The sequence below is a fragment of the Helianthus annuus genome, chromosome 6 (genome assembly GCF_002127325.2).
Source record: "Helianthus annuus cultivar XRQ/B chromosome 6, HanXRQr2.0-SUNRISE, whole genome shotgun sequence".
Taxonomy (NCBI): Eukaryota; Viridiplantae; Streptophyta; class Magnoliopsida; order Asterales; family Asteraceae; genus Helianthus; species Helianthus annuus.
This window is the reverse complement of record NC_035438.2, coordinates 54,295,325-54,367,413: the sequence shown is the minus strand read 5'-3', so window position 1 is coordinate 54,367,413 and position 72,089 is coordinate 54,295,325. Positions and strand designations below refer to the sequence as shown.

General features: G+C 35.9%; 5 protein-coding genes, 3 long non-coding RNA genes and 1 other non-coding gene across 11 annotated transcripts; 5 read left to right on the top strand and 4 right to left on the bottom strand.

Moving 5' to 3' along the window:
• Positions 1-2,835: 2,835 nt before the first annotated feature.
• On the bottom strand, positions 2,836-4,440 carry LOC110944786. Its single transcript, XM_022186433.1, has 4 exons — positions 4,435-4,440; positions 3,306-3,433; positions 3,263-3,272; positions 2,836-3,216 (listed from the first exon to the last, which is right to left on the bottom strand). The coding sequence occupies exons 1-4, from the start codon at positions 4,438-4,440 to the stop codon at positions 2,836-2,838; spliced, it is 525 nt and encodes a 174-aa protein (XP_022042125.1).
• LOC110865522 (ras-related protein Rab2BV) lies at positions 4,303-6,359 on the top strand. Its single transcript, XM_022114782.2, has 3 exons — positions 4,303-4,461; positions 4,635-4,815; positions 5,720-6,359. Exons 2-3 carry the CDS (start codon positions 4,651-4,653, stop codon positions 6,188-6,190), a joined length of 636 nt encoding a protein of 211 aa, XP_021970474.1. The 5' UTR covers positions 4,303-4,461; positions 4,635-4,650; the 3' UTR covers positions 6,191-6,359.
• Positions 6,360-20,864: 14,505 nt separating this feature from the next.
• Positions 20,865-20,971, top strand: LOC118480083. The gene has a single exon (XR_004861721.1). It is a non-coding gene; the product is annotated as a small nucleolar RNA Z279/snoR105/snoR108 (small nucleolar RNA).
• Positions 20,972-25,737: 4,766 nt separating this feature from the next.
• LOC110865521 (serine/threonine-protein phosphatase PP1 isozyme 2) lies at positions 25,738-30,946 on the top strand. 2 transcript variants are annotated; one of them, XM_022114781.2, is made up of 4 exons: positions 25,738-26,239; positions 29,014-29,573; positions 30,366-30,586; positions 30,696-30,946. In XM_022114781.2, exons 1-3 carry the CDS (start codon positions 26,041-26,043, stop codon positions 30,537-30,539), a joined length of 933 nt encoding a protein of 310 aa, XP_021970473.1. In that variant the 5' UTR covers positions 25,738-26,040; the 3' UTR covers positions 30,540-30,586; positions 30,696-30,946. The 2 variants fall into 2 exon arrangements, with proteins under 2 accessions (XP_021970473.1, XP_021970472.1); XM_022114780.2 differs by having other exon boundaries at positions 30,686-30,946.
• Positions 30,947-44,899: 13,953 nt separating this feature from the next.
• Positions 44,900-46,799, top strand: LOC118479895. The gene is made up of 2 exons (XM_035974759.1): positions 44,900-46,136; positions 46,451-46,799. Exons 1-2 carry the CDS (start codon positions 45,062-45,064, stop codon positions 46,483-46,485), a joined length of 1,110 nt encoding a protein of 369 aa, XP_035830652.1. The 5' UTR covers positions 44,900-45,061; the 3' UTR covers positions 46,486-46,799.
• A 10,240-nt stretch (positions 46,800-57,039) lies between these two features.
• On the top strand, positions 57,040-58,020 carry LOC110944785 (uncharacterized mitochondrial protein AtMg00810-like). Its single transcript, XM_022186432.1, has one exon. It carries the CDS (start codon positions 57,040-57,042, stop codon positions 58,018-58,020), a length of 981 nt encoding a protein of 326 aa, XP_022042124.1.
• Positions 58,021-61,287: 3,267 nt separating this feature from the next.
• Positions 61,288-62,868, bottom strand: LOC110864008. Its single transcript, XR_004861337.1, has 5 exons — positions 62,577-62,868; positions 62,310-62,440; positions 61,585-61,653; positions 61,414-61,475; positions 61,288-61,338 (listed from the first exon to the last, which is right to left on the bottom strand). It is a non-coding gene; the product is annotated as an uncharacterized LOC110864008 (long non-coding RNA).
• Positions 62,869-63,321: 453 nt separating this feature from the next.
• Positions 63,322-64,734, bottom strand: LOC110864007. 2 transcript variants are annotated; one of them, XR_004861335.1, is made up of 6 exons: positions 64,374-64,734; positions 64,162-64,294; positions 63,874-64,046; positions 63,737-63,790; positions 63,477-63,664; positions 63,322-63,398 (listed from the first exon to the last, which is right to left on the bottom strand). It is a non-coding gene; the product is annotated as an uncharacterized LOC110864007 (long non-coding RNA). The 2 variants fall into 2 exon arrangements; XR_004861336.1 differs by having other exon boundaries at positions 63,878-64,046.
• A 46-nt stretch (positions 64,735-64,780) lies between these two features.
• On the bottom strand, positions 64,781-65,683 carry LOC110864006. The gene is made up of 3 exons (XR_004861334.1): positions 65,624-65,683; positions 65,490-65,527; positions 64,781-65,038 (listed from the first exon to the last, which is right to left on the bottom strand). It is a non-coding gene; the product is annotated as an uncharacterized LOC110864006 (long non-coding RNA).
• Between the last annotated feature and the right edge of the window lie 6,406 nt (positions 65,684-72,089).

The window sequence follows — 72,089 nt, the reverse complement described above, 5'->3', positions numbered from 1 at the left end:
TATAAATGTCCTTAGACCTAAGAGACATATTGGAACTAACAAATGATTAAAGTTTGTTCTTTGATATTACCTAACGTTGTATCATGATAGGACAATAATAAGGGTATTTGGTTGGGAACATATCTAAGATTAAGTGGGAGTTATATGTTGTCAAATGAATTTTGTTCTCCTTTACACAAATGAGTTATGCATTCAGGTACCCTCTTTGATTCAAACTGGAATAAATGTGTGGCCAAGCTCAAGTTTGGTGAAGTTTTTAGAACATTTTGATTCAGAGAATAAAAGAATAGTTGAACAAATGGCAAGACTGAAAGGTGATCTATGTGTCATGTTCAGTGAATGCCTATACAAAAAGGAACTTAGATAAGTTTACCAAGGCTATTGCGTTTTGTCATGTAAAATGTTACTTGAATACAAAGAATAGTTGAAGAAAATAAACCGTCATGCCTGATAGGGGCAACATTATATAGCTAAACGCCCATTGTTGTCTACGTTAAAGGGTAATTAACCGAGAATCGTCCAAGTGGGAGACTATTGGAATTGGTATGTCCAATACTCAATCATCTAACATTGCTATCATAATATGATCCAAAGAGTTACACTTTGCAGGATAGACACAAATAATATATTTAATTGTTAATATAGAACACGATTTGGGGTATAATATTGTGGAGATTAATTATTTGGAAATAATTAGTTATTGTTTAAAGAGTTAGGCAATGAGGATTTATTATTTGATAATAAATGGAGGTTCCGTCATAGTACTTTAACGTCGGCGGCATTTTAAGCTTGGCTGGGAGCGCGGCGTTTGCAATTCTCAGTGTGAACTTCTACTGAGAAGTCATCGAAGTTGGTTGGTACGGTATAATTAGCTCCTTATCTTGAGGGTTTTAACCCAGAGATCCTTGGCGAAATAGGTCGTACAGACTGTTATTAACTGGAGCGTTTATAGGAGTAAATCCTTGTGAAACATACGTTTTCATAGGAGTGGAGATTATAGGACTTACCATTGATCCAGTGGAGAAAATTCCCGTAGAAGTGGGATTGGCCCTTGGGTAAGCATTTCCAAACAAGTTTGCTTTGTTGCTGCTGCTGCTTCAGCTGTCTCTAGAGGTCCACATTTCAAAGCAAAAATGTGTTATCAAACTCAGGTAAAGCCGTAGAGGCTGGAGCAGTGACTGAGGTGGAGATTATAGAACTCATGGTCAAAGGAGCCACTACTGAACCATGAGAAGCAGGGTATCCGCAGGAACCGTAGAAACGATTACTGCCGACGTGGTGCTACCTGCTATGATATTGTCAAAAGACGGTACAGAAAAAGCCATAGCTTTACGTGAAATGAATTGGGAATTAGAGTTTTGTGAATCCGAGAGGATGGCGCCACTGAAGACTCAATTGCCAGTTGGTCTGAGCTAACTGTGAAAGAGTCTTAGAAAGTCTTGGCTGCAACCTGAAAGATCACAACAAGGAAGAAAACGCACCGTTAGCCTCGTCACAGGGAGGGGGGTCTCTCTGTGACCAAGCTCGGGCGTGAGAATAAGTATCGGAGTATGTGAAGTAAGTCAGTGAGAGAGAGAGAGAGAGGAGAGTTAGAGAGAGAAAGTAGCGATTACCCCTTTTGGAAGGTTTGAGTGGGGTATTTGTACCTTTTGGGTATGCTGACATGGCGAGGTAGTTATGGCCGAACCAGTCACTGTCAGGCAGTTAGAGTTGTAGGCCCCAAGTTAGTTAGGGACGATCCTCTAGGTCGATCGTACCTGTTTAGGTCGTCCGACTCGATCCAATGGCGTCGTACCTTTGGTGACTAGCGTTCGGCTTTTGACGGGGGATGATCGGCCCGGGATAGACGGTCTTCGGTTCGGTCTAGCACGTATCCTCATCATATATCTTTACCAAATCAGTAAAAAAACGAAATCAAGCATTAAAAATAAATATGATTGTGTGCTTACGAGGAGTAGGGATGGAGCGGAGCACCAGGAAGACGTGAAAAAACCACAATTGTCCGTGCCATCTCCGACCATTTTTCAGCTTGTTAAGTTAGTTTCAGGAATGGAATCAACTCATCGATCCATCCTTCGTTTCGATCTTTCTCTCCATTGATAGATGATATAGAAGCTTCAATTTGCTAATAATGATGTTCGCGTAGCAAATAGAAGGAATCCACTAGTCAATTTGTTTAATTATCTATTTAATTTTTTTGATGGCCGATAGTGGTGCTAGTAGCAGTAGTGGTGGTTTTGTCAGGTAGGGTGGTAGTGGTGGTTGCGTCGATGGTGGCATGGTGACAGTGGTGATGAGTTTATTAAAAGTCAAAAGATAAAAAACATATAAAAGGTCCAAAATGCCCCTCAATTTTGTCGGATAAATGTCCAAAAGCCTTTCGTTTAACGATACATTTAAACGAGATTAGTCAGTTAGATGAAAGCGACAACAAAAATAGAATGTCACGTATTCAGATACAATTTTTTTAAGGAACAGACAAATACTGCATAAACCTTAAGAACGGTTTTAAGAATTTGATGTTTCTTTTGAGTAAATTACAAAAATCGTCCTTTGTGTATGCTACTTATTGCAAACTCTATTCCTTGTATTTAATAAGTACAAAAACCGTACTCGATGTTTACAAACCCTTACACATTATGTCCTTTAGCCCTAACCCAATTAGTTTTTATGGTTAAATATGACCAAATGGACCCCACATGAGGGTGTTTTGGTCATTTTACCCTAAATACTAAAATAAATAATCAAAAAATTAGATATATAGATATATTTATAAATACCTATACATACACTCACATAAACACCTCTCTCTTTCTCACAACACACACACCAGCGCTATCTAATTGCCGGACCATCACCACTAGACCGAACACCACCGCCATACACCTTACCGGACCACTCCCACCACCTGCACACACCCCACCGGACCACCACCACCTCCACACCCCCACTGTTTAATCGACCGGTACCTAAAAGCCGGTCTCCATCAAAATTAACAACCGTTGATTGTGGAGGCGATAGATCAAGATCAATAAACCAAAAAGACATCTTAGCAATCTCCATTATAGCAGCTTCTCTCATTTCAACTACATCACTAGTCAAATCCTTATAAGTAGCCACAAACGCATCCTGCCAGAACCGTTGCAAATTGATCCGACGGCTATTAACATACACATCCCACATATGCTCAACAACCTTCACCCTCTCCTCAACCTCCTTCTCAAAACCATCAATTAACTCAATCAATCAACTAAATTAACACCAAAATCACTCTCATAAACAACATAAACAGTATAAACAATAACAAACTCATAAGTATGTCGAAATCGTCGGAGAAACGATTGAGATTGTCGGCGGAGAAGCGGAGAGTGACAGTTTCGGTGAGGATTGACCAGAATGCGAGGAGGATGATGGTTGTTAACGCCCAAAATTCCTAGATCTGTTCGTTTCTTGGTTGGGGCTCGATTTTAGATCCAATCGTTGTATTTGGCAGGTGGTTCAGAACCACCACCGCGACGGTGGAGGTCGTGATGGTGTTGATTCGATCAGAGGTTAATGGTAGTGGGGTGGGTGATGGCGGTGGTGGTTCTAGAGGGAGAAAGTGTGTGTGAAGAGAGAAGAGAGAGGAGACAGATTTGTGGTGGTGGTGGTGGTGGCATGTGAAGTGGTGGTGGTGGTGGTGGTGGCAAGTGGGTTGTAGTGGTGGTGGGGGTAGGTGGTGGTGGTAGGATAGTTAAAGAGAGAGAGGGAAGGAGAAGAGAGGTTAATAATGTGGTGTCTGTATATATAATTATATATATATATATATACACATATATAATTTTAAAATTGTTTTATTTATTGTTTTTTATGATTATTTATTTTAGCATTTAGGATGAAATGACCAAAATACCCTTATGTGAGGTTGACTTAGTCAAATTTAACCATAAAAACTAACTATGTTAGGATTAAAGGACATAAATTGCAAGAGTTTGCAAACATCGAGTACGTTTTTTGTAGTTTTTGAAGACAAAGAACACACTTTGTAATATAGTATCAACATAAAGGACGATTTTTGTAATTTACTCGTTTATTTTTCATACTTAAAATTACATGCTCCAATATTTCTCTAAATCTTTAAATTTTACAAGGTTATTACTATTCTCACATCCTCTATATCTTATTTTTATATTTTTTTTCACCCTGTTCTTTTACTATATATCTATGTATATATATAGAAAGAGATAGAAGTGATAGGTGTGTATGAATATTAACTCGTTACGAAAACTAAATCTTCAAATTTTACAAAAACAAATTAAAAAACTTTAACTCACATTGAAACGTGTTGAACTCGCATCGTTTTCATACACTCCTCAGATATTAATGTCGGCAGTTTCCAACTCCTTAGATTCCCTTTTCCAGTTTCCTCTCATTCCCCCGATTTTTTCTGCACACCGGCATCTTTCCGATCTCTCCGATCCGGTAACATTCTTCACACTCCAACTATACACACTTGTTCACTCTCTAATTCACATTTTAAATCAATTTCTATATTTTATTATTATTCCAAATCGAATACAGATCGCGTGTTTGTCTTAGATCTAGCTGGATCTATGATTACAATAATATTATAATATAAGTTTTGTGTGTGTTAGGTAGGAGAGAAGAAGAATGGCTGGTAAAATAGATCATGATTACGATTATTTGTTGAAGATCGTGTTGATTGGAGACTCTGGTGTCGGGAAATCTAATATTCTGTCTAGATTTACAAGGAATGAGTTTAATTTGGAGTCTAAAGCTACTATTGGAGTTGAATTTGCTACTAGAACTCTTCAGGTTTGATTTGTTTGTAATTTTAGCTTTGTATGTTGTGCATTTGATGTTTAGATTGCTACTATTCATGTATTATATTGCAGATCTACAATCACAAACATAATTATAATGATATGGAAATTAAATTGAAAACTGTATGTGTGCACAGCAATTTCTAGGATTTAATTATGTTATTCTTGAGTTTTATTGATATTTTTAAAATATTTGTACATATATGTCTGAATTAATCGGGTTTGGGATGGGTTTGGGCCTTTGGGGTCGATTAATCGGGTTTGGGACTAGCTTTTATTTTTTTCGCGCGTTTGGGACGGGTTTGGGATTTGGTGATATACCCGTTTACCTGACCTGATTCCCCGATAAAGTGTACCCGTTTACCCGATTGTATACTCGATATAATTTCTTTTATATTTTTAAATATGTATATATATGTTACATCCATTTATTTTATACATATAGGTATTTTATTCTGTATACATTGTAGTTATTTGATACAATTTGATTGTGATAATACTAAATGTAACTAATAATTAGTAGTTGCCTAGTAGACATCCGATGGGTTTTGGGTCGGATATAGCCAACGGGTTTTCAGATTAACGGGTTTTCCCAAAACCGCGGGTATACCCGATACCCAATGGGTATTTACCCGCTAGAAACCCGACAGGTTTTGGGACGGGTTTGGGACAAGCTTATCCCGTCCCAAACCCGACCCATTGCCATCCTTAGGATTGTTAGTTTTTGAGTCGGTTAAGCAGCAAACATTTAGAATGAGGCTTTGTTATATTTTGCTTTTGAGGCTAAACACATGTAAATTAGTTTGGTAAGAATTGGATTCATCAACTAGGTATATACATACACTATTATAGTGTGATGAATTAATACTATTATTTGACCTATGATTTGAACACAGGTTGAGGGAAAAATGATAAAGGCTCAAATTTGGGATACCGCAGGGCAAGAGAGGTACAGAGCTATAACGAGTGCCTATTATCGAGGCGCGGTTGGAGCCCTGCTTGTATACGACATAACCAAAAGACCGTCTTTCGATAACGTCCAGAGGTGGTTGCGTGAGCTTAGAGCTAATGCCGACGCCAACATTGTTGTCCTGATGGCTGGAAACAAGTCCGATCTGAACCATATGAGAGCCGTGGATGAGCAAGATGGTCAATCATTAGCCGAGAAAGAAGGGCTTTCGTTTCTTGAAACATCAGCACTTGACGCACATAATGTTGAGAAAGCGTTTCAGACTGTTTTGACGGAGATTTATCACATCATTAGCAAGAAAGCGTTGGCGGCAAAAGATGTGGCGGCACCTGGGAAAGGAACCACCATTAATGTTGGTGATTCGTCGGGGAGCACACAGAGTTGCTGTTCAAGTTAAGAGTTGAAAATTACATATGTTTAGGTCCTGTTTGTTTTGGTTATTTTATCTTTATGTTTTTTTTTTTTACTGAAAAACGACTTTGAAGCGTATAGACATGTTATTTAATCTTGTCAGTTAAACGATGGATTTTCACATAAAAACGAATATCAAAAATCTATATAACATATAATATTTTTTTATGTATGCGGGTTCCTTGTGATCATGTAGTCCTTTGATGATGTTTCGATTAGTTTTGAAGCCTCGTTTCACTTGTTGAGCTCTCCGTTTGTATAGAAAAGTACACTGTTCAAGCATTGATTAGAGTCAACTGAGCAAGTGAGTGCAGACAAGATCAGTCGTCAACCATTCTGCCATACATGTCACTGGTCTAGCAAGCATACCCTAACCGACTGAATTATGTCCATGAATACCTGCGGATAAGCCTCTTTAGTGTTTATGTTCATCGTCTCGCTCTTGCCTTTCAAGTCGTCATCACCAAATTGATATCCTCTTCTCAGGTTTATATAGATATGTGCAAGTAAGTGTTATTCATCATTTAACTGGCAATTCTGTATAAATACAATGTTGGTTCAGTTCTGTTTGTACATGAAGGAAAACATTAAAACATACCTGTTATAGCAGACAGTGCGTTGGAGAATCCAGTAATGGAGTTCGACATGCTTGTCATCGTGATCTGGTTCCTCCTTAGGGTGCTGACTAATGATGGGGACTTAGAGAACCGAAAAGGGATATCGGTTAGGAGAGGACGTCGAACTAATGATGTTATGGCTAATAGGGTGTGTGTAATTGTGTAACTGAGTAACCCCTTAACCTCCACTTAATTCTGCTTATATAAGCACCCAGGAGGAAACCTAATTAGTTAATAAGGGTAATATGGTCCATCAACAATTACCAACTAATTATTTAATAGGTTCTAATATATTTTGATCTCTATAATGTAAATGATTGTGATGACTATAGATTAAATATTATTACATAATATATTTAATCTTACATTCTCCCACTTAGCCGAGTAATCATTTACTATGAGTATTAGATAAGCCTGATCAGGAGTTAACACTCATTTTAGCCTTAAACAAGTACTATAGCAGAAAAATACAGCTGTTGAATCATTATGCGACTCAGGACCCCCATTAATCATACTATAGCCTTAATTTAAAACCTAATCGTCATGATCAAAATACGCGTAAGCCCTTTGTTTGACTTGTAACTTTATTTGTCTATATGCCATTATACCGGTTGAACATATTCTAATAGACATACAAAATCAAACTGAGGAAATTTCATTAATCATAAACATAAGCTAGTACAATATGCTCAAATAAGTTCTTACTAAATCCCATATTCCGAACATGTTCTTCGTAAACCTTAGGAGGGAGACCTTTAGTCATCGGATCCGCAAGCATATCCTTAGTACTAATATACTCGATACAAAGATTATTTTCCTCAACTCGTTCACGTACAAATAGATATTTCGTATCGAGATATAAACCAGCTCCAGTCAAACTGTTACTGTTCGAGAAACTAACGGCAGCTGAATTATCACAGTAAAGCTTCAATGGTCTAGAAATGTAATTAACAATTTTGAGTCCAGTTACCAGATTTCTAAGCAACATTCCATGACAGGTTGCGTTATAAACAGCAATGTACTCTGCCATCATTGTGGAAGTTGTAGTCAACTGTTGTTTATGACTCTTCCAAGAGATAGGGCCGCCTGCTAACATAAAGATATAGCCCGAAGTGGATTTCTTGTCATCTTTGCATTTGGCAAAGTCAGAATCAGAATAGCCCACCACTTCTAAATGATCACTTCTTCTATAAGTCAATTTATAGTCTTTCGTCCCTTGCAGATATCGAAGTACCTTCTTAGCTGCTTTCCAGTGATCTAAGCCAGGATTAGTCTAATAACGGCCTAGCATTCCAGCAATATAAGCGATATCTGGACGAGTACAGACTTGAGCATACATCAAGCTCCCAACTACTGACGCATAAGGTATCTGGCTCATTTGCTCCTTCTCAACCTCTGTTGTCGGACACTGGAATGAACCGAAAACATCTCCTTTAAAAACTGGAGCGACGGAGGGTTTGCACTGTTGCATGTTGTAACGTGTGAGGACACGATCTATGTAAGCCCTCTGGGACAATCCTAAAATCCCTTTGTTTCTATCTAGGTGAATTTCGATGCCAATAACGTAAGAAGCATCTCCGAGATCCTTCATGTCGAAGTTATGCGAAAGTAACCGCTTCGACTCATGCAACATGTCTAAACTATTACTTGCCAATAGAATATCATCTACGTAAAGGACAAGTATAGTAAAGTTACTCCCACTCATCTTGAGGTAGGTGCATTGATCCACTTGATTCTTCATAAAACCTTGCCTCTTCATGACTTCATCAAACTTGAGGTACCACTGACGTGATGCTTGTTTCAACCCGTAAATGGATTTCTTCAACTTACAGACTAGATGCTCCTGACCTTCAGGTTTAAAGCCTTCAGGTTGTTTCATGTAAACATCTTCGTCCAAATCTCCGTTAAGGAAAGCGGTTTTAACGTCCATCTGATGCAGCTCTAAATCGAAATGAGCTACTAGGGCCATGACGATCCTTAATGAATCTTTACGAGAGACAGGTGAAAACGTCTCTTGATAATCAATTCCCTCTTTCTGAGTGTAGCCCTTTGCAACCAATCGTCGCTTTGTAGCGTTCAACGTTCCCATTCGGATCCAGTTTTGTTTTGAACACCCATTTGCATTCTACGGGTTTGACTCCGTTGGGTAATTCTACCAAATCCCAAACGTCATTTTTCTTCATGGATTCAAGCTCATCAATCATCGCTTTATTTCATTCAGAAGACTGATCACTGCTAGTGGCTTCATTGTAAGAGATAGGATCATTGAGCTTTCCGGGATCCATTTCAGTCAGGTAGGTAACATAATCATCCCAATTAGTAAGCCTTCTTTGCCTAGATGACCTCCTGAGTGGATTATCGGGTACAGCGTTTTCTTGGTTATGAGCGTTTGATGTGCCTTCGTCATGAGGTATAATGGGTTCTGATTGTAGAGGTGAATTTGGAGTTGGTGCAGTAGCTTCAGGTGCAGTAGTTGCATTGGGTACAAGAGGAGTAATCGGAGTAATGGTAAGCGACGAGTGTCTCCCCCCCCCCCCCCGCGTCTTGTACTTCTTGCAATTCTTCGTAAGGGTTGGTACTGCTCCCACTGACCTTGAAATCCTCCAGGAACGCAGCACGCTTGGTTTCAACAATACGGGTGACATGGGAAGGACAATAGAAACGATAACCCTTAGAGTTCTCAGGATACCCGATAAAGAAACAGGTAACTGTTTTAGGGTCAAGTTTCCTTAGGAAAGGATTATAAAGTTTTGCTTCAGCAATGCAGCCCCATACTTTCATATATTTAAGACTCGGTTTCCTTCCTGTCCAAAGTTCATAAGGAGTTTTAGGGACAGACTTAGAAGGAACTCTATTGAGTATATGAACAGCTGCTTTTAACGCTTCAGTCCAGAGGAATAATGGTAAATTAGTGTTGGCTAACATACTGCGCACCATGTTCATAAGGGTACGGTTTCTTCTTTCAGCGATACCGTTCTGCTGAGGTGTACCAGGCATGGTGTATTAGTTCACAATCCCCTGGCCCTTACAAAACTCATAAAATGGACCAGGAGCTTGACCCACATCAGTATGTCTTCCATAATATTCACCGCCTCTATCTGATTTCACAACTTTAATCTGACGATCTAATTGCTTTTCAACTTCAGCCTTATAATCTTTAAAAGTTGTAAGAGATTCAGATTTCTCCTTAATAAGATACAAGTACATGTAACGAGAATAATCATCAATGAAGGTGATAAATGAAGTATGTCCTGTTATGCCAGCGATTCGGTAGGGGCCACTAATGTCAGTGTGAATGAGTTCTAATAAATTAGAACTCCTAGTGGCACCTTTCTTATTCGCTAATGTCATTTTACCTTTAAGACATTTGACACATGTTCCAAAATCAGAGAAATCGAGAGGAGGTAAGGCTTCATCCTTTACGAGACGATTTAATCGTTCTTTTGAAATGTGGCCTAAACGCTGATGCCACAACATGGATGAAGTCTCTAAGTCTCGTTTCTTTTCCATCTTTGTGAGTGATTCATTTATGTTATATGACAACAAAGATTTGGAAAAGTTATCTTCTAGTTCTAATCTATAGAGACCACCATCCAGAATACCAGTACCATAAAGAACAGAATCATAGAGGATAGAGAGTTTGCGATGACCATGGGAAACAATAAAACCGTCCATGTCTAACTTTGGTCCTGATACAAGGTTCCGAGTTACCTCAGGAACATATAAGGTATCATAAAGTTTAATACATAAACCAGTTTTCATAACTAATTGTAATGTTCCAATGGCCTTCACTTCTAATTCTCGATCATCCCCAACCTTAAGCGTTCTTTGGTTTCTTTCCAGCTTCCGGATTGAAAGGAATCCCTGAGTAGAATTGGTAACATGAACCATAGAACCAGAATCAAACCACCAAGAATTAGCAGGAACACTTAAATTATAGGACTCAAGTATCATAAAATAATCGTTACCTTTCTTAGCCAACCACTCCTTAAAGTTAGGGCATTCCTTCTGCATGTGTCCTGTCTTTTTACAGAACTTACAGCGGATACTGCCTAAGGAGTTCTTAGAGCTGGAAGGTGCACTTGTATTAGAATTAGGATTAGGCCTTTGGACTTTTGAAGCATCCTTCCTCTGATAATTGTTCTTCCTTTTCTTAGAATTGGAGGTAGTGAAGTCTGCAACATCAGTATGGCGATCCATCCTCATACGCTCTTCCTCCTGTACGCACATAGCGACCAGTTCACTCATCGTCCATTTGTCCTTCTGAGTGTTGTAATTGATCTTGAATGCTTCAAAGGACGAAGGAAGCGAAGTAATGATGAAATGAACAAGGAAACCATCACTGATTTCCATTTCCAGCCCCTTCAGCTTATTGGCCATGTCGTTCATCATCATGATGTGCTCGCGAATGCCGCTCCTCCCATCATACTTAGTTGTCACCAGCTTGAGAATAAGGGTACTTGCGTGTGCTTTAGACGTCCCCTTGAATTGTGCCTCCACAGAAGCCAAGTAGGTTTTAGCATCTTCAGAATCAAGAATAGCTCCCCTGATAGCATTGCTTATGGACTGCTTCATAAACATGAGACACATGCGGTTACACCTAGTCCACTTTTCATGAAGTATCTGCTCAGCAGCAGTACTCTGAGTGGTAAGGTCCGCTGGCTTATTCTCCCTAAGAGCGTAATCAAAATCCAGCAGCCCAAGCGTAAGCATGAGAGCATCCTTCCATGCAGCAAAGTTATCACCAGTTAAAGATGGAATCCCCTAATTTGGTGCTGATAGTGGAAATAAGATGAGCAAGTTATGATACTAAGGAAGAAGTCCTAATGTGATCTAAGGGCACGTTAAACTAAGGCAGGCATAAATAATGACCATTTTACATTATGAAGCTGTGATAATGTCTATTACTAACATCAAAATAATAGACTTAGTTAAAAATTCTACTTAAACGAAAACAAAACAGCTTTGGCCAGAAGTGTAATCATTTAAGCATATGTGCAAAGTGGTTGTAACAAATCAGCTTTGGCCAGAAATTGAAACAATCACTTTAGTTATGCACTTGTTAAGTATGCCATCTATGAAAGAATTAAATCAGCTTTGGCCAGATATTAAAACATTCATGCTTATGATGCACACTTAACATAGCTTTCGTAATACTTGAATGATAAATAGATGTATCAAGTCAGCTTTGGCCAGAAATGATACATCAGAAGCTCATTCAAGTTAAGCTATTTTGGTTTTGCAAAACATTACATTATCTGATTCTGATTATTTAACTAAATAATTACAAAACCAATTATTTAATAGCAAACTACCCGTTAGCGCGGATCGAACTCCGCGGTGAGTTCGCTGGGGGTGCGGGGGACAGCGTGCCCCCGCCCGGGGTTCGGGCGGAGCCCCGAAAAAATTCTTAGTTCACATTTAAACAGCCTAAAATAATGAGGTTTCGAGTCAGGTCTCGACTGAGTTATGAGATCTCGAGTCATGATGAGGTCTCGAGTCGCAACCACGGTCTCGAGTTATGACGTTATGGTCTCGAGTCGCAACCTTTGTCTCGAGTTATGACGTTATGGTCTCGAGTCGCAACCTTTGTCTCGAGTTATGACGTTATGGTCTCGAGTCGCAACCTTTGTCTCGAGTTATGACGTTATGGTCTCGAGTCGAGACCTTTGAGCCCTTATGATTTCGAGTCGAGAACTTATGGTCTCGAGTCGAGATCTGTTGGTCTCGAGTTGTGAAGGTTTTAATGACCTGATGATTTCGAGTTTAGACCTTCTGGTCTCGAGTCGAGACTGATGGTCTCGAGTCGTAATCTGATGATCTCGAAGCTTCCTGTTACAGCTGTTAATTGTGATAACATAACTGAAAATTCGAAATCTAAGGGATTATGAGATATTATTTCCTGTTTTAAGATGATCTAATTTTATCAACATATTTCGAAAAATTGTAACTGTTTATCTAATAACAGTTTTCGAATAAAGTTAAAAGATAAAATTGGATCAAACATGGTAAAAACGCTCATTAATCCTAAAACATTCCAAAACATAACAGAATTTTTCGAATTTTCTCAAGAACATGATGAACCCTAAAAACATAAAACATAAATTCTGGAACCCGAAACCTGAATTTTAATAATTTTTCTAAACAGACTTCGGTTAAAACATGATCCAGTTAATTTCGAATGAACATATGATTATTCTTTTCCGAAAACAATGATCTCGAGTGGACATGACCGACTCGAAACCGGCTGTTAGATTCATAAGGTTTCAAAAAAATCCCGTTTTCCAAGTTTCAATCCCAGAATTATGGATACGAAAACAGAACTGACTAATCAACATATGCTCTGATACCACATGTTGGTTCAGTTCTGTTTGTACATGAAGGAAAACATTAAAACATACATGTTATAGCAGACAGTGCGTTGGAGAATCCAGTAATGGAGTTCGACATGCTTGTCATCGTGATCTGGTTCCTCCTTAGGGTGATGACTAATGATGGGGACTTAGAGAACCGAAAAGGGATATCGGTTAGGAGAGGAGGTCGAACTAATGATGTTATGGCTAATAGGGTATGTGTAATTGTGTAACTGAGTAACCCCTTAACCTCCACTTAATTCTCCTTATATAAGCACCCAGGAGGAAACCTAATTAGTTAATAAGGGTAATATGGTCCATCAACAATTACCAACTAATTATTTAATAGGTTCTAATATATTTTGATCTCTATAATGTAAATGATTGTGATGGCTATAGATTAAATATTATTACATAATATATTTAATCTTACATACAACACACATATATATATATATATATAGGGATCCTAAGAGAAGTCCACCCTATTTGAGAAACTTGAGAAGCAATCTGGACCACACCTTTTCCCTAAGCAAAAAATGCAAAAAAAAAAAGGTGAAAAAAATGCAAATTTTTTTTTTTTGGAAAAATCGCAGCTTTTTCTTTAAGGATTAAATTTTTTATTTTTTAAAAAAAAAAAATTTTGATTTATACACATGTGTATATTGTTAATCTTTTAACTATACATATATGTATATTGACAATTATACATATATGTATATACATGCTTAAAATTGAAAAAATATGTGTTATAAATCCTAAACCTTATACCATAAACACTAAAGATAAACCTTAATGCTAAACCCTAATTCTAAACCCTAATGCTAAACCCTAAAGCTAAACCCTAAAGCTAAACCCTAATGCTAAACCCTAAAGCTAAAACTAAACCCTAAATCTAAACCCTTAATGCTAAACCCTGATGCAAACCCTAAAGATAAAGCTAAACCCAAAAGTTAAAGCTAAACCCTAATGCTAAACCCAAAAGCTATGCTAAACCCTAAATACTATTATTAAACCCTAATGCTACACCCTAAAGCTAAACCCTAAACCATAAAGCTAAACCCTAAACCCTAATGCTAAACCCTAAATACTAATGCTAAACCCTAAATAACACTTATTTTTCAATTTTAAACATGTATATACATATATGTATAATTGACAATATACATATATGTATAGTTAAAAAGATTAACAATATACACGTGTATAAATCCAAAAAAATTTTTTTTTTAAAAATAAAAAATTAAATTCTTAAAGAAAAACCTGCGATTTTTCAAAAAAAAAAATTGCATTTTTTTTACATTTTTTTTCATTTTTTTGCTTAAGGAAAATGTGTGGTCCAGAATACTTCTCAAGTTTCTCAAATAGCCTACTACTTCTCACATGATCCTTATCCTATATATATATAGGGATAAGATCAAATAAAAAGTTTATTTTGCCTAAGTAAGATGAGAATGAATCTTAACCATTCATTTTTCAAATCAATGGTTAAGATGAAAGTGTAGAAGAAAGGAGGAGTGTAAGGGTATCTTGGGAAAATCCTATTTATGAACTTTCTCTCTCCACATGCAAGACACATGCATATTCTACCCCCATTTTTTAAATGTTCATAACTTTTTATACGACATTATATATAGGGCTGGGCTCTATAAGAAACCCCATCTTTTTTAAAAAACCTTGGAAACCCAACCTCATCCATTGATTGTCTTTCATCCAACTTGATCAATGGCTCTCATCATTTTAGTAACAATTATAATTAAAAGAAATAGTATAATGCACATTTGAAAGTCTGGGAGGGCATTTTCGGTAGAGCAAAACCTACTTTTTGGCATTGAAAATGACAAAACCCACTTGTGTCATCATCTCTCTCCTCTTTCTTCTAGTCAAATCTTTCAATTAACTATTATCTATCTCCTCTTTCTTCATCATTGAAAAAAAGAAAGCTTCATGGTCTTCAATGGTGATCTTCATTTGAAGATAATTCCAGCGTCATGTGGTCTGAAAAAATCACAAAGACACACGCATGAGTGTGTGTGTGAGAAGAGCGATGACAAGATGAATGTTTTTAGAGAGAGAAAATTGATGTTTTAGATAGAGAAACAACGATCTTTATCACAAAGACACACGCACGAGTGTGTGTGTGAGAAGAAGGTTTGAAGATCTTCTTCGTGTTCATCGGACGGGTATAGATCCGGTAAGTGTTCTTGAAATATCATTTCACACTTGATTTTTTGTTGAAATGGTTGTTAATATGTTTTTGTGTGCTGAAAGTGTTTTAGTATTGGTTAATGGGGTATCCATGGTTAATGTTAATGTATTTTAAATAAATCAAAAACTTTAGGATGAGATTTTGAACGGGTTTTTTTTTGTTGGTTTGGTTGCTTGTTAGGGGCTTTTGATCTTAACAGTAGCTGTTTTTTTGTTGGTTTGAGTTGCTTGTTTGGGTTTTTGATCTGAACAGTAAGTGTTTTTTTGTTTGGTTGCTTGATTCACAGACTCAGGCCCATAACATGTGTTAAGCCCCCCTGTTATAATGTTATATAACGTGTGTTGATTTACAGAAACAAACCCATAAAGATATTCAATTGAGAAGCTGGATGCATGTAGGCGAAGTTAATGTGTGTTCTAGTAATGGTTAATGTTAATGTATTTTAAATAAATCCAAAACTTTAGGATGAGATTTTGAACGGGTTTTTTTTGTTGGTTTGGTTGCTTGTTTGGGGCTTTTGATCTTAACAATATATTTTTTTTTGTTGGGTTGCTTGATTTACATAGACAGACCCGTAACATGTGTTAAGCACCTGTTAGAATGATATATAACGTGTGTTGATTTACAGAAACAGATCCATAAAAGATATTCAATTGACAAGCTGGATGGATGTAGGCAACGTTAATGCGGGGACATTGAATAAGTCACATCCTTTGGGAAAGAAGTCTTCGTTCATTTATAACATGTGTTAGTGGTTCATGTTGTAACAGAACACCATGATGTAAACCTGACATGTGTTCATGTATAACATGTGTTAAGCCCCTGTTAGAATGATATATAACATGTATTAACCTTTTGTTAATTAAAAAAACAAGTAATATCTATTTTATTTTTGTTGATGTTTAAAATATCCGATAATGTGGATACTGAGCGTAAAACTTGTACAAGTAATAAATGTACAAGTTAGTATGTAACGTGTAATATGAAACGGGCCATTTATGGTAACACATGTACCGGTAATTTTTGAATATATAATATGAAACGGGTCATTTGTTTTGCACATTTTGGAATGTATAACATGTGTTAAGCCACTGTTATAATCTTTTTGTAACCTGACATGTATTCATGTATAAGCCAGTGGTTTACAAAGTGTTAAGCCTCTGTTATAATCTTGGTTTAACCTAACATGGTGTCATGTATACCTGGGATAAAATGTGTTAAGCCTCTGTTATAATCTTGGTTTAACCTAACATGGTGTCATGTATAAGCTAGTGGTTTCCAAAACACCATGATGTGTATATACATACTGTAACATGTATTAAGCGACTGAAATATATAACATGTGTTAAGCATCTATTATAACATGTGTTAAGACTTCCATAATAGATGCATAAACTCCAATAGTAACTTAATAACAACAGAGTAAACCTGATATAACGTGTGTTAAGCCTCTATTATAACATGTGTTAAGACTTCCAGAATGGATGCATAAACTCCAATAGTGTGTTAAGACTTCCAGAATGTGTTAAGTCAAATAGTAAACTCCAATAGTAATATGTGTTAAAACTTCTAGAATGGATGCATAAACTCCAATAGTAACTTAATAACAACATAGTATACCTGATATAACGTGTGTTAAGTCTCTTTTATAACGTGTGTTAAGACTTCCATAATGTGTTAAGTCCATACCGTTTTAACATCATGTACTAGACAAAACAATAAGAGTCTCAAAATACATATTACTAGTAAACGAAAATACATAGCACTAAGAAAAATGGTGGAGCTTCCTTTGACAGTCTGCCTTAGCTTTTCAGCGGCTACCTTTGCTGCCTTAGCTTTTCAGCGGCTACCCTTGCTTTATTGTTTGGGTCGGTCTTGAAACGGTTTGTAAACACGTGGGTGTGCGTATGCCATGGAAGTTATAAAAATATGTTTTCATGTCTCACGTAACACGTGTTATGTTATACATGGGTTTCATGTCACATGTAACACATGCATGTCCGAGAAGTTCAAACTATAACACGTGTTAGTTGTGTTGTGCTGTAACATAAACATGGTCATGATCCTTGAGCATCTGATCCACGTTTGACGAAACCAACGTTTGCTATAACACGTGTTATTTGTGTTGTGCTGTAACACAAAAATAAAAACCTGCAAATTGCATAAACATTTACCCCTTTTAAGAACCATTTTAACAAAAAAAATCATGTTTCATCTCTAAAACAACCATTACACAAAAACCTATTAACAACCAGGTTTTATGAATAATTTTTGATATTTTAAGTGTAAAAAATGGAGCCAGACGTTGAATATCATCTTATAAAGTCCATACCTATATCAATTTTAAATTCAATATTTTATTGGTTCAATATTTAAGTGTAAAATAGTAGAACCGTAAATTATAATCATCTTTCAAAAGTTCATATCTACATGCTCAAGTTATCAACTAACATAAACTCCACAAAATCAGAAAAATCCATACGAAATACCCAGAATCAAACATATATGAAAACATATGTTGCATAAAACTAAAAGAGTGTAAAAAAACTCACAAATATCAAGATCTGAAACAACATATACAAATCATATTTTATATAAACAAAAAAAGTGTAAAAAACTCACAAATATCCAAATCTGTAACAACATTATGAAACATGTGGACAAAGGAGATCTAAAAGGAATGGAACAAGATCTGGAAGGGGTTTCCACGTGGATCTGACTTCATATATTAACATCTTCATCACAAAACCATGTTCTTCATCAGGGATTGATCGATCTGATTTTCGTTCTTCACTTCGTTCTTCATCGTTGTCAATGAACCTGTTGGGGAAACTATGGACCGACGACATTAACTCGGAGGTTGGTGGATTTGTCTCCATGGACATTAATGGAGAAAGGATAATTCTTTGGAGAAGATGATAATGGTTTTTCTGTTAAATAAGATTTAAAATGAAATATTGTAAAAGAAATATGTGAGTGGGTGATTTGTACAAATGAGTTGATGGGCATTAAATGTTCATGTCAAATCAAATTGGTAAAATATCTTGGGTAGGGTAAATTACTAATATAACCTTGTAAGCAAAAAGGAAGAGAAGGTGACTATGGGCAACGTGGATAAATGTAGGCCACAAGCTGAGTTTGCTAAGTTTTCTAAAAATTTGGGGTTTCTTGTAGAGCATTGCCCTATATATATATATATATATATATATATATATATAGGGGTAAGATCAAATAAAAAATTTATTTTGCCTAAGTAGGATGAGAAGGAATCTTAACCATTCATTTTTCAAATCAATGGTTAAGATAAAAGTGTAGGAGAAAGGAGGAGTGTAAGGGTATCTTGGGAAAATCCTATTTATTAACTTTCTCTCTCCACATGCAAGGCACATGCATATTCTACCCTCATTTTTTAAATGTTCATAACTTTTTTATACGACATTATTTTTTCATAAAAATTTCACCGTAAAATCGAGCGTCTTTTTATCTTTAATTTGAGTACCATATTGCTATATAAAATATGAAGACTAAAAAAACCCACTAAAATGTGTTGTATTTCTATGTTGTATAATAGTTTTTTGTGCTGGATTTTTGTATTATATTTTTGTGCTAAATTTTTTGTGCTGGATCTTTTTGTCTTAATTTTTTTTTTCTCAATTTTTTTTTGTGCTGGATTTTTTTGTACTGGATTTTTTTGTACTGCATTTTTTTGCTGAATTTTTTCGTGCTATATTTTGTGTATTAGATATTTTTGTGCTATATTTTTTGTACTACAATTTTTTGTGCTATATTTTTTTTTGTACTAGATTTTTTTTTGTGCTATATTTTTTTGTACTACATTTTTTGTGCTATATTTTTTTGTTGTATTTTTAAAAAACAAAAGGGGTGTCACATGTCATTTTCACTTCTATTTATAAGGACCAAAATGCCCTTCATTCCTACTTTTTAGGAGTGCCACATGTCATCATCACAATCCTTCTTAGGCTACTTAGGCAAAATCCACTTTTTAGTGGATCCTTCCTTTATATATATTCTTTTTTTTTTTTTTCAAAATAAAATGGTATTTGGTTTCAACGTATGAACTATGGATGAATCTTGTTCAAGTAGGGTCATAAGAGAGTTAGTGGTGACACATTAAAAATCATTGGTATGAGGAACATTTGGGTCGGTAACTTTGGAGAACCTGACCAAAAAAAACAAAGAAAGATTTTGGCTAAATGTGAGGCCATGGATGGAAGGCATCATAAGGATTCTAATCATGGGTCGATCAACTTTGTCACTTGATGCATGCTAAAGTATCAATAGATGAAGAAGGCTTTACCTAAGGGCCTTTAAAGCTGTTCTTTATCAAGTGGTAGAGGATTCTAATCATATGGTGGACATTAATGTAGATTTAGGAGTAGATTTGGCAGATGTGTGAGAAACAAAAAAAAAAAAATTAAAATTAAAAGAGATGAAGAATGATTTGTTGGAACATGCATTTGGGGTTTCTCCTCTGCTCCTTTACATAGGAGACGTGGGTGGAAGGCATCATAAGGATGACGCGTCACCCATTCTATGTTTGTTGGTCGTGGGCTCGTCATCTACGCTTGTTATGCATATTGTTATGGATATTATATTGTTATGTAACTCCTTGTCCTTTAGTATGAGAGGATGATATCGTAGTCATTTCATAGGTTTTTCGTATTGGTAAAATGGCAAGCAAAAATAACTTTGGTATGGGTTCTACTTAATAGTACTTATAGATAAAACGTGTGGATTTGCAACAGGGTCTGAGGGTGTTATTGGAGTTCTGATCAAGAAGTAAGGTAGTCATGTAGACGAAATCTTTTCGCATTTTCCTAGCTAACCATGAACAAGATACACGTTGCAATTGTGATTGCCATTAGAGTTTAGATGAAAAGAAGATTGGAGGCACCTACACAGATGCAATTATATATGTTATTAATACTGTCATTATGCTTTTATATATGTGAACATGAGTGTTTTGGCAGTTTTGCATGTGATATGTCAATTAAGGTTTATAATCTGGCGCGCAACATACAAAACGGCGAAAGAAATGGATGTGTGGGTGTAGATAGATAGATATGCTCAGTGTGTACATATCACTAAAAACAGCCACTAAATTCATCTTTTCGAAAGTGGAATGATGTATGGTTCTCACACTAAACATGAGCAAAACCTATTGTGTTGTTGTAGCGGTTAGAAATAAACCAAAACTGAACTACAATTGACAGCAACCAGCACCGAAAGATACTTGCAATAATCGATAAGGAATGCTAATTACTGATCGATGTACGAATGTTGGATTACTTATCAATGTACGAATGTTGTCGCTGGTGACTTGGTGTCATATTTTTAGAAAGAATTGGAATACTATTAGTCCCATATCGAAGTTGGAAAAGAAGGGATTGGTTGGGTGGAGACTATAAAAGGGGGTTAAGGGTGGAGTTGAAAGGCATGATCCTTCAGGCACGTTTTGATGGGAAATGATGAGTGGTCAATGCTCGCACATAAACATGCGAGATGGGGTGTTCACCCAAAGCCTGTTACGACAATTGGGCACCTCAATTCTTAAACCATCTGATCCCTATTGTTTTTTCATATAAAATTTTGTTTTTAAAAATTGTATTATTGCGTTAATTACATATTTTTCTAAAACTCTCAATTGCATATTTAATTAAACCTAAACAAATATTGCTTATTTTCCTTTTTTTATTATTAAATTGACTAATTTACCTTTTTCAAAATAAAAAAAAAATGGGAAATCAAACTCGTTCCCATGGCCGAGTTTCTCTCAACCACGTTTTAGTTCTAGACGGCGGTGCTGACAACGTTTCAGTTCCCACACGGGTGCCCCAGCCGGCGACGTTTCTGTTCCCATGCGGGTGTCCTTGCCGGCGACGTTCGCGGTGATGTCTCTTTTAACCATCGACAAGTTTGTTCCTTAATGGTGTCTTTCTCAACCAGTGAATCTAGCTCGTAACGAAACTACAAAGAAAAAAGACTTGGTAAATACACAAGAAACAATAAAAAAAAAATAACTAGCAAAATGTAACAAAATTTAAAAAAAAAACTTATGAAAAAAACACAAAAACTAGTAAAAATATGGGTAAATATGCAATTTTTAATGTTTAGTAAATTCAGGTAAAATAGTCATTATATAATTTAAATTTAATAAAAATAATCTAAATAGGTAAATTTTCAATTTTATTAGTTAATGAAGGGGAAATATACAATATTTGTTTAAACTTGGGTAAATATGCAATTGAGAGTTTTTTTTAAGAGTAATAGTAGTATATCGTGTTTTATAAATTTAAAACTTGAATTTTGCGAGTAAAAAGAGGTAAAATATATCTTAAAAACATATACACTCCGACGCACGTCAGTGGTGTTAGGTGATGGTTGTGTAGGAGTTGGTGAGAATTGAGTTTGTGACACAGTTTGCTTATCGGGATTCTCTACGCTCTCCATTAGATTAGATGTAAGTGTTGGAGATTGCAGAATTTTGTTTTCTCTATGAATGACTCGGGTCTTTCGAACTGTCCTCTCGATTTCTAGATCAAATAATAACGACAAAGACTTCACGGATTTCCGAGTATGATGCATGCACGTACAAACCCACCTTCACAAGCACAAACACAAAACCACGCCTAATTCAGAACAAGAAGGAAATAAACACTATTTTTAGGTTTTTTTCAATTATTTTTCTAAAACACTTAACACAAAATACTTTGCGCACGACTCCCCGGCAACGGCGCCATTTTGATGACTGTCGAACGGGTCATGCAAAAACCTAATTAACCCAGGTAGCTAGGGTAAGCAGGGTATCGAATCCAGAGGAGTCTGGTGGAAAGCGTTATGAATTAAGTACTAATTAACTACTTGCAAAAATGTAAACTTTGGTTGTTTGTTTGTTTGATTAAACTACGAATTACTAAATTGAGTTGTAAATAATGGGAGAAAACAACAGTTCCTCCAGATGTTAGATTCAAAGCAACGTCAATTATGTGTTTAATCGTGACAATCACATAGACATGATTGTTTAATTCAATTAATTGGCTGTGATTACCTAAAGACTACTTACTTCGATTGTAAAAAAACGGAAGGTTATCGTATAAGCAATCACCTGAAATTACCAACCCTAATCCCTATCAAATATATCCCAATTACCAGCACTCTCGGGAATTGAATGAATCAGAATTACAGTTTAAATAAAATCAATTGTTACAACCAGTCAATCAAATCAGAAGGTAAAAAAGCATCGAATGCTTAGACTACCAAGTTCACAAACCATTTCAAACACATAAAATCAGTTAACTTACAAGAATCCTCCACCCAGAGGAAACCACAAAAAGTTTAGCTGCTCCTCTTGATGGATTAATCGTCAAAAGCTTGATAAACGGTTGATTTCATTGTCTCGATCTTGATTTTGGTTGAAAGTATGGTGATTGATGGTGAAAACTATGCCCAAGATGTCTGTGCATCCCCCAAAATTCATCCAACAACAAGTGTGTATGTATGTTAGGGTTTCAAACCTTTAATCCTTGAATAATACAAGTCCATGCGCGCTGCCATAATGTCCGCCGTAGCTTACGCTTACGGACCGTAGGCTACGGTCCGCATGTGCTGGTTCTTGTTCCTATTCTGACCATAGGTTACGAAGGTCAACAGTAGGTTACGTTTTAATCATGCTAGACACTTCTTGGCCACTATCAATGAACCGTAGGCTACGCTTTCCAACCGTAGCCTACGTTGCGCATATTGGTTTCATCTTTTGGCTATGTTCCAACTTTCATTAAAGTACTCAAAGGTCCCTGGACTTAGATCTTTCACGTTTCTTACACATTTGAGCTATCTCTTTGACCCGAAACAAGTCCCTAATGATGTAATTCACTTGATTATTATCCTTGCTTGTTCCGTTTCATCACTAAGCTCTCCAACTTTACGAATTACGCGATTAACCTGTGAAACCACAAACACTCGTAGTTAACATATTCAAGGCACGTAATCGCTTAAAACACATAATATAACACACTTTAACACCCAGGTTTCACCCTCTCCCTCAGCTCTCTTTGTCTCTCTTCCTACATTCTGGTACCACCACTACCATAAGTACAACCCACCACCCCTAACCACTACCACCACCACAACCTATCACTCCTCCTTTTAGACATAACCACTCTTGTTGCAACACAAATAGGTCTTGGCGGAATCAGATCCGAATAACGACGACTCTAGACCATAAGAATCTGACATTCGTTCACAGCGGAACCCTAGCCGTCGTTTGGAACTAATCGATGTCGTAAGGTCGGTCAAAGATAAAGTTAAAGCGTCATATTCACCTTTTACTAGTAAAGGACAAGTAGGGTGTCGAATCCACGGGGAATCAGTGGAAAGTGTAAAAGTTCGTTGCTTTAATTATCATCTATTTCTAACTAATTTCTTTTTGCAGTTTGTGAGAGTAATTATGAAAATGAATGTAAATTGTAGTTGTAAACAATGATGAGAAAATGACCAATCTCCGGGTTTTCAGGTTATGCAGAAAATCGGGTTACTTAGTTACTACTAGTTGAAAATCACATAGACATGATTTGATAAACTTGTTTTGATAAATAACTAACGGATAATGTATTTGATTACAATGATCCACGATCGAAACCGAAGGATTGATGCAAATGAATAAGAATCCAATTAATTACCAATCTTAGATTTCATAAACATAATCAAGTTCAATGATTAAAGGTTTAAGACAATGACAATTTAGAATTTAATCCCAATCGTTGATGAACAAACCAAATAATTGATGAACAAGAATGATTACGATAATCAAATACTGTTTAATCTAAACAAGAACAATAAAAACGACTGACCGAATGATTAATCAGTTCTTAATCCAAAAAGTTGTAAACATACGCAAACCCAATGTTTCAAGCATAAACCCTATTCCCGGAGATGGTCACGGGACGACTAGCCGCTCATGACGCTCGTACGATCTTCAAAAGCTTGGTAAAAAGTTGAATTCATGATTGACTTGGATGTTGGTGGATGATTGATGATGATTTTAGGATGATTTGAGAGTTCCAAATTTGATACTTTGCTGCCAATCTTTCGTGTATTCAAGAAGTGTTTGATGATTAGGGTTTACAATCCTTAAATGCCATCCAAAAAACAATACCCGTGTTTCCCAGGAGATCCCGCCGTCACCTATGGTTGTAAAACCATAGGTTACGGTTCTTGATACCTTATCATAAGCTTCCAACCGTAAACCCTAGTCACAATCCGTAAGCCTCAAGTGTTACCTGCTGTTTCTTTTTGTGAAGACCTATTAGAAACCGTAAGTTACAGATATCAGTCCGTAACCCACGGCGTGTTTGGCCATCTTGTTTTCTCCTCACAAATGAACTTTCACTGAATTACACAATGACCCCTCAACTTCAATGTTTCGCATCCTTTATGCATTTAAGCTATCAATTCGACCCGAAACACATCCGAACACTTCCAATGGCTGCACTCATCAATCTCACATGATCCGCTTCATCTTTAAACCCCATAACTTCACCAATTTTACGCGTTTTACCTGCAAACATACAAACACTCGTAATAACCCAATTCCAATCATATAGAACCAAGCTAAACCACGTAAGATAAACACTTAAACACCCATGTTTCACACTCTCCATCAGGAACATACGAATTTGACCTTCATTCGCAGAATCTGGAACATGAAACTCCTTCACCTTTGTGGGTTCACGGCAGAACCCTAGCCACAGTCGTTCTAGCTTGTATCGTCGTCGGCTGAACCAGCATAGGACGCTTCGTCGTCTTCATGGTTACTGGTCAAAGGTTTCGCTTCACCGGAAAACACAAGTTCCTGCCAAAGTTTCTCTATCTACTCTGTCACCGCACACTATGTGTGTTATTCAAAAGAAGAATATGAAAATGAACTGAATAACATGATGAAGATGTTGAATTTGTCATTGATTAAATGACAAGATGAAGATGTTGAATTTGTTACTTATTGAAGATGTTGAACAAGATGAAGATGTTGAATTTGTGAAACATATGAATTTGTCTAATTTGGAATGGTGAAAGTGGGGGACCCTTGTCTATAACAGTTAAACGACCATTGACCGTTAAGAGGGTCCAACGTTTATGCAATTGGAAAACGAGGGGGGTATAAAGTTGACGAAATTTTAAAATACGATGTAAAACTGATCCCGCTTACTAACTAGAAGAGTGTAAAATTATAGTTTACTCAAGAACAAATAAGCTAGTTGTTTGTGTAAAAATATATGTTGACGACTAAACAAAAACAAAAAAGTCCCATTTATACAAGTAGAAATATTTTGAGACAAATGTTTAATGAGGAAAATAGGGCACAAAACCGGCACCTATCATCCTCCCTCCATTCCAACAATCGCCGGAGTTGCAGCCCCTTTCTCCTCCGGCAAAGTCACCATCATCATCTCTATATAATCTAATCTAATCATATTTATTATCACCACTTGTCCATGCGCACATCTCTATATATATTAATAAAATAACATCTCACAACTTTTCCATTGTTTATTCCACCAAACCAAACACAAAAAGCCATTCTCAATTAGGGCTTTCCGCCACATTCATCATCGAGATCTAGGGTTTCTGGAAGAGATCAATGGCTCAAAATGGACAGACGATGAACCCTAACTTACTCGATGATATTATCAACCGCTTGTTGGAGTTCAGGCAAGCCAGGACCACACGCCAGGTTCAGCTCTCCGAGGCGGAGATCCGCTTGCTTTGTACCACTTCTCGTGAGATTTTTCTTCAACAGCCTAATTTGTTAGAGCTCGAAGCTCCGATTAAGATCTGCGGTAATAATTACGTCAATTTTTCATTTATTTTTTCTATTCTGTTTCATGTTTGTTGAATTGGAAACGGTTGATAGGTTTTTGTGCCTTAGATGGATGATGTAGTTCAGATTTTGGTGGATTTGAGCTGTTTAATTGTTAGTAGGATCTGATAATTTGATTATATACAAGTATTATGTTGTTGAGGAGTCAGAGCTTAATCAGAAGTTTGTTTGATGAAAGATAGATAAAGACAGTACTGGTCACTGACTGTATAAGTTGATTATATTATATATATGGAATTATGGACTGAGCTAGATAAGAGCTATGTTCCGTGTTTCTTTTGCCATGGAGGGCTGTTATTTTTTGTTCTGATGTGTTCTATGTTGTCAAAAGCTCGCTAGGCGTGTGTCTAGGCGCACTAAACGCGTTGCAACTGGTGAGGCGCGCCTTTAAGCGCAATTTTAGGCTAAAAGTTGTCCAAAGCCCCTAAAACATCTCAAATGAGCCATAAACAAGTTCTAAACATCATAAAGTAGCCTTAAACAAGCCTAAAACATCTCTAAAACCCCTGAAAAGGGTATTTTATACTATGCGCAATATTTTAAAAAGCCCTCGTTTTTAAGCGCCTAGGCTCCGGGCTCGGCCTATGCGCCTAGGCGCTTTGACACCATAGGTAGTTTTAAAGTTATGAATTACCGTAAAGCATGCAAGAAAGGTGTAGTAGAGAGGTGATACTTTGAGGGATTTAGCGGTGAATGTGAAATCTCTATACTTCGTGGCCTAAATGAGATAACATGGTTTATAGGTGTACATTGGCTATCTTATGTGGCATGCAAAGTTTTGTTGTTTGCTTTTTTCTATTATGTTAGCAAGCAATCTAGACTCTAGACAAGTATAACAGAAAAAACAAGCATAATCTTTTGGTGATATGAGTTCATTTTGGAAGTTTAGGCTTTAGACCCATATATCATGCAATATCACCATTGTATGTGATGTATTTTCTGATTCGATGAGATTGAAGCCATGAATGAAGTGAAGTATCAAGCTTATTGCCATAGGAAATACAAAATTTATTCTGAGGGTGATAGTACTTTGTTAGGTTTTTGAATATGTAACAACTTGATATTGTTTTATAATTTTATTAGAGGAGTGTAAAACATACAGGTTTCATGTCCCGTTGTTTGGTTCAAATATCAACAAGATTTGCTAAATATCATACTATCGTAGGCTTGTGGGAATCCACCTTATTATAATGCGTTGAAAGAGCAGGCACTATTGGTGTTTTAAGAATTTTGAAGGTCATTGTGAGACAATTAATAGGAAGCAAGTATTTGATCACTTCCTTAAAAAAATAGACTCCCTATTTTGGATACTGAAAGTGTGGTATGGGGATATCACTTGAGATCTATGCTGTTAATGCGGTAAAGAATCGGATGTCAGTCAAGGTTCGATATTTGAGATATAGCCATATAAGTTATCGCGGTGGGATATCGGTAATTTTAATTTCATGCAGAGTTTATATGTATAGCGATTTAACACTAACATTTCAGTATACTCTCCTATCATTAACAAATTAACCTTTTGCAACTTGCAAAACACTAACAATTGTAGCAAGTAGGAACTGATTAAGACTTAAAACACAAACTTTTAACAATTAAGACTTAAAACACTAATAGCAACAATAAGAAGAAAGGTACTGATATCGGGAAAATCGTTCAATATCGCCGTTAATATCGGTACCGGTATTCTGACCGATATTTTGCACAAATATCTCACCAGGGGAACGATAACTGATATATCACCGATATTATCTGCTTAGCTTGAGATTAAATGCGTGTTAAGAATGGAGGGGGGATACCTCTTTTTCATACTGTAATGTGCTTCCACAGTTCCACCAAGTCTTCAGATGCATTTTCTTCACAAATTTGTGTGCCATCTTTCTCTTCTGCAATTTCATATGGTTCTTGTGCTCTTTGACCAAGAAACTTTTACACCTTTGATGGCACATGTTGAATACAGGATAGTATTGGGGTCACATCACATCAGATGATGAGAACAAGAGGTGACATATACTTCAGGTTTTTTCTGATCATTATTGGTGTATGCCTTTGACCTAGAGGCGACGATTATGTCCTGTTGCCAAAACATGGGCATTTGGATTGTATCTTACCTCCAACAGGTAAGCAGGCTAAAGTTTTAAAACTAAGCTATAATGTACATGGTTGTCGATTGGGTCAAAAGTCATCCAAAGTGATGCTTAAACCTCCTCAATTGCTTCTTAAAAAGTATAAAGTGATGCTCCACCACTTATTTGTAGAATTCAAATAGAAATGAACAAAAAGTTGGCAAACCGATTCTCCCAGACCTGACCTGTGTATAAAGTTACCCATTTTGACCTAGAACTGTTATGATCCATTACCCAACCTACCCATTTTACCATTTCTACTTCGAACGCACGGGTATAACTAAGAGAAAATTGTTCCACCGTGACATTGCTTGGTAGTGTTCATAAGTGCTGTAGAGGTACTGTATGGAACTTAAAATGGTTAAAACTCTCAAGTGGTCACCAGCAGTTCAAAATTTGTGTGTGTGTGTCTATACTCTATATATGTGTGAATAATTGCATGTGTTTTTTATCTAGCTTTTCTTTAAGTGGCATGCATTGCAAGTTATTTTAAGGTGTTAAGTCATTATGCGAGTTCTACATCTAACATGATAGAACTTGAGTAATAAGAAATATAAAGGTTTTTTTTTTTTTTTTTTTTTTTTTTTTTTTTTTATACTTTGTATTACAGGTGACATTCACGGACAATACGGGGACCTCTTAAGGTTATTCGAATACGGCGGATTTCCTCCCGAATCAAACTATTTATTCCTAGGTGATTACGTGGACCGTGGCAAGCAAAGTCTGGAAACCATATGCCTTTTACTTGCCTACAAAATCAAATACCCCGAAAATTTCTTCCTTCTAAGAGGAAACCATGAATGTGCTTCCATCAACAGGATATACGGATTTTATGATGAATGCAAACGCCGTTTCAATGTTCGACTTTGGAAAGTTTTTACTGACTGTTTCAACTGTCTTCCTGTGGCTGCTCTTATCGATGACAAGATACTATGCATGCATGGTGGTCTTTCTCCTGATCTAACTAACTTAGATCAGATACGGAACTTGTCGCGCCCGACTGATGTTCCGGATTCGGGTTTGCTTTGTGATTTGCTTTGGTCGGATCCTAGTCGGGATGTTAAGGGCTGGGGGATGAATGATAGGGGAGTGTCGTACACTTTTGGCCCTGATAAGGTGGCTGAGTTCTTAATGCAGCATGATATGGACCTTATTTGTCGTGCTCATCAGGTTTGTTTCGCATTTTCAAGTCTTTTTACATATAGTTGTTAATAGCGCTCATAGCGCCTGCTGTAGCGAATAGCGTAGCATATCGTTGAAGTGTCATTACAGGGTTTGTGGCGATAACTAGCGTTTTTTTTTTTTTTTTTAATTTATTTAGATGATTAGTGATAGCGTATTTGAGCTATTCTAGCATATCTTTTAGCACTTTTATACATGATTTGTGTGTTAAATATACTTTTTATTTTTCTAGAACTTTGTCGCTAAACATGAAATAGCGGGTGCTATCGTGTCGCTATTGCTATGTAGCATATAGGTAGTCTGTCGTTATGATTTGCTATATGCTATTGACAACTATGCTTTTACAAGTGGCAAAATTCGGTGAGACGATTAAAATCTGCTATTTAAACTCTTTTAACCAGTCGGAAAAAACGATATTAAACCATTGAAAAAAGAAATTGTATGGTTAAACTGCCAAAATGTTGAAAGTTTGTTTTTACCACTATTAGTATTAACTCTAAAAATTTAGTCTCTTGTATGATAAAAGCATTTAAGTTATTGTAATATTAATTTAATTCTTTCTAATGAAATGAAGTGAGGTTTTTATGCATAAAAAAATCCAATTTGGGTGACTCTCAGACCCGTTTGACCTGTTCTCTTGTATGCTAACTTTTGTATTATACCAGTTTGACTAGTAAACACCACCTGAATCGACCTGTTTATAAAAAGTTGGTCGAAGCTGCAGCTTATAATTGATCTCTCTGAAAACGCTGATGTAATCTTATATGTTACTTTGCATAGGTCGTTGAAGATGGATATGAATTCTTTGCTGATAGGCAGCTTGTTACTATATTCTCTGCCCCGAATTACTGTGGTGAATTTGATAACGCTGGTACAATGATGAGTGTTGATGAAAGCTTAATGTGTTCTTTTCAAATTTTGAAGCCAGCTGATAGAAAACCTAGATTTTTATGACACCATCAAAGTTTGATTACTATCCTGGCTGACCCGACAAAATTAAGGTTAGTATCATTAATCTCTTATACCTTGCACATAATATACCATTATACCGTGATATATGTCAGTCATAGTTGTAACCTACCTTACATAATATGTTATAGAGGTTTGCAGAATCTATTGGCTATTGAAGAGGCAGGGAAACATCCAAAAGAGGATTGGATATTACTTAAGATACAAGTTTGTTGATGTTTTGCTGTTTTGAAGGCTGTTTGCTAGTTAATTCTATTTTCATTGTTGAAAAAATGGATCTTTTTTTTTTTTTTTTTGATTTATTGGCGTTCGATTTATGATGACACTGTACATACATTCGGCTTTGTAAATCGACTTGACCTGTTGACATCTCAGAATTGTCTTCATCTTGATTTTGACTTTTGTGGTTTAGTGGTTCTGAAAACTGGACCGCTTAAACAAGGACCCGGCCTCTCCACTGGTTTGATTAGTACCGTCTGGAGTTCTGGACCGCTTCTATAAGAAAGTTTGACTATCACAGTGTACCAAAAGAAGTTAAGGTGACTATCACAATTCAACACAAGAAGTGCCCTTGTTCTAGTGATTAGTCATTCATACATTCATATATGTTGAAGAGGTTAGGTGTTCGTACCTCACGGTCTATATATGAGTTAACTTTCATTTTGCTTCCTGTGATTTGGTCATTTTAATGGTTTTGCCCCAATAGTTTAAAAATAGCAATTTTTCTTCCTGATTTTTCTAACTTATCATCATTTTGCTCCCCGCCTCTTAACTCTATCCAAAAAATCCATTAACTAGAAGAGTATTTGGTAATTTTATAGATAAAAGCAAGGGCATGTAAGTCTTTTCACCTAAATAAACCTATAACTTGTTTATTTACATGTATATAGAGTGAATTGCAAGTTTTGTCCTTTATCTTTAGGCCATTTTGCAAGTTTTGTCCTTTATGTTTAAATTTGACGAGTTTTGTCCTTTATTTTTAAAAATCAAGCACGTTTTACCCTTTAGGCCTTAAAAATCAAACACGTTTTGTCCTTAAAAATCAAGCACGTTTTGCCCCAAAGGGTAAAACGTGCTTGATTTTCAAACATAAAGGACAAAACTCGTCAAATTTAAACATAAAGGACAAAACTTGCAAAATGGCCTAAAGATAAAGGACAAAGCTTGCAATTCACTCCATGTATATATAAGTAATTCTTTTCTGATCTCCCATCTTTCCAACCACTCTTTCTACTGGCCACCACCATCCACAACCATCCATCACCACCTGCAACTACCACCTGCCGACCACGACTACCGCGACTTTTAACTAAATGTTTTAATTGAGTTAGAGCCAGGGAGTAAACTACCGAAATACCCCTACTTCTAATTGAACGTTTTAACTGAGTTAGAGTCAGGGAGCAAACTGGCGACAAACTCGAAAGATCAGGGAGGAAAATGGCTATTTTTAAACTATTGGAGCAAAACCGTTAAAATGACCAAACCACAGGGAGCAAAACGAAAATTTTCATGTTTGTGTCTCGGATTGCTTAATTATTTTTTCGAATCAGCATAAAATCAATAAAGTAACATGATTAGGTTTCTGGTTGTTGATTAACTTCATGGTCGCACCAACTTGAATAAAAGTATTCTAACAGCTTAAATATAATCAATATGCCTTTAAATCATCTTATTAACAATATTATGAAAATAAGTACTAGCGACAAAGTTAGATATTTCTAAACGTATACACTTTGCACGCCAAAATGCCACATTTGACGTAATTTTTTTTTATTCTCAAGCATTATGATTTTTATTCTTTACAAAGTAAGTTTGTCCTTTTGGTTTAGTATAATATCATCATATATTAAAAATCACTGTTTCTTTGATTAAAATGAAGCAATATTTACCTTAACTAACACCGCATGGCTACTTAAATTGAGCATGTACTGTATAAACACATATACATATTGCTGAAACTGTATCCCTCTCCCTCCTATATGGTCAACAACATGTACAAGTGTTTATGTGGTTCTTATGTGTTGGTATATAAAATTGGTCACGTATATTACATGCACAAGTGTTTATGTGATTCTCATGTGTTAGTATTTAAAAGTGGTCACGTATATTAAACAATCTTATATGCACACATATGGGAGCTTTTTTAATGCCCTAATAACTTTACACTAAATATAAATATATCTAGCTTTGATTAGCATATTATAGTTTAGTTTTGAAACCACAAATGAGAATGAAGATGAGCCCACTTAATAATATATTGGATTGCATCACAACATAAAAGCTTTAGTAAACATTTGGCATTTCAACATCTCAATATCATCACATATTCCTGATTATTATGCTTCAAATGCAGTCTTGAAGTTTGCTTTGAAAATTGAAGAATGTATCATCATGCCGAGATTTGTCCAACTAATCGAGAAGGTACATACGCGAAGCGGTGTCTTGAACCAACCAATCAAATCCGTCCAGCAACCCCTCTCCATTGTATGCACTGCATCCAACAATCCTCCAATGTCGGCTTTTGTCCATGTCATCCAGTGAGAGCTAAGTGTCAAGTCAACTAAGGGGACTAGGGGTGGTTCACTAGTGATAGAATTTATCACTCACAAGCACCAATCAAGTTTCGCCATGTCATTGACCATTTTTCCATCACTCACAACCATTTTTAGTAGGGGTGGTCATCACTCACCACCACACCCAACAATTTCCCCCCAACCAACAAATACCCTCACAAACCAAAATGATAACGCGTGAAGGAAATAACGGAAAATGGTTTGCGTTAATGTATAACGCGTTATGTAAATGAGGCGGGGTGGAAAAACGCGTTTTTTTTTTGCCCATCACGCGTTATAGATGACCGCCCCGGGTCACCTAAGTGAGAGCTAAACCAGTTTTTCAGCACATTCCTTAATCCTGCATAAATATCAACTTTGGTGGTTCCCACGCGCGTTTTGGTCACAAATTCAACCAGTTTACGATGTATAAATGGGCAGATTACGTTGTGCATGATCTCAAACTAGGTAAATGGGTCAAATTGGGGGACATCTTGAGGAGAGCGGGGATTTCTGCCAAGAAGGAGGCCCCTGTGAATTTTCTTACAGATGCCATGGAAGGGAGATCTACATTGAGACCAGCGGATCTGCTCGTCTTTGGTTGGGCGGGAGGGAAACATGCTTGTGTGGATCTCACAGGAATCTCCCCCTTAGCTGGTTTAAGGGAAAGCGGGTTTGTAGCAGGACAGACTATAAGGAAAGCGGAATCTAAAAAGGTGGATAAACACGCTAAAGCATGTGTTGATAACCAACATGCATTTGTCCCCTTCGCCTTCGACACCTTTGGCTCCCTAGCTCCAGAAGCTATCCGTTTGTTGACTAGGGTCCAAAAGGTTGTCCACAGCAGTTGCTCATCAACAGGGGGGGGGGGGGGGCAGAGGTTTGTCTTTAATAGGTCAGGGTTTGCTATTCAGAAAGGGGTAGCGGCGCAGCTTGTTGCTCGCTTACCTGCGATATTGATGTAACTCGGCCAGTATCAGATGTTGATAAATATTTTGCTTAGATGAGTAATTTTAAACATTAAATTGGAATGTTTGGGAGAAAAACAAACGGTTGAAGTTGCCTAGAGTCCAGTTCTAATGTATGAAAAATCTCCTCGATTATTTTATTCAAAGCTTTGGATCCGTGTCATAATAATATTGTGTTATGTTATCATAAGTAACATTAGAATTATTAAAAAACTAACAACATGCGTTTGTGGTCAGCGATCAACCCAGCCCATACTAAAAAATGACTCGTTTCAACCTGAACACATTTTGACTTGTTACCCAATACGCTAATCCCGTCTTGCATCTCTATTTTTGTCCATCTTTGTTCGTAATTCACTGAAGGCAAAACAAATTCCTTAAAGGGTCGAAATGAAAACAGAAAGTGGAAGGCCTTACAAACACTTACTTTAGCGATTTCATCCGGTGAAAGAGCACCCTGTATATCCTGTTTATTAGCAAAAACGAGTAATGAAGCTCCCAATAACCTCTGTTTCAACATCACAGAAGAAAGAAGTATAAGAGTTTGAAAGATTGATAAAGTAACCATATTCCTCAATTGTTAAATACTGTATAAAATTTATGCTCAATTATATAATATATAATGCTAACATAATTTTTTTTGCAAATGACTAGTACGAGTGCTGCACGAACAAAATATTCCTTCCAGAAAGTAAAAGGTCGGATTGAGTTTTCGGGCCAAACACACTAAACTTTATCATTGAAACATATATATTTTTTTGACGAAAAGAATGTAAATATACAGTATAGCAAACGCTACACATAAAAGGTCATTACAATGTTTGTAATACGCTCATGGTGGGCTATCGGCGTACGAAAAGAACTGATTGCCTTACAAGTTACTCTGCATTTTTAGTCGCTCATTTCTCATCTTAATACTGCAGTTTTAGTTGCTCATTTTTTCACTAAGCAATGTTAAATTCCATGATTTAATGGAAAACCATCTTTTTAGACCCGAATATTATGTTTCAGAGTGCTTTTCGGAAGGAACTACTTACTCTCTACAGGCCAAATGATTCATTTATATAGGAGTTTCAACCGGTGCAATGAACCATCGCAACCCTTCATACGACGACATGACAGTTGATGGTTATAATTGCCATAAACATCAATTGACAATTATATCATGTTTGCTACTCAAGAACAACTTTGATACGCATTTAATACCAATGAACAAAGTTGCTACAAACCTCAGTTTTGATGCGGATGACCAAATTTTCCAAGGTGCATTAGCATTAGAAAAGGCACTCTCTATTCACACACTCCTTTTGTCTATTTGGACTGAGCGCGTTTTGGGTAATACTCAGCGTTGCGCTTCAGGGTGATACTCAGCGCTTTGGCCAAAGCTCGGCGCTTCAGGGTAATACTCAACACAACTAGACTACTCACACTTAGTCACGTAGCATGATTTAATAAACTAAACGCCTATGTAAAAAAGTGTATTTCAAATTTGCATACATGCCTCAGATATAGGGATGGCAAAAAAACTCGAGCCCGACTGGTATACCAGAAACCCGAATATTCGGGACGGGTATATCCGATACCCAACGGGTATGGGACCGGGTATGGGATTGGAAAAAGATATATTTCGCGAGTATGAGACTGGTATGGGATTTGGTGATACTCGACCCGATTACCCGAAACCTTATACCCGTTTACCCGAACCATATGCCTAAAAAAATTTAATTTCAAAAATAATTTTTATTTCCTATTTATATTTTAATCGTCTTTCATTTAGCATTTTTTCCCTTATTTCATTTAAAACAATCTGTATTGCATAAACATGAATGGTATTTAGTTTTTAAATTAACCACTGTTATATATCTAATCATATAATTATATACGGAAAGCAAACGTATCACTTGTTAGAAAAACAACACTATACTTCTAAGATATTGAAACACACATTCGTTAACTATGAAAAGTAAACTTTTTTTGTTAATTTGTATTTCACCATGAATTCATTTGTTGTAATTTGAAAAGGCATAAAATATATAAAATTTAAATGATTTGAGATCCCAACAATTGTTTTTAATAAACTCGTGGGTATACCCGATACCCGATGGGTAATTACCCGACGGGTAATGGGCCGGGTATGGAACACTAGTTTGCAACCGGGGGTATGGGTATGGGATTAGTCATACCCGTCCCATACCCCACCCATTATCATCCCTACTCAGATTGATTTCAAGTTTAGATTAAGTTTTCATCAAATTCATTGGCGTGTTACCCTATAAACATTTATATAGGCTACAAAATAACACTATTCTTTCACCCTCACAATTTTCTTTGGATTTTTTATTGGATCTTATGATCACATTACTAATTTAATGTAGCGGTTAAGCATGACTGATATTCGTATAATTATACATTTTCTACATCATTTTAACTCACTTTAATGGTTTTCTTGGAAACATAAATGAAATATGTTTAAATTAGTTTATTTTTAATTTTCAGGACAAATCAGGCCAAAAATGGACAAACAAAATGAAAAAGACAAAAAATGAAGTTCTATAACGGAAATGGCCAGGCATGCCCGAACACCGAATGTCACCGACACGACCTGTACGACCAAAATACGACATTTAATAACAAAATACGTCAAGTACTGATCCGGTAGGACGGGTATACATACAAAACGGCACCTTGGACTACAAGTGAAATCAAAACAGAATCACATGAAATCATGGATTACGACAATACACGTAACCAAACTTATCCGGAACATGTGGTATAAACCATATACTTCATAAAATGACGTGTAATAACAAAATACGTCAAAATTCGACAAGTATAGGTGCGTTTTTGAATTAAAATCAAAAAATTAAAAAACCACCCAAACGCCGAGCTTTGGCCAAAGCGCTGAGTATTACCCTGAAGAGCTTTGGCCAAAACTCAGCGCTGAGTATTACCCTTAAGCGTTGAGCTTTGGCCAAAGCTCAGTGCTTCAGGGTGTGGAAATAAGACGATGGGTGTGTGAATAACATGATCCTTAGAAAATAGAATAGTCTTATCAAGTGTACACTCCGTACCGTACCTGGTACACCTAGCTTGTATCAATGTATATTTTCAATTTCCTAGTATGGTCTTAAGTGAATCCTAAGTACCCAAACTGCCCCATTGACACTTAAATCACCAAAAGATTTTGTGTGTGTGAGAGAGACTGAGAGAGAGAGAGAGAGAGAGAGTATACTTATGATAGGTCATTTTCGCCCATGTAGGGTAACTTCGATATTCCATCCCAACAACTCATCAACTATCGGTTTGATCGAAAAGCTTCGCAAAACCGTGAGTGTACATGACCCCTTTTTATTTTAACACTCTTGGGTGCAATACGTGTAACTTATCAAAAATGCACACATACACTTATAAACATGCTTACAAAAAAACAATCCAATATACATGCTTGATACGATATACTTGAACTCGTACATGATACTTTTTGCTTTATTCTTGTTATTAACTTCGTACGAGTCTCCCTTAATATGCAAGCGTTACAAGATTAACACACAACCCGTATTCTTGAGGTCATGTAAAGTAAACAAAACGGTCTTATCATTGCCATGATAGGATTACGCTAGCGGGAATCTTTGGGTTGACAATTATAGTTGCATGATAGTATTGCCATGTTAGGTTCTTAGTATCCGAATTTTGCCATGTGGATTCGTTTAAACTTTTATACTTATGCTAGTACTTAAACTTCTATGCTCGTCAATACTTTAACACGTATTGCAGGAAATTGATGATGATGATGATAATGATGAATGAAATCTAGTAGGAAGACTAGAAACGCACCTTTAAATTTTAGTACTTATGTTGTATTTTGTTTATTTGATTAATTTGTTGTATTTGCTTCAAAATGATTTACTTGAATTTAGCAATGAAATGAAATTTTGATTTTATTAAATATTGTCACAAATAGTGTTATGAAGTTTCTTGCAATCTCGTTTTCGTCTCACTCCGATGTTTCCGCCATCGGTTGGGGTGTGACAGAACTTATCAAGTTCAATGTACATAGATCAAGATTGATCACTGTAAAATGTCTAATGATAAATTGATGATGATTCAGTACCTTTGGAACTGGTCACTCGGAAAGAAGCATTGCAAGCGACAATGTCGCACCCCAACCGATGGCGGAAACATCGGGGCGCGGCACTGAGCGAAACAGATTGTCCAGAAGTTTCCATAACAATTATGATTACCAAATATTTAAAGCATCATGTCCCATACCATGACATATAAAGTAAAATAATTATTACAGACAAGATCTAGACAAATTGTTCTGTTCCGACAACTCAGATTTCAAATACAGACAATTGTTTATTTGTTTCTAGACCTTTCCTAGCCTCGATTTCACAGCAAGCTAAGCATATAAGCATCCTAAGCACCTGTCACATACGTTAAAGTAAAAGTCAATACACATAGTGTAAAGATGAGCATACAAGTTTAATAGATATAATAGAGTTCGAAATCGTTACGCATAAGCAACACGTACACAGTGTAAAATGAGGCATGTTAGTTGTCGACATGAACATATCGATACCAATGACTGCGCGTTGACTGCCAAAGGCAGTTTGTAATACACACTCACCACTGTGAGCCATGTAACAAATTGTCCTTAACAACCCCTGAGTGAACAGGTGCTGAGTCCAAATCAATAGTACTATCGTTGCTAAGGCAGGTAGACAGCATTCCATGTGTAAACATAGCAAACAAGCATTCATTAAGTCACGTCTAACATGCGGTATCGGTTAGCGATAAAGTATTGCGTAGTGTGTTCGATGTGATTTAGAATAAGAAACGTATGTAACACCCAAAAGTGCGTAAGCAAATAGGGATCGAGTATACTCACAACGATTAATGGATTGAAGGGAGCGTTAGAGAGTAAGGTTAGCCTGATCAGAACGATAGCATAACGATAAGCGCCGCGTAAACCGAAGCAAAGTGTCAGTGGGTCGAACAGCAATCCGATCGGATGGCAATCCGATCGGATGGCCGGTTGTTCAGGTGACAACCCGCTCGGATGGTCATCCGATCGGGTGACCTTTCGAGTGGATTGTTACTTCCTTTGGGAAGGATGTGTTTGTGTATGATGGCTTGTCTTTTGAAGTTTTCATTGTAGCATTTTGAAAACATAGAAGTATCCCTACCTTTCAGGTCGGTCGATCGGACGGACATTCGATCGGACGACAACCCGATTGGTTGGACACTTTAGTGAGAACAAGTTCACAACAGTTTGTTACTCGATCGGATTGTAGTCCGATCGGGTGGCAATCCGCTGGCACTGAAGATGTTGAAAAAAATTTTAAGTATTGAAGTCTGAACATTACATGGTCGAGTGGTAGTCCGATCGGGTGGTAATCCGACCGGTCAGCACTTCGTTCAATGTTCATCCTTCAAAGTTTTGAAAATAAAAGTTGAGTGTGGGGCCAAGGTGCAAGCCGGTAGGGTGGCAACCTGATCGGGTGACAATCCGATCTGACAGTAGTCCGATCGGGCGACACTCCAACCTGGTCGACCTGATCGTCTTCATCCTTGGTTGTTTGATAGTTTTGTAGTTTTATCGAGACGGTGTGACAACGTGCTAATCAACAGAACCCCATCTTGACCCTAGTGACCCGATTGAACAGGAATCACCCAAGCTCAACTAGTTAACCGGTACAAGACGGTTGTTCTTGGTTAACCCGAAATCAGTGGTCTCGTGGATAGAATCCAGATCTTGAACCAACACATCAACAAGAAAGAGTAGAAGGTTAGAATAAGCTCCGATTCTATCGGTTTTGAGTGCATTGAGTGTAAAAGAGTTGAAAGAAAGTTGGAAAACCATCTTTCAATCCTTTTGACCATGAATATGTTCAGATCTATGAAAGATCTTTGTTTATTCATGTGGAAATCGTTCAGATCTAAGTTGTTCTTGGTGGATTGAAGCCAAAACATGAAGTTCTCAAGAACACCATGATGACATCATCCTAGAACACCTCAAATCTAGTGATTTCACGGTTAAAAGTTAAGATTCAAAAGACAGAAAGGTGTAGGAGTGCGTGTAGATCAAGAAAGTACAAGATTTAGATGGAAAACTTACAAGAATCGGGAGAAATCTGAAGAAAAGTGGGCAAGAAGCACTGGTCGGACGAGAGGTGCAGAAAATGGTAAGTTTGTGATGTTGACAGGGGTATTTATTGGGTTTCCATAAAAGGAAAGGGGGAAAGGAGGGTGGTCGATCGAGTGGCTACCCTGGTCGGGTGGCAGCCCGATCGAGTGGCACCTCGATCGGATGGCAGTCCGATCGGGTGGCAGCTCGATCGGCTGGCCACTCGATTAGAGCGCACGGCGTGATGATTTAGCGATTTCGATTCACGTGTTGAGCGTTGCGATGCGATAGAGTTTCCTATTCAAATTACTTTTAATCCCAACTATCATATCAACATACATTCATCCTTAATTGACTTGCGTTTAGCATTTGCGATTCGATTGCGATTGAGTTTCGATTGCGTTTCGATTAATCCCATAACATAAACATATATAAACATGCACAAGTAACACATACGACACACATACATGTAAAACAATATCCAGAACGCGTAATTCGAGTTGCGAGTGCGATTGCGATAAGCGATAAAGCGATCAAACATGCAATAAATATCGAACAAACCTCGATTATTAATAAGTACTCCACATAATACAACTAAAGTAAAGCATCAAATAGACTATCTACGAGTCAAAGAAGTCAAAACAGGAATTGAGCAAGGAGTGACAGATCGCAATTAGCAATCTTGTCTCCCTTTGACTTCAATCTTGACTTTGACTTTGACTTTCAAAACACGGGGTGTAACAGGCAACAACTCTTCACAACTTTTTGTTGCAATACGAGAATACAATGGTCAACTCTTAAGTGCATTGGAGAGATTTACAGATGAACTCAATATAGATTTGAAGTTCACAAAAAACCAAGTGACTATAGATTCATTTTTTACTAGACAATCCTAGAATTTTGGTATATTTTAGTAATTATAATTTATAGTTTCGCTCGGACCAATATATTTACATTGGGATTTCAAAAAAATTATTATCTTATTATTTTATCGATTGGAGTCTAACTTTGTACTGGTCCCAAGTTGTGACTGGATAAATTATTAATTTTATCGAGGTTATTAATTTATCAAGTATTAAATTATAGAGATTCTACTGTATAATGGCTCATATTACTTCTTCAAGTTCGGCTCAGTTGCTTAGGTTCCGAGTGATCAGAGAACATTGAGCGGGGTTGCATGAAACACTTTTCGACCAAACTCCTCGAGGTTAGATCTTTAATCAAGCAAATTTTTATGTGACGATAAATGAATTATGTTGATATTTATATATAAGTGGGAATGCCCGCGCGTTGCGGCCGGTGTCCGTACTAATATCATATTCAATTATAACATCTATTACGAGCCACCATACATAGAATTTATGTAAGTTTCCCATATTTTCAATTGTGGGCCTCAACAATGGCTTCCAAAGAAGATAAAAGAACTTAAAATTTACACATCCATTTTCATCGTAATATTCTAAATCTCTACTAAATGAATTCAGTGACTAAATGTAATTTTATATGTTAATGGTATTAGTTTCTCCCCACGCTTCATGGCGGGAGTGTTGTTGTTTTCTTTCACACGCAACGTGGCAAGAGTTTGGTCATTATCGGGTTTGACCTGCCGAAAATCATAAAGGTGAACACTGATACCGTTTCCATTAGCACAAAATACTGGCAACGATGTTCTCTCATAAGTAGTTGGGTTTGTGCACACAATACCGCAATCGTAACGTTATCACGTCAATCACTATCGCGTACGTTACCAAAAAAATACTTGATTTTGGTTGAGCTCTAGGTCTGATGGTGGCAAAAATTTACAAAACTTGAAGAACGGGTTTCTAGAATTTACTTCCATATTAATGATAGTTGTAATATTTATTTTTCATAACGTTAAATTTCATAATTATTTACAAATAATGACAACAAATTATTATAATCTCTAAAAGTTCATTTTTAAAGTCTAGTTTATTTTAGGTTTTGGGGTTTAGTAAAAATTCACTAACTTGTAAGAATTAATGAATGAAAAGTTTAGCTGGCATATATAGTTTCAGATTTCTATTAATTAATTGTTTGATGATAAATCAAAACATATTTAGTTTTTAAATGCTCACCAGCCATGTGTCCGAGGTGAGTGACTGCCACTTTTTCAAGCCCTCTGTGAAGCTATTGTCTTGATTTTTAGAATGAAAATTAGAGAAACAAATTAACTGGCATGCTAAATCCAACAAAACAAATTCAATCTCAAGATGATGAGAATGTAATGCAAACATAGTTAAAAAGTGAAACAATTTACAAATTGTACTCATATAGTTCAAATAATAATACTTGTTATCGTAAAAATAATAGTCTAACTATATATCTTACCTTTTAATAATACATTTTTATTTGCCAAAAAACACATTAATCCCACCTGTTTATAATACATGTATTGTTTAAACCAACAAATGATAAGGCTCTAATGTCTGTCATCAAAAATTATATGTACTATCTCAAACAAACAAAGAAAAAACATAATTGGATTAATACAAAAACTAAGGCGTTACATTTGCTTCTTACTATCAATTCAATGTCATCTAATTACGGAACATATGGAGGTACCAAAACCGGTGCCATGAACAACATTTAAATCACTGTTGGGTGGAACGACTTTTATTTGCGGTTCTGCCCCTAAAAAAAGTAGGTAGAGAAATAAGCCAAAAATCTGTAGTAAAATATCTAGTGAGTGTTGATTGAATCATAAATAAATTTATAATTAATAGATGTGGAATAAAAGTTAGTACTTACAAATAATTATACATCTTAATAGATGTGGAATAAAAGTTAGTACTTCCAAATAATTATACATCTTAGTGACCAACCCCAAATTGATGAACTTTCTTTTGTATGCATTGCAACGTTCATGATCTCCATTACTTACTGGTGATCGACCAGAGAATCTGATGCATAAAAATGGTTTCTTTTGTATGCATTGCAGCGTTCATGATCTCCATTATTTTGGATCGAAGCAACACGAGTTCTTAAGAATAAGAAAGTTACTTCAGTTTTCTACCGAGCTGGTGACGGATGAATCGGATAAGGGCCACGACAGTAGCGCGGGGGTTAATTATAATGTATAGGTGAAGGTTTAAGAGAGCGGACATAGCTTGATATTGGACTCATGTGGTCGTATATGGAATATATAAATATACATCTGAAGGTTCAAATGGTTTTATAAGTCATCGGTTACAGGTTGGGGTTATTAGCACCATAATGAGAAATGATGGTGGCTTTAAGACTAACTCATAAATGACTGATAACGGTTGATTGGCTTATAAGGTAGTATAGATTATAGATAGTATAGATATAGTCCATATAAATCTATTCATTATATTTATACATACTATTAAATCATAAAAATCTCAAAGGTTACATGTCTAACCTTTAATTTAATCAATTAATTCCTTTAATTATTATAAAACTTTTATTTAATTTCTTAATTTAATTTAATTAATGGAAGACATAAGTGGGCATAGATTCCATGGATGAAATGTCTAGATTGCCCTCAAAGTGTCTTAAAACTTTGGACAATGTCCAAGTTTCCCCCTCTAAAATGGCTTGCTTCATTTGTACATGGTGTTTCAATATTTGTACCTATGGCAAAATTACGAAAATGGTAGAAAACCCAGTTATCTTAATAAGGTATTATAGATTATAGATATTCGTTGTATAGGTTTCTGTAAGGCATATAGACAGGTTGACTCTACAGTACATTCTGGTATAAGACATCGTTTCGGGTTTCGGGACTTGGAAATGAGTTTTTCCTACTCAAACGCTTCAATCAATAGAGAAAGAACTCGGTTTACAATCATTCGGGACGGGTCAACTTTAACTTCAATCCTTCGTTTTAATTTAATATTTATCCAAGTGATGGAACATTTCATTTATTTAAAAGTTTATGTTAACACCGTTAAATAATATAATTTACTTTGAGACCATCCGGTTCGGTACTGGTACCAATATTTACCGGTATTTTACCCGTAAATACCGGCACCAAAATACAAGAAAAATGGGTATTGGTACCGGTACCGAATATACCCGGTACGGTACCGGTACCCGATACTAAATGCTCATCCCTAATTCATGTAAGACACGAGTACTTAAACTAGTGTAATATAAATAAATACGATTTGAAAAGTATATATCGAGGTTGTATACCTGTCAATTGAAAAAATAATCACAGAATGTTTATCCAGTAATTTTGTTGGCCGTTCAGAAAAAAAATACAAACAATCCTATCATAAAGAAACCAATAAATTTGGAATTTGCTTTTTTGGGTAAAGGGTTAGCCCGGTGAATTCTATATATAGACAACCGCCAAATAAGTACAAGTAGTGAGGATAAATTCCTCACTAATTCATATACAGGACAGGCCCCATATATGTAAGCAAATAAAGCAAAAAGCCATTACATCACATCAACTTAACCTACTACAAATCATGATAATGACCTAACTAGTAGACAAAATTGTTACATAAATCATTTTTGAAACGTATACGATTCTAAGTTTGTTGGTTATTTAAAATTAGTTAATCAGTTATGTTAGTAGGTTCTGTTATTATTCTGTTAGTAGGTTAACGTTTCCGTTAGTAGTTAGTTCTCCGTTCCGTTTTATTGTAATAGTATATAAGTAGGTTGATAAATGGAAGATAATAACTTTTTCCCCAATTTTCTTCTCTCAAGAACAATATGGTATCAGAGCAGAAGATTCTGCTCCATCTCTGATTTCAAACTGCAATTCGATCTTTCTTTCACAGTTCTCAGTCGATTCTCTGATCGATTTTCTACTTTCTCGTCTCAATTTCATCCGTTTAATTCTCAATTTTTTTTTTCAAAATGCCAGAAAATCAAACAAATTCAGCTGTAAATTCAATTGATGAGTCAAATCCCTTATATCTTCACCCTTCTGATCATCCTGGGATGATTCTGGTCTCAAAACAATTCGATGGAACAGGTTTTGGATCTTGGAAGAGAGCTATGATGATTGCACTCTCTGCTAAGAACAAATTAGGGTTTGTTACTGGAACTGTTACAAATTCTTCAAATTCAGATCTCTGGCAACGTTGTAATGATATGGTGATCTCTTGGATCATAAACACATTAGCAAGAGAAATCAGTGAAAGTGTTCTGTATGTTCAAACAGCCTCTCAACTTTGGAAGGAATTAAATGACAGATATGGGCAAGCCAATGGTACGAAATTCTATCAGCTGCAGAAAAGTCTTTGTGAAATTTCGCAAGGTAATAGTAATATAGCTTCTTATTTTACCAAGATCAAGTGTATTTGGGATGAAATCAGTTCTTTGTATACTATTCCTCCTTGTTCTTGTGGTACTTATCAAGAAATGGTCAAAAGAGAGGAAGAACAAAGGTTAATTCAATTTCTTATGGGGCTAAATTCTACTTATGATGCTATTAGAGGAAATATCTTAATGATGCAGCCCTTACCTTCAATTAGTCAAGCATATGCCTTACTAATTCATGATGAAAAACAAAAGGAAATTCATCCTGCCACTCAATCCTTTACGGAAGCTTCAGCTATGCATGTTCAAAATCAGTCTCAAGGAAATTCCTATAATAAACCTGGGGATTTAAAAAAGGTTATATGTGAGAACTGCAAGAAACCTGGGCACGCAACAAATAAGTGTTATAGGTTAATTGGTTTCCCAAAAGATTTTAAATTCACAAAGCCAAAACGGTTTGCTGGTACTACTTCCACAAATGATAATCTCAATTTCAAAGAGGAAATGCATAAGTTTGATGTTCATGCCATGAATGCTGGAACAAGTCTAACATCAGATCAGTGTCATCAGTTAATTCAGTTCTTGCACAATACTCATCTGGCCAATCCAAATTCCAGATCTTCTTTTCAATCACCAAATGTCACCACAATCAAATCTGCCAATTTTGCAGGTATAATGGCATGCTCCTCTTTGTCTAATTCTGATTCTAAATGGATCATAGATACCGGTGCAAATGATCATATGTGTTTTGATGAAAAGTTATTTACAAACACATATGCACTTATAAAACCAGTTCAGATTTTACTTCCAAATGGAAGTATTATCACAGCAACCAGGATTGGTACAGTACATTTGTCACCAGATTTATCTTTAGAAAATGTCCTTTTTGTTCCACAGTTTAGACACAATCTTTTGTCCGTTCCAAGACTATGCAATGACACAAATGGACTGGTGTCATTTTCTAATAGAGCTTGTGTGTTACAGGGCCCTTCTCTGAAGAGGCCACTAGTTCTTGGTAAGCTGCTTGATGGGCTCTACATCCTCAAGACAAATGAGATGATTTACAATAGTATTTTTCCTGTTTCTAGAATAAATTTTTCCAGTAGTAATGCTGTTGTTACTGGAACAGTTTGGCATAATAGGCTTGGACATTTGTGTCGCAACCCCCGATCCCTTATCTGTCCGGGGAACGGGCGGACGCGAACTCAGAGTTTCAGTGGTATCAGCTTGTTAAAATTGGCAGCGGAAATTACATCAGGATCGTAGTTAGGAAATGTTTATCAGAGTAAAACCACCATATTTAATATTAATAGTTACATGGGCAAAACCCAAGTTTCTTATTACAATACATTTATAGGGATAAACCCTATTTTATTGAATTTAAAACATCGTTTATTAGGTAACTTTTATAGCCACATTTTTTTTCCAAGCCTTCAGTGCTCTCCAGCTGGCTTTTTACTAATTGGCTGTCACATTATGTTACCTGAAACGCGTTTTAAAAACATTTGTCAATGGGAAATACTGGTGAGTGAATCCCAGTTTAATAAAGAAACATTTTATTAATTAAAACAGTATTGAGAGCGATCACATTGTTTATTTCTACACAATTACTCATTCAGTACTGTCAATCCTGACTTGTGGGTCATATTACACATTGGCTAACTCATTGTCCAATGGTAACGTACTTTCATCCCCGACTTACTACTCGCCGTAGTAAATTTTGTATACAAAACCCCAACATACCGGCAGTAATTGAAGAACTACAAAGACTCAATCACCGCTTAATCACATTGTAAAACAATTAATGTTTTGTAAAATATTCCAAAAAGGTTAACAAAAAGAGGATAAACTCACATTGCTATCTTAGACTTCGCGTAAGGGTTTCCTGGGAATAATCTATAATTTATACAAATGTACGTAGGTTAGTATCATAACCCTTTGAAAATATTAATGATACCCTCCACGAGACGGTATTCCAACAACTACGTCGGGCAGAACCACGACAGTTGTTACGGAACCCTAAATCAATCGGGCAGCGTATCTAATACGAAATTGGGGTTATAATACTTACAACGGAGCAGAACCTCGCTAATTAGGGGGTATAATACCAGCTTTCTATGCCTAATATTTCAGAATTTTGAGATACAGAAACGTTGTGAGCGAATTCGAAATGAAATCCGATGCCTTCTATTTATACTTGCTGAACTGGACTCTCACGCGGCCCGCGTAAAAGATAAGCGGGGCGTACGCGGCCCGCGTACTAGCCCGGGTAGGGTTTAGGTGATCCGGGTCATCGCCTAGCTTAGCCTCGATGTTGACATGTGTAGGCCTCTGGTGTCGCTGCGTTGTTGATCTTACCCGGCCCGCGTTAGCTTAAACGAGGTCTTAAGCGGCCCACCTTAACTTAAAATCAACGAAGTCAGTTTTGAGCCTTAATACCGCCCGCGTGAAGGTTGAGGTGGGTCCTACGCGGCCCGCCTCAGCTTAAAAATCAGATTTTAAATTTTATTTTTAATGCTTTATTGTATTTCGGGCTCGGTTTTCACATACGGGGTGTATATAAAGACATATTGGGACATTTTAAGATATACTAGGGTGTCGGAAATATTATAAGGGTGTTGGTTTTACTGAGGGTTGTTACATCCTCACCACCTTGTTTTAGAGCTCGTCCTCGAGATCTACTGGAACAAATGCGGATATTTCCTTTGCATTTCAGATTCAAGCTCCCATGTGTACTCAGGTCCTCTTTTGGAGTCCCACTTCACTTTGACCAGAACTAATCTCTTGTGCTTGAGATTCTTCACCTTTCTATCTTCAATCTGTAGAGGCCTTTCTACAAACTTGAGTTGTTCATTTACCTCTATATCCTTAAGAGGTACTATTAGCGATTCATAAGCTAAGCACTTTTTGAGATTAGATATATGAAATATATCATGTATTCCTGCCATTTCCTCTGGCAGTTGTAGCTGATAGGCTACAGGTCCTATTCTTCTAATAATTTCAAAAGGTCCAACATACCTGGGACTTAGCTTTCCCCTTTTTATGAATCTTACTATTCCTTTCCAAGGAGAGAGTTTTAATAATACTTTATCTCCTACTTGAAACTCCAATGGCTTGCGTCGATTATCGGCATAGCTCTTCTGTCGGTCACGTGCTGCTTTCAGTCGTTCCTTGACTTGAATAATCTTGTCGGTTGTTTCTTGTACTATCTCAGGTCCAGATAGTTGCTTTTCCCCAATTTCTGCCCAACAGACTAGGGTTCGGCACTTACGTCCATAAAGTGCTTCGAAAGGTGCAGCATTGATACTTGTGTCATAACTGTTATTATAAGAAAATTCTATTAAAGGTAAGTGATCGTCCCAATTACCTCCAAAATCAATTATACAAGCTCTAAGCATGTTTTCCATTGTCTGAATTGTCCTTTCGCTTTGTCTGTCTGTTTGAGGATGATAAGTCGTGCTTAGATTTAACTTGGTTCCCATGGCTTTTTGGAAACTTGTCCAAAAATGAGAGGTAAAATGGCTATCCCTATCATAAACAATTGATAAAGGTATTCCATGTAATGAAACGATTTCATTTACATACAATTTAGCTAACTGTTCCATACTGAAAGTTTCCTTCATTGGTAAGAAATGGGCTGACTTGGTTAGCCTATCTACAATCACCCAGATTGTATCATTTCCTTTCTTTGTTTTGGGTAATTTAGTAACAAAATCCATTGTTATTAATTCCCATTTCCACACAGGCATTTCTAACTGTTGCAATAAACCTGAAGGTTTCTGATGTTCAGCTTTGACTTGTGAACAGGTTAAACATTTAGAAACATAGGTTGCTATGTCCTTTTTCATTCCTATCCACCATAAATCTTTCCTTAAATCCTGGTACATTTTATCACTTCCTGGATGTAGCGTCTACTTGGACTTATGGGCTTCTTCTAATATACAATGACGTAGGTTTCCTAATTTAGGTACCCATATTCTTTTCTTATGGAATCTCCAAATTCCATCTGTTCCTTGTTCTAACTCTTTTAGCATACCTTTTAATTTTTCACTATCTTCCTTGATTACTAATTCTTGTGCTTCTCTTATCTGATCATTTAAATCTACTTGTAGATATAATTTAAAAGATCGTACCCTTTTTGGTTTTTCGTGATACTTTTGGCTTAAAGCATCAGCAACTACATTTGCTTTTCCTGTATGATACTGAATATCACAATCATAATCACTAAGAAATTCCATCCAACGTCTTTGTCTCATATTCAATTCCTTTTGCCCAAAAACATACCTTAAACTCTTATGATCAGTGAATATGGTAAACTTACTACCATAAAGATAATGTCTCCAAATTTTAAGGGCAAAAATTATAGCTCCTAATTCTAGATCATGGGTTGAATAATTCTCTTCATGAGTCTTAAGCTGTCTAGATGCGTAAGCTATAACCTTTTGACGTTGCGTTAACACACATCCATAACCTAACTTAGAAGCGTCACAATAGACTACAAAGTTTTCAGTTCCTTCTGGTAACGCTAGTATGGGTGCATGGGTTAATCTTTGCTTAAGGATTCTAAAGGCTTCTTCTTAGTTTGGTCCCCATTTAAACTTAATGGATTTACAGGTTAACTTGGTTAAGGGAATAGCTATTCTAGAAAAATCTTGAATAAATCTTCTATAATAACCGGCCAATCCTAAGAAACTTCTGACCTCGGTTGGTGACTCAGGGGTTTTCCATTTGGTTATCGCCTCGATCTTTGTTGGATCCACATGAATTCCTTCATGGTTAACTAAATGTCCAAGAAATTGTACCTGTTCTAACCAAAACTCGCACTTGGAAAACTTAGTGTAAAGATTTTCCTTTCTCAATAGAGTTAGAAGTAAGTGCAAGTGCTTTGCATGTTCCTCTTTACTTTTAGAGTAAATTAGAATATCATCTATGAAAACAATTATGAATTTATCCAAATATGGCTTACATATTCGGTTCATCATGTCCATAAATGCAGCTGGGGCATTGGTTAAACCAAATGGCATGACAGTAAATTCATAATGGCCATACCTTGTTCTGAATGCGGTCTTAGGAATGTCCTCTTCCTGTACCTTTAATTGATGATATCCTGACCTTAAATCGTTTTTTGAGAAAAATCGAGCTCCATGTAGTTGATCGAACAGATCATCGATTCTCGGTAATGGGTACCGATTCTTAATCGTGACTTTGTTTAATTCACGGTAGTCAATGCATATACGCATTGATCCGTCCTTCTTTTTGACAAATAAAATCGGTGCTCCCCATGGCGATGAGCTTGGCTGTATAAATCCTTTTTCTAACAATCCGTCTAACTGTTTCTTCAGTTCCTGCATTTCAGCGGGTGCCAAACGATAGGGTGCTTTGGCAATTGGTGATGTTCCTGGTATTAAATGAATTCTGAATTCAACTTCCCTATCTGGAGGTTGCCCTGGCAATTCTTCTGGAAATACATCTAAAAATTGAGATACTACTGGAATATCTTTTAAATCCTTTCCTTTAGTGTTAGTGATTATGGAAATCAAATACACTAATGATCATTTTCTTATGTAACTTGCAGTTTTCATCACAGAGATAAATTTTGTAGTTCTAGATTTGTGATCATTTTACCTTTAACTGAATTTATTTGAATTAAATTTTGATCACATAAAATACTGGCTTTATTGGCTATTAACCAATCCATTCCTAAAACAACATGGAATCCTGCCAGATTCATGGGATAAAGGTTTGCAATAAATTTCTGATTTAAAATTTCTATGCTTGCTCCCTGCAAGATTTCAGAAATTCTAATGGTTTCTCCATTAGTTGTTTCTACTAAGCATTCTTGTGGTAGTTTAGTCAATGATTGATTTAGGAATTTGCAAAATGATGTATTAATAAAACTTTGGTTTGCACCAGAGTCAAATAATACTTTAGCAAAAATATCATTAACTAAAAACGTACCAGCTATGACATCTAGAATCATCTTGGCTTCATCTGCAGTCAGAACAAATGCTCTAGCATTTTGAGTATTCTTGTTGTTTGTAGCCGGAGCTAATTTTGGACAATTAGGCTTGATATGACCTTGTTCTCCACAATTGTAACATATCCTGTTGTTAGCTTTCTTCCTGTAGTTTTCTTCCTTGTGTCCCGATATTTTGCAAAAAGTTACAGTATATGGAGCATCTTCCTGAATGCTTTCTTTTGCAATTTTTACAGTAAGGTGTAGAGGTAGAACCTATATTTTCCCACGATTAAAATTTCCTGAACGAAATTCTTGTGTGAGCTTCTGGGTTAGGTTCCTTCTTTGATCTTCTTCTCGGGTACGAACTAATTCATCAGTCAAGGTATTTGCTAGTTCTACAGCTTCTTCTATGGTTTGAGGTCTAGCTGCCTTGACTACATGTCTTATTTCCCCAATTAATCCCCAAATATAACGGGAGATTAACACTGGTTCAGGTGAAGCAAGGGTTGGCACTATTCTAGCGTATTCAAAGAATAACTTAGTGTATCCTTTACTATCCACACCAGTCATCCTAAGATTTAAGAATTTGTTTGCTATCTGTTCCTTTTCATTAGGTGGGCAGAATTTTCTTTCTACCTTATTCTTAAATTCTTCCCATTCTATATTGTAGGTTCTATCACTTCCTCTCGATTAGAGGATAGTGTTCCACCATTCGAGTGCTGAATTCTTAAATAGATTAGAAGCAAACAATATCTTATCTTCTTCAGCACACTTGCTTATTTTCAGAACAGCCTCAGTCTTCTCTATCCAGCGTAAAGCTGCAATGGGTCCTTCATTGCCCGAGAATTTTATTGGTTTGCAAGACCAGAATTCTTTGTAAGAACAACCATATAGCATGGTTCTTCTTCTTTTAGGAATGGGCACCTGAAGTACGGGTCCATTGTTCACGCTGTGTTAAGGTTCAGTTGGTCGCTTACTGCTATGCTTACTTTTATTATTCTCTTTTTGAACCGTTTGAATAATAAATGGCATTGCATCTATAATTCCTTGTGCCACTATGTGTTGAACGACACTATTATCCATTTGGTTTCCATTGTTATTGTTGTTCGGATTCTCGTTATTCAGATTATCATTCTGGTTTTCCTGATTCACTTCGTTGTCCCTCTGAAGTTTAAACATTTATCCCATATTAATATCACAAGATAATATTTAATATAGTTAATCACATAACACGCAATCTAGCCAAAAACGTCGATCATTGCGACTTTTACTCTATTTCCATATACTATTATGCGTCTATTACACACTAGTACTGAAATAAAAATTACAATACCAACAGAAATAGAATCACACTAATAGTAATATGCATCCGTACACACATATTTTATTTTTATTATATTATATTATTACTATTATCGTTTCCTCCATCACATCACGGATATGGATTTATCCAAAAATCCATATTGCGTTCATCGTATTTCCATACGAGACGCTCTCCCACCTGACGCATTCTCTCACTGCTTTCTAAAATTTCCTCACCAAATGTCCTAAGTTCTTGGACAATTTCTGCACTCATTGGGGGTGAAGGTTCTAGGACTGGGTACGGAATCTGGGGTGCAGGTTCCTGATATGGGGGTGAAAGTGCCTGAAATTGGTAAGGATCTTCTAAGATTTCTCTAATATATTCATTGTGGTAATAGGGATCTAAAGGGTCCATACCTGGATAGACTCCTATGTTCTGTATGGGTGTGTCTTCCTGTATCGAGTAACATTGTACAAAGTCCCTATTATCGTCCCACCAGGGGTCGTAATTTGGGTCTAAGGGATTAGGTATCCTAGGTATTTCCTCTGGGTTGAAATCATGCATCTCCACTTGATTTTCTATCTCCATGGGTTGGTTTGGGTTTTGTGGTTGTGGGGCTACTAGTTGTTCCAGACTTGGGTCAGCAGCAGTTGTAGTTAGGATATGGAAATTGGCTAGGCTTCTATTAAGCATATCCTGTGTATGGGCATCTGACTCTCGCTTAGCGGCTGCTAAAACTCTTTGCTGTTGCAACTTTCGCATTCTTTTTCTACGTGCAAAGGCTTCCTTACTGAACCATCCTCTTTTCTTATGAGGAATGGCTCTTCTGACTGGGCTTTAAAAGCAAACATTCCTTCTTCCTGATCAGCAGAATACCCAGAAAGAGCAGGCTGTGAAGAGGTACCTTCACTCCTAGGTGAATCAGACAACTAAAGACTCATGTCTGAGGGTCCTTGATCACTCATACTGTAAACTAACAAATAGTCAAATAACACATAACAAATAAATACAGTTATGCACGTATTTCCATAATTTGTTTCCTAACACAAAATTTAGAATTTAAGTGTCACCAGAACACTTCTTTGGCTCAGACCAGTGGCTAGGCTCTGATACCACCTTCTGTCGCAACCCCCGATCCCTTATCTGTCCCGGGAACGGGCGGACGCGAACTCAGAGTTTCGGTGGTATCAGCTTGTTAAAATTGGCAGCGGAAATTACATCAGGATCGTAGTTAGGAACTGTTTATCAGAGTAAAACCACCATATTTAATATTAATAGTTACATGTGCAAAACCCAAGTTTCTTATTACAATACATTTATAGGGATAAACCCTATTTTATTGAATTTAAAACATAGTTTATTAGGTAACTTTTATAGCCACGTTTTTTCCAAGCCTTCAGTGCTCTCCAGCTGGCTTTTTACTAATTGGCTGTCACATTATGTTACCTGAAACGCGTTTTAAAAACATTTGTCAATGGGAAATACTGGTGAGTGAATCTCAGTTTAATCAAGATACATTTTATTAATTAAAACAGTATTGAGAGCGATCACATTGTTTATTTCTACACAATTACTCATTCAGTACTGTCAATCCTGACTTGTGGGTCATATTACACATTGGCTAACTCATTGTCCAATGGTAACGTACTGTCATCCCCGACTTACTACTCGCAGTAGTAAATTTTGTATACAAAACCCCAACATACCGGCAGTAATTGAAGAACTACAAAGACTCAATCACCGCTTAATCACATTGTAAAACAATTAAGGTTTTGTAAAATATTCCAAAAAGGTTAACAAAAAGAGGATAAACTCACATTGCTATCTTAGACTTCGCGTAAGGGTTTCCTGGGAATAATCTATAATTTATACAAATGTACGTATGTTAGTATCATAACCCTTTGAAAATATTAATGATACCCTCCCCGAGACGGTATTCCAACAACTACGTCGGGGAGAACCACGACAGTTGTTACGGAACCCTAAATCAATCGGGCAGCGTATCTAATACGAAACTGGGGTTATAATACTTACAACGGAGCAGAACCTCGCTAATTAGGGGGTATAATACCAGCTTTCTATGCCTAATATTTCAGAATTTTGAGATACAGAAACGTTGTGAGCGAATTCGAAATGAAATCCGATGCCTTCTATTTATACTTGTTGAACTGGACTCTCACGCGGCCCGCGTAAAAGATAAGCGAGGCTTACGCGGCCCGCATACTAGCCTGGGTAGGGTTTAGGTGATCCGGGTCATCTCCTAGCTTAGCCACGATGTCGACACGTGTCGGCCTCTAGTGTCGCTGCGTTGTTGATCTTACGCGGCCCGCCTTAACTTAAAAATCAACGAAGTCAGTTTTGAGCCTTGATACTGCCCGCGTGAAGGTTGAGGTGGGTCCTATGCGGCCCGTCTCAGCTTAAAAATCAGATTTTAAATTTTATTTTTAATGCTATATTGTATTTCGGGCTCGGTTTTCACATACGGGGTGTGTATAAAGACATATTGGGACATTTTAAGATATACTAGGGTGTCGGAAATATTATAAGGGTGTTGGTTTTACCGAGGGTTGTTATAATTTGCCTTTGTACAAGTTGAAACAATTGTCTGTTTTTCCACATGATTATATGAATCAAATTGAGTGTTGTGATATTTGTCCACTAGCTAGACAACATAAATTGCCTTTTCCCCGTAGCAAAAGAAAAACTCTTAAGATTTTTTATCTTGTTCATATTGATGTATGGGGACCTTATAACACATCTACTAACAATGGTTATAAGTATTTTTTTAACCATAGTAGATGATTTCAGTAGAGTTACTTTGACCCATCTTCTGTCAACAAAGAGTAATGCTTTTTCTGTTCTTCAAAATTTCATCCAAATGGTCGAGACTCAATTTCACACCAAAATCAAATGCATAAGATCAGACAATGCTTTGGAATTAGGCACAGCAAATAATCATGCTCAATATCTTCTTAGCAAAGGTATTATTCACCAAACCACTTGTGTTGCTACACCACAACAAAATGGAGTGGTGGAAAGGAAGCATAAACATTTATTAGAAACCGCACGAGCACTTTTATTCCAATCAAAACTTCCACTCAAATTTTGGGGAGATTGTATTTTAACTGCCACTCATTTAATAAATCTCTTTCCCACAAAATTGCTTCAAAATAAGTCTCCACATGAAGTTTTATTTGGGAAGCCACCTTTTTATGACTCCCTAAAAGTTTTCGGTTGTCTATGTTATGCTTCAACACTTTCACAAGGAAGCGGCAAATTTCAGCTTAGAGCTATCCCATGTTTATTCATTGGTTATCCTATGGGTAAGAAAGGCTATAGACTTTTTAATCTCACTTCCCATCAGCAATTCATTTCTAGGGATGTTATATTTTTTGAAAACCTTTTTCCATCCATTCCCAAAGACAAGTCTTCTACCATTTTTCCCACCATTAATGTCAGTGCTGATTTTTTGATCCTATTCCATACCCTATTGATCCTAATTCTAGTTCAACACCTTCTGATATGCCTTCTATTAATCCTTCTCAGTCTTCATGAGAAAATTTAAGGAGATCTGAAAGGCAAAGAACTGCACCTTCTTATCTTGCTGATTACATTTGTAATTCAGCTCTCACTGGTAATACTCATTCTGATTGTATTTGTCCTCACACTATCACTACCGCCTTCTCTGCTGTCAATCATCTTCAGCCCTCTGATATACCTGTTTCTAACAAAAATCTTTTCACCAATCTCACTCAAATAAAAAAGCCAACTTCTTATAAAGAAGCTGCTCTTGTTCCTGAATGGCAGACTGCTATGCAACAGGAATTTGATGCTTTGAATGCTAATCAAACTTGGATAATCACTTCTCTTCCTGATGGAAAGAAACCTATTAAGTGCAAATGGGTTTCTAAAGTGAAGTATAAGGCAGATGGCAGCGTAGAACGTTGCAAAGCAAGACTTGTAGTTAGAGGAGACACTCAACAAGCTGGCATCGATTATACAGAAACGTTCTCTCCTGTAGTCAAGATGACTACTATTCGAAGTTTAATTGCCACTGCGACTAAAATGCATTGGATTTTACACCAATTGGATGTAAATAATGCATTTTTACATGGATATCTCGATGAAGAGATTTATATGTTGCCACCTCCTGGAATGGTTCTTGATGATTCTTCTAACGTTCTCAAACTTTAGAAATCCTTATATGGCCTTAAGCAGGCTTCTAGACAATGGTATGGCAAATTGTCTGACTCTTTGAGGTCAAAAGGATATATTCGATCTTCCAAAGATCATTCTTTGTTCTCAAAGCAAATGGGATCTTCTATTGTTCATGTTGCCGTTTATGTGGATGATATTTTGTTAACCGGCAATAATGAGGAAGAAATGGTAGCCCTAAAGTCTTTTCTTCATTCCACTTTTAAGATCAAAGATCTCGGGTCACTCAATTATTTTCTGGGCATTGGAGTTCTAAAAGTCCCTCATGGAACCATTATGACTCAAAGAAAGTTTGCACAAGATCTTTTACAAGAATTTCAAGATTTTGATGCATCAGTAACTATTTGTCCTTTGCCTGCAAATTTACAACTCTCACATGATACTGGTCCATTATATCATGATCCTCTTCAACATAGAAGACTGGTTGGAAAACTCAATTATCTTACTCATACAAGACCTGATTTGGCCTTTGCAGTTCAGTTTTTAAGTCAGTTTATGAAAGAACCACGCTTACCTCATTGGGAAGCAGCTCTACATACTTTGCATTATGTCAAAGGGACATCATCACAAGGTTTGTTTTTTAATGATTCCCAAGATTTTAAGCTGGAAGCCTATTGTGATTCAGACTGGGCTGCTTGTCTTAATACCCGCAAGTCTGTTACTGGTTATTTCATTTTACTTGGCGGAAGTCTTATTTCTTGGAAATCAAAGAAACAAGCTACTGTTTCTTTAAGTTCAGCTGAAGCTGAGTATCGCTCTATGAGAAGGGTTACTGCTGAACTCACATGGCTCACCAGGTTACTTCATGAATTTTCTATCCCTTCTATACTTCCCATTCCATTGAAATGTGACAGCCAAGCTGCAATCCATATTGCCAAGAATCCGGTTTACCATGAACGAACTAGACATATAGAATTGGATTGCTACTTTTTTCGTGAGAAACTTCAAGATGGTCTTATACACTTATCTCATATTGCAAGTCAGGATCAACCGGCTGATCTGTTTACAAAGAGTCTTCCAAGCTCAAAACACAATTTTTGTGTGTCCAAGTTGGGGCTATCCTACCCTCCAACTTGAGGGGGGTGTTGGTTATTTAAAATTAGTTAATCAGTTATGTTAGTAGGTTCTGTTAGTATTCTGTTAGTAGGTTAACGTTTCCGTTAGTAGTTAGTTCTCCGTTCCGTTTTATTGTAATAGTATATAAGCAGGTTGATAAATGGAAGATAATAACTTTTTCCCCAATTTTCTTCTCTCAAGAACAATAAAGTTTGGTTTCTTCAGAATTTCGTATGCATATAAGAAATTATAAAATTGTTATTTATGTGACTTGTACTTTTACTTCAAATACTTGCATCATTATCACTTATAATATCTTACCCTCTCCATATCACAGTTGTCATACCATTACCTTTTTTAATGATAAATTTCATTTTTTACTTCTTGTAACTTGGAACTCATAATTTTCCTAACTTAGGTGCTTCTAAAAATTTTATTTCTCTCATTGAATCACCAACCCCAATTCACACTAGCACTTGGTGTGTGAGTTATTAAGTTTCCAATTTTGGTAAATCCCGCGTTGCTTATATAGTCTAACTAGGTTATCGCCCGTGAATACTCACGGGTTGGATATTTAAATTTTATTAATCACAAATGTTTATATAACATCTCAAGTGACCTCCATGCTATCATTTTTTTTTTCATTTTGCATCTTCCATCACATGTGAAAAGTTTGACCCTTTATAAATAAATGAGTCGATATATAACATGTCAAATTGGTAAAACTAAATATTACCTCTTACCAATGAAGTCTGGTCTCTCAATTAGCATACTACCTATTACCATGTAACTTCAACTCTCCCACTTAAAAACACATTGAAAATCTATAAACCACCTATTTATATAAAGATATCAATGAAAATCTATAAACCACCATGTCAGTATGCTTAAACATATATATTTCAAGACTATTATATTGTTTTAAATTTTCACTAAAGTTTGGTGCAACTATTTTCAATGTCATGTCACCACACAACTTCCACATCAACAAAAAAGTAACTGGGTTAGGGTTTAGTTAGTTCGGAAGTGCTTTCGGCCAATATGTTGAAAGTTGATAGTGGTGTGATACAAATCGAAAGTTGGGAGCACTATCAGTCAGTTGGTGAAAGTTAGGGTTATTTAAATCTAATATCCTTTTTTAATAATGTACAATGCATGATGATCAAGATATATTAATTAAAGTAACATATATTAATTATTATCATATTACATTTTGTTTATTTTGACAATAAAATTTAAGAAAATAGTGTTTTAAAGGATTAAGTTAGGTATTTTTAAGGTGTTTATACTATATCTTTTATCAATGATAACACAACATTATTCCATATAAAGTAAATATATATGACTGTATAACTAAAATAAATAAAAGAGCGACATTACAATTACACAAATATACGATATGTCACAAAGTAAATATATGATTAGCTATGTTTACAAAATGCGGCACCTGTTTACCTGATTTTTTCTATAACTTATTTTATAGAGTTTGGAATTTTGGTTTCTTTGATTGGTCTTGATTTTGATTCGTGAACAAAATACAAAAGATTAGTTCATAAAAAAGGCAACACCATAATGGACATTGAGTAAGTAAAACCATTGTATTTTCATAAAAAGGCAACATCATAATGGGCATTGAGTAATGAACTATTAAATAATGGTATGCCTACTATGAAAAGGAACTGTTGAATTTAGGATATACTATATAGTTAGTAGTCATAGGCATAGTTAAAGCCAACTTAGAGTATTAGAATCAAATAGGCCGAACAAACAACGTCGTATTTATTTTTCTTTATAATAGATAAGTTATCACCAATGAATACTCACGGATTCAGATATTTAAAATTTGTTAAACACAACTATATATATAATTTAAAAGACGAATAACGTTTGAAAAAAATCAAAAAATGTGTGAATTTTATTTACATCAAAAAAGATGAATCGTCAATCAACGTTGACCGCCTTCCAAACCGCAATCCATTATGTCAATATCGTTATCCGTCATCTTAGCAATGACCGCCAATCAACATTATCAACCCTCCAAACCACCATCCATTACGTCGGTACCATGATCCGTAATCTCAGCATCTCTGTTGAGGCTCAGAAAAGGTCAAAGCCAAAATTTGTTCAAATTGAGTGAAGTCAACGTATAGTGGTGTTTCAATGCACATTAGTACTAACCTTAGCCAATTAGACTGAACCGTTCTTCATAGTGGTTGTATGGCCACACCTTAGTGGTGATAATGTTCATGAAACCGCAAACTCAATTAACTCCAAGAACACTGTCTATAAGCATAAATATTATCTTAATGTCTTCATATAAATATACAAATCATATTAGTAATAGTAACTAAATACAAAAAGATAAGATTTTAAAGGAAAAATCTTTGTTTATTAACCATTTAGGTATTATTAATAGTATTATGTAACTAAATACATATGTTTTTCTTTATTGAAACAATCAACGCAAAAGCCAAACCATAAAAAAACAAATCACAGGTAACTTATATTCCACACCAGATGTGGAGGGACACAACATTACTTCCTGTTTTATTGGCATCAAACCACACTCAAAACAGAAGATCAAAGCATTTACAACTGAAGCTTCAAGCTTAACGTGGTTGCTCACCTGTTTGAAGTTTGATCAATGTGTAGACACCTGCTCCAGCCAGGACTCCAAGTGTGGGCACCAGTAGGTACACCCATATCGTTGTGTAATTCCCTGTTGCAACTGCTGGACCAGTGTGTGCACTATGTTCATGGAACCAGCGCTTGACGACCTGCCATATAGATTAACCAATCATCATTACCATTTTAGCTACTAATCCAACTTAAGGGTGTTCATGACTACTTACCCTTCAACAACCATGTTGTGCATAATAGTAGCTCCATCTTCAGTACCAGCCCATTATCCCACCTAAATATAGACATATATATACCAATGAGCATAACACTTTATAAAAATTAAAAAAATAATAATAAAAAACTAAAATATGTTATGATTATTACAATGCGAGTATTAGTACCAACTACTATGTTCATGGAACCAGCGCTTGACGACCTGCCATATAGATTAACCAATCATCATTACCATTTTAGCTACTAATCCAACTTAAGGGTGTTCATGACTACTTACCCTTCAACAACCATGTTGTGCATAATAGTAGCTCCATCTTCAGTACCAGCCCATTATCCCACCTAAATATAGACATATATATACCAGTGAGCATAACACTTTATAAAAATTAAAAAAATAATAATAAAAAACTAAAATATGTTATGATTATTACAATGCGAGTATTAGTACCAACTACTATGTTCATGGAACCAGCGCTTGACGACCTGCCATATAGATTAACCAATCATCATTACCATTTTAGCTACTAATCCAACTTAAGGGTGTTCATGACTACTTACCCTTCAACAACCATGTTGTGCATAATAGTAGCTCCATCTTCAGTACCAGCCCATTATCCCACCTAAATATAGACATATATATACCAATGAGTATAACACTTTATAAAAATTAAAAAAATAATAATAAAAAACTAAAATATGTTATGTTTATTACAATGCGAGTATTAGTACCAACTACTATGACGCCAAAGAGGAGATCAAGTTAGAAACTTGAGTTACACAGGTTGAATCCATTCATGACTATTCACAAAAACGAAGAAGATAAAAAAAAACACATTCATGATTAGTCATTCAGCTATTAACGAATAAAAAGTAAACGAATGAAAAATGTATTGCATATAATTAGAAAATCGTGGTATGATGGATATTTTCCTTTTATAATTTCAAATCTACCCAATTTGACCAACTAAAAAAACATGTTATGTTTAATCACTAACGGGTCAAATGGGTGGAGTTATAATATTTAACCAAAAAAAGAAAACTGGTTAAAGGCATGCATAAATTGTGTTAAAACCGTCTATTAAAAATGTTGGATAATTATAATAACAGTGATACTAATGCGAATTAGTTAATGCAAGTCAAGAAATGGATAAAATGGCGTCTGAGGAATGGCTTTATCCAACGCGTTTGGACCAGCACTAAAATTACCCATTTTGACACAAACCACTTTCCAAAACAATAATTTGCGACCTCAAACGCATATTATTAGGTACAGCAAAAAAATAACATTTACAACACAACTTAATTAAAACAACTTTTACTATATAACTTTCAGATTTAGCGTTAAGATGAGTGTTAAGTCAGCTCAGCCTAGGTATGAGCTCGGTATCGGTATGAGTGTTAAAACATATACAAATCTTTTTTTTAATTATAACAATTTTCTTTAAATATGTTACCATCAAAGAGCCCATCTTCGAGTTCATCACCAACACTGGCGGAATATAGAGGCTTAAAATACTCCTTCTCAACCCTAGAATTAAAATAAGATATTCTGGCTGCCATTCCCTTTTCCCGTTTTCTCTTGTTTCTTCACAAACAGAGAAGTAAGCAATTATTAGCTACAACAAACATTATGTTGGTCAAAATAAAAACCAAAGTCAAAGAGACCTACCGAATTGATTTCCAGTAGCATTAATTTTTTTTAAATAAAATCACATGCTTACTTTATGATATCGGATCCAATGATCTCGTACAAATGTGCATACGCCAGTTAAAAAGGAAGTTGGAGGCATATAATACTCAATGTAATAATCGCATCGTTTCTGAATCGTAGCATGTGACCGAACCATTCCTCTCGTTGGAACTTCTCTTTCTCGGTTTTATCAGCCCCAAACTTTATTGATCAAAAGAACCTACCCAAAAAACGAACAACGGACATAAACTGGTATTTTTATTTAGAAAAGTTGATATATTTTTGAACCCAGCTGAATGTTGGAAGATTCAGTCCTCAAGCTCATCGGCATTCACACCAACTTGCAACTGAAACAGAAAGTCAAAGTCAAAGACCTATTATCAAACGACAATACTCATAATTACAAAAAAATGGCCAGTAGTTAAAAATCACCAACAGTCAGGTGATGAAACATCGTTGAATTTCTTGCCGGGTTGAACTTGATCTGTCGCTCATGTTCAACTGACTCCAATAACTCTTGAATGCAAATGTTATGTGGAACAGTTGGCTGATGAATCACATGGTATGTGATCTATAGTCAAAAGCGTGGAGATGCATATAACCACCTACCTTAACGTTATCACCTACATTAACTATTAACTATATGTTAACATAGTATTAACTATATATTAATATAGTTAATCAGAGAGAATTAAAAAGAATATGAAGTTTGGTTCTGACCTTGTAAATCAAACTATTGGCCCTATATTCAGAGCTCTCATTTTTTTCACGCTTTATTAACTTCACCGACACCTTCCCCCCAATTTGTGTGAAATATTGAATGGCAAATAGGTAAATTGCCGTTAACCCAAACCTGAAATAAAATCTTAAATCTTAACCAAATAGATTTCCAATAGCATTAAATTTTTTTTACATAAAATCACATGCTTACCTTATGATATCGGATCCAATGATCTCGTACAAATGTGCATACGCCAGTTCAAAAGGAAGCTGGAGGCATATAATACTGAATATAATAATCGCATCATTTCTGAATCGTAGCATGCGACCGAACCATTCCTCTCGTTGGAACTTCTCTTTCTCGGTTTATCAGCCCCGAACTTTATTGATCAAAAGAACCTACCCAAAAAACGAACAACGAACATAAGCTGGTATTTATATTTAGAAAGTTGATAGACTTTTGAACCCAACTGAATGTTCGAAGATTCAGTCCTCAAGCTCACCGGCATTGACACCAGCTTGCAACTGAAATGGAAAGTCAAAGTCAAAGACATATTATCAAACGACAATACTCATAATTACAAAAAATGGCGAGTAGTTAAAAGCACCAACAATCGGGAGATGAAACATCGTTGAATTTCTTGTCGGGTTGAACTTGACCCGTCTCTCATGTTCAACTAACTCCAATAACTCTTGAATGCAAATGTTATGTGGAACAGTTGGCTGATGAATCACATGGTATGTGATCTATAGTCGAAAGAGTGGAGATGCATACAACCACCTACATTAACGTTATCACCTACATTAACTATTAACTATGTATTAATATAGTATTAACTATATATTAATATAGTTAATCAGAGAGAATTAAAAAGAATACGAAGTTTGGTTCTGACCTTGTAAATCAAAGTGTTAGCCCTATATTCAGAGCTCTCGTTTTTTTCACGCTTTATTAACTTCACTAACACCTCCCCCCCAATTTGTGTGAAGTATTGAATGGCAAATAGGTAAATTGCCATTAACCCAAACCTGAAATAAAATCTTAAATCTTAACCAAATTGATTTCCAGTAGCATTAAAGTTTTTTTTACATAAAATCACATGCTTACTTTATCATATCAGATCCAATGATCTCATACCAATGTGCATACGTCAGTTCAAAAGGAAGCTGGAGGCATATAATACTCAATATAATAATCGCATCGTTTCTGAATCGTAGCATGTGACCGAACCATTCCTCTCGTTGGAACTTCTCTTTCTCGGTTTTATCAGCCCCGAACTTTATTGATCAAAAGAACCTACCCAAAAACGAAAAACGAACATAAGCTGGTATTTTTATTTAGAAAAGTTGATAGACTTTGAACCCAGCTGAATGTTGGAAGATTCGGTCCTCAAGCTCACTGGCATTCACACCAACTTGCAACTGAAACGGAAAGTCAAAGTCAAAGACCTATTATCAAACGACAATACTCATAATTAAAAAAATCGCCAGTAGTTAAAAATCACCAACAGTCGGTTTATGAAATATCATTGAATTTCTTGTCGGGTTGAACTTGAGTCGTCTCTCATGTTCATCTGACTCCAATAACTCTTGAATGCAAATGTTATATGGTACAGTTGTCTGATGAATCACATGGTATGTGATCTATAGTCGAAAGCGTGGACAGGCATACCACCACCTAAGCAATTGGTTACTCATTGCTTTCACGACACCTACACTAAGTATCGTTAGCATCACTTGATTCTAAGTGCCCAATATCTTCATACTGTCAAGCTACAAAAAAAATCACTCTTAACAACTCGTTGTATCTTTTTCCGAATATAATGAGTTTGATTTGATTTTTACATCCAATTCAGTTCTTAATGTTTCTTTATGCAACTTGGTACTTCAATTCTAGTCTCTATGGGTCCTATTTACATGAAGGGTTTCTCAGAACAAATTATATGTTTAAAAAAAGAGCCATAATATGTGGAATGTAAAAATTAAAAGAAACCAGTACATATCAATATTTAGTTTAAAAAATATATCATATCATATTGAGATAATTTTATGCATACCATCACAAATAAACTAAGATTAACCAAGTTGTACAGATAAAAATGATAAAAAAAAAATATGCAAAATGCATGATTAACGAAGCTGTACAGATAAAAATGATTAAAAAATATGCAAAATGCATGATATTTACGGCAGTCGCAGAGTTGGTTGATGTATAAAAAATTACCTAAGTGTTTCCCAAATCTTTGAATGAGCTTCTGGTGTCTGCAAAATGAAAAGAAAACAGTTAGAGAAGCCATTAAGTAAATACTTGAATTAACTTGGATCAAATGCAGGTCTAATAACAGGATCTTCAGCCACCTGCAAAACTCTTTTATACGTGATCACATCCTCCGCTCTCTCCACGTTAACATCCAACGCATATCTGTCACCAACAACCACACATACTCTTCAAAAATCACTCACATCACATAAACAATAAATTAAACACATTCCGTACGCCACATCATTTAACAACACCAATTCGCAACACCTAATATCGCTTACATATTGCATTGAAACAGATTGATTGATAACCAGAAGCTCTCAAAAATCAGTCAACTCAGAGAAACATAAAACTAATAACATTCCGTATGCCACATCATTAAACAACACCAATTCGCAAAACCTAAAAGCAAAGAACAAAAGGGGAATTATAAATTCCATTGTTCACATCTTTAGATCTGATTATTTTATAATTAAATCAACAACAAAAGGTGAAAAAGAAAACCTAAAACCCTAAAAACAAATTTTTCTATAATAAAATCAATAATAAATGAAGATTTTTTTTAGATTCCAGATGGTCTTTGAGATTTGAAATCGTGATTGAGAAATTAGTTAAAACCCTAAATTGATTCTTTGAAACATTGATGTTGTTCACATACCTGCTCGTTGTAAATGATGTAGAAACAAAGATGATCAGAAGAATGAAGAAGGCGATCATAGATCCAAGTTTGAATTTGAAGACGATGTAGAGTGAAGCCAGAGAGAGAGAAACTGAAAGAATGAATTAGGGTTTCCAAGGTTTAAGAGAAGAAGCGTGTTTAATATGCGACCCAAATCCAGTTTCAGACCCGATTCAGAAACGGATCCCGCGTCCAAATTAACTTTTTGGTTTGTGTATTGTCAAATGTCGTTTGTGTATAGAGAATTAGACAATTTCCCTCCCAAAATCAAGGTTCACTAAACCAATGGATGCCACATCAGCAAAATGGCTCCACCATTCAAGGACACATAGCCCAAATCATCTCATTTATTAATATATATAGATACCACCCACGGCCGGTCTTAGAGTTTTGGGGGCCCAAAGCGAATTAAAAATTCGAGGCCCTTTTTAATTTTTTTAGACTTGTAATTTCGGTTTGTATCTGATATGAAATATATTAGGAAGAAACTTATAAAGCACTTAACCTTTATATAAACTAGATGATTTCCATAATCAAATAATGTTGGGATCTAATACATAAATCAAATCTAAGTTGGTCAAAACAGTTTAATCTAACAAATAACAACTTACATTACGTGTGAAAGGAATTAAAACATGCTACTTATTTGAAGTATACTATTGTTATTAGTTAGAAACGGTTTTTTTTTTTTAAATAAAATTTTACATGGACGTATCATGTTAAAAATTGTGTGGACAAAATATTTTAGCTTATTAAATTAAGAGAGGTAATTAAAAAAGATGTATTTATAACCCTTTATTAAAAGAGTGAGTGAGGTGATTAATAATTTTGAAAATGGGTAGCAGGTGGGATTCGAACCCAGCCCTCTACAAAAACCAAATCTTGTTCTTACCACTAGACTACCCTTGTATTAATGTTAACAAATATAACCGTAAATATCTATGTGCTTCCGGTTATGTTTAATGTCAAACGGGTCAAAACTCTTTTGGGTTGTAAATGCCACTTTTATACTTAATGTCTTTTGTAAGTAAGTTAAATTGGTAGTTATGGTTTGGTAGTTTGAACAAATGTTGCATGAAACGCTTTGATGGCTACGAATTTTATATTTAACCATAAGGGTATTTTGGTAAAAAAAATTTGTTACGGTATGAAACTTCAAATTTTATGACGATTTAACCTTTTATGGAAATGGGTGTTTCAAGTTACTCTCTAATATATTTTTTTATAAATAAAGATTTATTTTTTTAATTTTAGAGGCCCTATTTTTTCGGAGGCTCTAAGTCGTCGCCTAGCCCAGTTACACTAACGGGCCGGCCCTGATACCACCTTTGTTGCCTTGTTGGCCATTATACAACGAGTATTTTAATATATACGTGCATACTTTTTTATTTTAATTGTACATATGTAAACCTTTATACTTTGTTAAATACTTAAATACATATGTGGATGTCATGTATCTATAGAGTATAGACCATGTAAACCATGTTTTGCTTGGTGTGCATACACTTTGTTACACATATTTGTCAACCTATGTTTGTGGTCCACCTTTTATGGGTTTCAAACTTAACAACTAATCAGGCGTATGTTGCTTCTTTAGTTCTATGTAATTAGGTCTTTTCTACGTGGCTTATCTCAGTGTTTTAATATAATAAATCTTGTCCCTCGTAATCTATTATTAATTTGGTAACCGTTACCGACCAATATGCTTGTCATATAAAAGGGAAAATAATATAATTGTGTGGTTAGGGTCCAATTAATTTTAAAACCTTCAATTTTTGTTACCACGTGTCATGCATACGAATCAACCAATAGTCAAAAGTTGTTAGACCAAAAGTTTTAGAATTATTTACACTACTACAAAATAGAGCATAAGACGGGGTGAAATGGGTTTTAAGACGGTGTTTTCAACACCGTCTTAAATCACACTGGTTTAAAGTCATATCTTTTTAGACGGTGTTCAGTTTGAACACTGGCTTAAAATTCATGACTTATTAGACGGTGTTCAGAGTTTGAACACCGGCTTATACCTCAAGTCTTATTAGACGGTGTTCAGAGTTTGAACACCGACTTATACCTCAAGTCTTATTAGACGGCTACTCATGTTTCCAAAAGGGTTGATCCCGTCCGAACTAAGCCCAAACCGTATGTTTCTGATCTCGTTACCAAAATCAGGATACATATAATCAATAGTTCTCCACTGAGGTGAATCTGCCACATGTCTTAGTTTTCCATCATTAATACGGTCATCTGAATGCCAACGCAACAATTTTGATTCCTTCTCGTTTGCAAATAATCGTTTCAGTCTTGGTATAATAGGAAAATACCACAACATTTTAGCTGGTGGTCCATTTTTTGTCACATCATCGTCAACTTCATCTGTATTGCTTTTACGCTTATACCTTGATGCGCCACAGTTAAAACATGTATGATCATTTTTGAACTCGTTTCTATACAACATACAATCATTTGGACATGCATGTATTCTTTCAACTTCCAATCCCATCGGGCACATCATTTTTTTTGCTTGGTATAACGAAAGTGGTAACTCATTGCCTTCTGGAAGCATGTCATTTAATAACACTAATAAATCTGTGAAACTCTTATCACTCCATCCGTATGTTGACTTTAGGGTAGACAATCTCAAAACAGCACTTAGTTTCGAGTATTTCTTACAACCAGCATATAACGGTTTTTCCTCATCTTCAAGTAATTTTCTTAATTTTTCTTGCTCATCATCACCAATATTAGTCTCTAAATCATTATACATGTCATTGAAGTTGTCTTTGTCGTCATTTAAAGTGAATTTTTCGTGATCAATATATTGTTCTTTATTATCCTTTTTGTCATTGTCTATTTTGAAAGACGATGTGCTACGATTAGCAAGAGATTCCCCATGCTTTGACCAACAAGTATATCCAGGCATAAAACCATATCTAAACAAATGAAAGTTTATTTCTTTGATATCAAATTTTTGAAAATTCGTACACGATGCACAGGGACAAAATATTAATCGATCTCCCATATTCACGCGATGAGCTTCGGCGGCCTTAAGAAAACTTTGAACACCCATTATATATATTTCATCTGTACGATTTCGGTAGTACATCCAATCGCGATCCATCTGAAAATTCAAATAAACAAAAAAATGATATGAGCGTATACGTATGATGTAAACCGGTTTTCTAAGGAGGTGAATCCTAACCCACTTTTTGAATATTCTATCTCAGAAGTACACATTTTAACGAGACGACATTTAAGAAAAAATCGGCAGCATTTCCCCTTAACTCCCCAAGTATGCGAAAAACCGCAAACCCGTGAGAGTAGAGGAAATACCAACCGATCTTTTCTTAAATGACAGTTCGTTAAAATGTATACATATCCTAAATGAGATAGAATATTCAAAAAGCAGTCCCGAACGGGACAATCCAAAATTTATCTCTATTAGATAAATTTTGGACGGGTAATTCTAAAGGGTTACCTAAATATATATATATACCTATATGTAAATGTAAATATATAACATCTATATGTAAATTAAGATAGAAAATTTTCATATATCACTGAAAATAAATTATAACAATGTTAAACACATATAAAATACATTAATGCCTTAGAAAAACAAAAGACAACTTCAATTTCTAACAAAAAACAACATATAACTAAACACATTTAAAACTATTTATAAAACTAAAAAACATTAAGTAACATATGTAAAGAAAAAAGAAACTAACCTTAAAGCTTTAAAAGCTTCTTAATGATGAAATTAAGTGAAGAAGGTGAGAAAGTTGGATGAAGAAGATGAGAGAATGAAGAAGGTGAGAAAGTTGGAAGAAAGATGAAGATTTGGTGGGTTGTTGAAGAGTCTGCGTTTTGAATTTGACAGTATATAAGACGGTGTTCAAAGGTAACACCGTCTAAAGGGTGCTATGTACACATAAGACGGGGTTTAAGCATAAGACGGTGTTGTATGGAATTTTGTTGATTATTTTAATTGGGTTGGTGTAACGGTCATGTGAGGATTTGATTTTAAGACGGGGTTATTAAAATAACACCGTCTAAAGCATGAGCATATAAGACGGTGTTCAAAGGGAACACCGTCTAAAGGGTGCGTATGTAACCATAAGACGGTGTTGAAGCATAAGACGGTGTTTTATGGAATTTTTTTGAATATTTTAATTGGATTTGCACAACGGTCATGTGAGGAATTGATTTTAAGACGGTGTTATTTTAATAACACCGTCTAAACCAAATATTGAACACCGTCTTATGCTCTATTTTGTAGTAGTGTTAACGTTTAAAGAGTACACGTAATTATACGATTGAATAAAATGATATTAGAGTGTCAATGAGTTAGTGGTAGAGTGGTAAGGGGGAGATGTAGTGTTCCAAGTAACCCATGTTTAATTCTTGCCCCTAGCATTTACTTTCTGCGACACATGATGATGATGATGAGAGACTAGGCGAGTAGGCGGCGATCGCTAGTTCGATCCTTAAACTGAGCGGGTTTTACCTCACCGCACTATCGTGCCTTCGGGCGAGTGTTCACCGGCTTTGGTACTAAATGAGGGTTTTCTCCGGTTCGGAAGACGAGTGTATCCCGACATAGTAAATTTTGCTAGTAACTCATTTGAAGAATACGTTGGCGTTTAGAGAAAAATATAATATTAGAGTTTGAGCCGTCACGTTTTCAATCATGTAAACACATGGCTTAATTAGGTGTTTGATTTTTTAATGTCTTATATATATGATTTTGAAAAGTCACTATGGTTTTCTATTAAACTACACTTTGGGTAATTAAATTTTATTACAAATCTTATCAAGTTCGTCTCCGAAAATTATAAAAAAATAGCTCTGTGTAAGATAAAAAAATTAGACCTTATTCGAAAATCTCAATTTAATATAAACTTTTCAATCTCTAAAATTTATGTGAATGTAATTTAAGGGTGGAGATACAATAGGAAGGCTAGGAAGTGATCTTGACCATCCATTTAGTTAATCAAGGGCTAAGATTAAATCAGAGAAATTGAAGAGAAGAAAAGAGGCGCGTGAGTTTCTTTAGGGGCATTCTAGTCAATCCAATCCAATAGTTTCTCTCTCCTCCAATTCCCCCTCCCCCCATTTTTAAACGTTAATAACTCTTTCATACGACATTATTTTTTTATAAAAATTGCACCAAAAAAACGAGCGTTTTTTATCTTTAAAACGAGTATACTATTGCTATATTTAAAAAAAATTTAAAACCCAGTTGTGTAAAATGCAATAGAAAAACCCCCAGTTACGTAAAACGCAAGGAAAAAAAAACATAAAAAATTACATTTTTCTAAAACGCAATGCACCAAAAACACAAAGAAATGACTTAATTGTAAAACGCAATGGCCAGAAAACACAAAGAAATGTCTTATTTCTAAAACGCAATAGCCTAAAAACTCAAAAGAAAATGTACTTTCTAAAACGCAATGGACTAAAAACGCATAAAAAATGTGTTTTACCTAAAACGCAATGCACCAAAAACACAAACAAATGTCTTATTTGTAAAACGCAATGGCCAGAAAACACTTAAAAATGACTCATTCTAAAACGCAATGGACTGAAAACACCTAAAAATGTGTTTTACCTAAAACGCAATGACTAAAAACACTTCAAAAATGTGTTTTACCTAAAACGCAATGACTAAAAATACTTAATGTAGGATCGTTGTTGAACCCAAATGAGTCAATCAGAAGAGTCGTTTATCCGATTCAAAGGCGGAATCAATGAATACGGACGCTCAAACTAATTATAATGCCTCTTGTATTGATTTAACAGTGATTACAACCTGAGAACAATCCGGCATCACTTCGTTATAATTTCCGAATCCGTTACCAAAATGAACAAACAATGCA

What these genes read in the sequence shown, in the direction of transcription:
- LOC118479895 (XM_035974759.1), top strand. Translation starts at nt 45,062, where the DNA reads ATGCCAGAAAATCAAACAAATTCAGCTGTAAATTCAATTGATGAGTCA. An exon ending in CAAATCTGCCAATTTTGCAG is followed by an intron (nt 46,137 to 46,450) that starts GTATAATGGCAT and finishes TGTGTGTTACAG; the next exon opens with GGCCCTTCTCTGAAGAGGCC.
- LOC110865522 (XM_022114782.2), top strand. Translation starts at nt 4,651, where the DNA reads ATGGCTGGTAAAATAGATCATGATTACGATTATTTGTTGAAGATCGTG. An exon ending in TTGCTACTAGAACTCTTCAG is followed by an intron (nt 4,816 to 5,719) that starts GTTTGATTTGTT and finishes ATTTGAACACAG; the next exon opens with GTTGAGGGAAAAATGATAAA.
- LOC110944785 (XM_022186432.1), top strand. Translation starts at nt 57,040, where the DNA reads ATGGGATCTTCTATTGTTCATGTTGCCGTTTATGTGGATGATATTTTG.
- LOC110865521 (XM_022114781.2), top strand. Translation starts at nt 26,041, where the DNA reads ATGGCTCAAAATGGACAGACGATGAACCCTAACTTACTCGATGATATT. An exon ending in AGCTCCGATTAAGATCTGCG is followed by an intron (nt 26,240 to 29,013) that starts GTAATAATTACG and finishes TTTGTATTACAG; the next exon opens with GTGACATTCACGGACAATAC. An exon ending in TTATTTGTCGTGCTCATCAG is followed by an intron (nt 29,574 to 30,365) that starts GTTTGTTTCGCA and finishes TACTTTGCATAG; the next exon opens with GTCGTTGAAGATGGATATGA.